A 52,995-nucleotide genomic window follows, 5' to 3' on the forward strand; every position below is an offset into this window, starting at 1 on the left:
AAATGAAAGGATGACTGGAAACACGCACAATAAAACCAAAGAGAAAATGATTAAATACGATTTTATTTAGAAGTGTAAAAATACCCCATTTGTTTAAAAACTGGCAGTTTAAAAATATATGTTGGTAACAGATATGTGGCTTATACCATTGAGTGAGTTATGCCTCCAAGCCAAAACAAGCAGAAAAAGTACTTGAGTCTGGGCTTGTGATTCCATTTGGTAGAGGTACAAATTCTGTCTGGAGGGAAGAGCTACAAACATTCACTTTTGTCTATGGCTTATTTCTGCCCAGAACAAAGCAGCTGAACGCTACTTGCCATTGGTTCTACATGAGTATCTTTGGCTTATAAGGAGCTGGAAATGAAACACGCTTTTCCAGCATATGCATGCATACACACACACACACAAACACAACATTGTGGTTTGTTCTGTTGTCATCACAATCATGACAATCAGCTTTAGCTTTCAAGAAGGCACTTGCCTTTACTGTCCGATATACATACTGGCATGCTAGTGAAACATACGAGACCGAGATTCTCAGAGCAATCTCTTCAACACCCCATTCTTCTATCCCGATATGCAGCACTATAGAGAAACTGGTATTAAAAGTAATAATTGAGTGAACAGCACCCTCACTTCACCAGCAAGCTCATCATCCAAGAGGAAGATGAAAGGTAGAAGTCTAGAAGGAGGAGGTATGAAAGAACCCAAAACAAAACACACGACAGGAAAGTCAAGAGATGGAGAGAGCTTTTAACAGGTCACTGGAGTGACAATTGGTAAGATAGTATCCCAGAATCCTTATTCTCCTGTACAGAAGTTCCATTAAGTATTTGCATGTTCTTGCTTGGCTATGAGTGAAAGACTCACAAGAGAGCATCAACAGTCTAGGAGGGAATCAGGGAGTAAGTGAAGACAGGCAGAAAACAGTTGCCTCTTATTGAAGATACATGGAGATAATAAGCTTCCCAGAACTTCATTCTTCATCCAGGTGCTTGGCAGAGCGCCTCTGCCTGCGCTGCAGCTCTGCCACTTGACACTTCAAGCTGCGCACTTCGGCTTCTAGTCGGGCCCCGGAGTGGTTTGACCCACTCAGCCAACCAAGCAGGACATACAGTGTAAGTAAACCTGACAGAAGCATAGTTTGCACAGAGCGATCAGGCACTGAGGTGACAATAAACATAAAGCAGGCCCCAAAGAGGACAAACTTGAGGCCCCACATGATGCGGCTCAAGATGGCGACCAACACACTCAACAGCAGCGACAACACCCAATAACCAAGCAGAGCAGCCAGGCCCCAGAGCAGCGCTGTCTGCACCTGTTCAGGGTTTAGCTTCAGGAACTGAGTTGCACGCTCCCCTGGAACACAAAAAAGAGAAAGGGAAAAGTTTTATAAAATCGTTCAACCCAGTGTGGCACTACACCATTTCATGACTATGGCACCACTACATTCCAGAAGGAAGCATCCCTCCCACAATGCATCAGTAAAGGCTCCACTACTAGTCCTAAGATGCTGCTGCTAATAGTAATAATAATAATAATAATAATAATAATAAGAAGAAGAAGAAGAAGAAGAAGAAGAAGAAGAAGAAGAAGAAGTCTGCATAATAAGTTTGATAATAAGTATCAGCAGCAAGAATACTACTGGCCCAAAAATGGAAGCAGGAAGAATTACCATCGATAGAAGAATGGAGAAAGAAATTAATGGACTACGCAGAATTAGATAAACTAACAGGAAGGATCTGAAACCGATGAGATCACAAGTTTACCAAGGACTGGAGCAAATTTATGGACTGACTATATGAAAAGCATTTGTGATACGCAAATAACGTTTGTGGGTTTACAGGAAGCTTTGTGAAGAAATAATATTAGAAACACTGTAAAAAAGGGAATAAGGGAATAGGTTTATTTAAAATAAAAGGCAATGTTAAATTTAGAATTGTGGATAGAAGATTAGAAAACGGAAGATTCACGGATGAGCTGAAGGAAGTCTATGTATTTGTGATAATATTGAAAATGTATGTTTAAATCTTGTATTGGAAACTGAATAAAAATAATTTAAAAGAAACTATTTACCTGAAATACGTTAAAATTAGATAATAAACGGCTTTTGAACAATATTTTCTGAACACTTTTTACAAAATCCATTTCACTTTTGGTGGTGTTGTCACCTTTGTCATTTTAAAAAGATCAGATTCAATTTGAAAGCTTTAACCCACTGACCCTGAAAATCAATTTTATACACACAGACGAAACACGGGGTTGGAATCTAATTAACCACTTCTGGATGCTTAAAGACTTGGATATGCCTAGAGGGATTTAAATCTGTACAACATTATCTGCCACAATCAAAAACACCATTTGGAAAGTCACATCCAGTTCACAAGCAGGAAGTGTATGTCTGAGAAATGCAAACACCTCTTGGGCAAACATGACTCATGCTGCATCTCTGAGCCAAAATAACAATAAGAACAATAATAAATTAGGAACCAGTATGGGTTCAATCGTATTCCTATATGCCAATCCCAACCCTGCTCCATCCCACCACCACCACTGACATAAGTTTAACATCACAAACCTATGCTTTATTTGCTTGGAAGACAGTCCTACTGAGTTGAGTAGGGCTGTAGCCTAGGTTGCTCATGCTTTAAAGACAAATAAGTAAGAAAGGGGGACTGAATATGCGACATCTTTTGGACTCCTGGGGTGGTATTCAGCTATGTTTGTCACAGAGTAAACCCACTGAAATGAACAAACATGGCTAAATTATGTTAATCAATTTCAATGGGTCTGCTCTAAGTAAAATTTAGTTGAACACCACTACCCTGTCTTTCCATCCAACCTATCTCCTGGTCACTTACCAGCTATTCCAAAGGAAGTAAGGAGCTGCCCTGTAATTTGAGCCACAACAAATAGTGCTGAAGAGATCCCAGAGGACACCATCCAGACCAGGGAAGAAATATTCTGCAAGAAGAGAAGATGCACACTTGAGTGTTTTCTATTCACTCCATTACCAGCTGTCAGAATTCAAAAGGGCTGTCCCTTTTGTCAGAACCCATCTGCTTGGGTAACGAAATGTAGCGATGGATAGCTCCCTCAGCTGATGAAATGAGTGGGAAAAGAGCAACAAGATGACATAAAACTGGTCAAAATCAGTTTTGTCATAGATTTAATTTAATCATCTAGAAAAAGCAGATGGTACAACTCTCCTTGGACTCATACCAACTCTGAACAAAGCTAAAGGAATGTATGCTGGAAATGTTCCCTCTTGTTTAAAATCCCAACACAAAGTAAACTAGCATGTCAAGGCAAAACTCTGACTGGTTTCCCCATCACCACCACATAGCAAAGTGTTCAATTATGTAATCCCCAACTGAATTCTAAAGTGGTTCAATCCAGAAAGACCTGTTCACTGTGCTTTCCCCCCTGAACATTTAGCTTATTTGTCCACCAGTTAGCGACTTGCCACAGATACATGAAAACCACTAAATATCATCATCATCATTTTACTGAATTTATATACCACCCTATACTCCCAGGTATAGGGGCAGTTCACATGAACTTCTTTCTTACCTCATTCAATATTCTAAAGTTCTCTCGTCCAATCAAATCCTCCATTGTCTCGCTCATGGCACGACTCACTTGGGACAGAAAGTCCGGTTCGGCATACTTTGCTCGCTTTGGCTCATTCCGGTACTGCTGGGCATCGGTTATTCCTATGTGAGTGAGCACAAGCAGTGCTACTACGGCCAAGATTGGTTTTGGCAGGGGCTGGAAGCAGCTCCGTAATGAGAGGCCCCATCGAGTCATGACTCCTGCTGTTGTCTTTGCAACCAACTTCTCTGCAAAATAGGAGAGATCCCTAAAGTCATGTTTATCTGGTACTGCAAGCAATCTAAGGAGTGACAAGGATGACATTTTAGCCATGCAAATATATGCCACCTCTTCTCACTACAACACCCACTACATAAAGTGAAATTAAGTAGGAAGGTGAGCAGAGCAGACTACTAAACTAGATGAAACCATTAGTTCCCATGCCAGAGTCAAATGCAAGCAAAATGGATTCTGCATACAGTACAAACAAAAAGTCGAACTTCATGCAAGAGGATGACCTGTACTAAGTACATTTTGCATGCAACAAGACAAACTGTGTTGAACAATAGATGTAACTGGATGAAGCACACACCCTCTGTACAAACACTAAGCCAGGGGTTGGGAACCTATGGCTCTCTAGATTAAGTTGAGCTCCAGCTCCCATTAGCCCCAGGCTAATAGGCAGATCAAGCAGCTCTCTAATGAACGCTGAAGACCATCGTACTCCTGTCTGCTCTGCAGTATTTTTCTGGCAACCTATACACAGAAGGACGCAGGGGGTCTACAAAGAGGAAGGCGAGACTCTCTCTTGCGGGTGCAGGACTGACTTGGTCTCAAGTCACTGGGTGAAAAGTCTAAATAAAGGGCCACGACCCCACATCCCCCTCCCGTTTCTCTTACTCCGCCTCCCACACACAATTCCCCCTCCCCTGTTTTTCTTCCCATTTTCTGAAGCCCCTCCTTAGCCTGACTTAGTCTCTCCCCCTGCACCTATTTACAGAAGCGCAGGGGATGGCCTGCTCCTGCCTTGAAGTCGTTAATGGCACGAGGGAGCTCCTTCTCCTGGCTGCTCCCGAGAGATTCGCGCTAAGATTCCCACCAGCAGCGCCGACCTGAGCAGGAGGGCGCACGCGCCGAACGGGGGCTGCTGATTGGCCGCCGCCGAGGAGAAAAAGCAGAGACGGGGCTGCTTACCTGGGTACTTGGCCTAGAGGGGAAGTCCGGAGCGAGCAGCTTTATCGCCCCCCCCACTGTCTTTCCATTCAGATATAGCTCCAATCCCCGTTGCACTCTGGGAAATGCAGTCCAAAAGGAACGAGCAAGGGGCGCCACGCTCTATCCAGGAGCATGCCGGGTATTGCAGTTCTTCTTTACAGCGACTTTCACACCAGTTAAAGCAACCACGCGCTTCCAATTATAGCGACAGATAGACTTTGCTGTCTGCTTCCCGCCGCAAATAGTGCGTCGGATCCAATCACAATTAGGCTCGAGGGTCGTTACTGGGATTTTACATTGTCATTCGGTGAGTGGTGCCGCCTTCAGGCTCCTAATTATGGAAGATATCTAGGTTCTTATCTCGATATGAAACTTCAAGGCTCCTTAAGGCATTTCTGCTGCCGCTTCTCTTCCCTGGGATAGAAGGGGAGATCTTTTTACGAAGTCAGGAGGGAACCTATATTGCAGCGCATGTAGCTTTAATTAACAAGAAGAAATAGCAAAGAGAGCGGCTCCCCTCTAACTTGGGGAGTTTATATCACGCGAAACCTATGATCTGACTTTTGAGCGTTTTCTGCACGCTTAAGAAAAGGATTTACGACGCTCCTGTGGTGTATTAACATCACAGGGCAGAGATGGAGTTGAGACTGGGCTGGATTTTCAGCAAAACATTCTCCTTACCAAACGCGTATCGGATAGCACTACAGTGGTACCTCAGGTTACATACGCTTCAGGTTACAGACTCCGCTAACCCAGAAATATTACCTCGGGTTAAGTACTTTGCTTCAGGATGAGAACAGAAATCGTGCTCCAGCGGCGCGGCAGCAGCAGGAGGCCCCATTAGCTAAAGTGGTGCTTCAGGTTAAGAACAGTTTCAGGTTCAGAACGGACCTCCGGAACGAATTAAGTACTTAACCTGAGGTACCACTGTAATAACCTCGTTAAACTGCAGAGGACAGGAAGAACCACTTCTGCTCTCCTGGACAGCGTTCAGGCAGGTGTCTTTGTGCCCCGCTGCCCTGGCGTGCGAACACCCTTGCACTTCCCAATGTACAGTACTTTAAAAACAAATACCTACGAAATAAGAGCTAGAAGGAGCAGCAGCAGCTGCTGCTCCATCTGCTACTGCAACCCGATGGATGCATTCCAATTCTTTAGCTCTCCATTGTTCTCTTGAATTTTGCCGCGAGAAAGAGGGGCGCGGAGCAAGAGCGGAAAGGCTTCCAAATACGGATTGGCACGCGCACAGCCGAACGCGGCTTCTCCTCGGTCCCAATGCATGCCGGGAGTTGTAGTTGTTGATCGGCACCGCTGGAGCCCTCCGGATCCGGAAGGTGGTTGCCTTTCCTGGTCCGTTTGGCCTCGCAGCGATTCCTTGGCTTTCCTTCCTTCCGGAAGTGCGGGGGCGGGAGGAAGAAGAAGAAGATTCCGCTTCCGGCCGGCTGCTGGAGTCTCCCGCGCGCTGGCGTCTGGCGCGCGGTACAGTTTAAAGAAGCTGGCCCCGGCCACCGGAAGTAGAATCCTCCTCCTCGATCTCGTGGCCCGGAAGTGGCCGTGAGGCAGAGACCGAAGAGGCGCTCGCCATGTCCCTCATATGCTCCAGTGAGTGACTCGCCTTCGCCTTTTCTCGTGCCCCTTTCGGCCTTCCGGCTCCTCACAGCATGAGGGGGCAGCGGGGAAGGGGAGGGAGCAGCCAGTGGTCTACAGTTGGTGGGGAAAGGGAAAGGGGGGGGGAATTTGAGGGTTCCAACCACAGTAATGCTGGTCATGAGGATGTGTATGATACATTGCTGTGGGCGGTTGCATGGCTCTCTCCTGTGTCCACAGAGCTCCCCATGCCCAATCTACTTGCCCCAGACCTTTAAAATAACCCAGTAGTACAATTCAGCAACAGTGCTTTTCTGGTCCCCGGTGGAGATGCTGAGGCTGAGAGTGTGTGGTTTCCCCAAGACTGCCTGACGAGTTTATAGAAGAGATGAGGTTCCAACAAGGGGGGGGGGGCTTCCTGCTTTGCAGTTCTGTCTCTTAGGGATGGTGTTTGTGACATTTTCCAGCTTGGTTTTATGCATGTTCATTCAGGAGTAAGTCTCAGCATACCTGAAGTAGCTAAATCTTTAGTAAGTATGTTTAGTTTTGCAGCCTCAACATTTGAGCCTCAATCTTGAAGCACAAAACTCTGGGTTGGATCTTTTAAGATTAATCTTAATTGTCTTTCTGAGGGTCCAAAGATGTTGGAATGGCAGGTACCGTATTTTTCGCTCTATAAGACGCACCAGACCACAAGACGCACCTAGTTTTTGGAGGAGGAAAACAAGAAAAAAAAATATTCTGAATCTCAGAAGCCAGAACAGCAAGAGGGATCGCTACGCAGTGAAAGCAGCAATCCCTCTTGCTGTTCTGGCTTCTGGGATAGCTGCACAGCCTGCATTCGCTCCATAAGACGCACACACATTTCCTCTTACTTTTTAGGAGGGAAAAAGTGAGTCTTATAGAGCAAAAAATAGGGTAAATAACATTCTTATGACCTTGCCTTTCATTTCTGGTAACAAAAACAATGGGTTACCCTGATCTGTCAGCTCAGAGATGAGAATGGACCCATTGGGTCATATAGACTGATCTCTGCCAGAAGACAAGATAGCATATGCTTTTATGCTGTATACTGCTTTGCAACATTTTATACGAAAATGCATTCTGTAATCTGTAAATAAATAAAAAGATAGCAAAATTTGGGCCACTGTTGTTATAATGGACAGGTACTTAAAAGATTCGCTTGGCAATGGGCACTGTTGTTGCACTGTATTTATTAGCCATTTAGTTTTCTTATATTTGTAATTCTTTGTAATTAATTAAAGTTATTAATTAATGTCATATTAAGGTGATGGAGTGCTTTACAGAATTTGATAATGATATCAGAGCAGCTCTGCAGCTGTTCCTATTTTTCAGATAAGCAACTGGGAATAAGTGGGGTGCCCAAAGCTGCTGAGTTATAATGTGAAACTTGGTTATTATACATTCAATAAGCAAAATAGTCTTTGATCGTATAGGCATTTCTTTGAACAGGCACCAGCCTCTGATTAACCTTCTTAATCAAACCAGAATGTAAATTTAGTTTACCATTACTTCATAGTCTGTAATGAGAGAACCTTATTTGAGTTATTTTTAGTGCAGGAAATACATTATTATAAAGAGGTGTTTGCACACTTCTGGTTAGCACTTTAAAAATACTCTTGGTGGTGTGCTATTTCCCCCTCCCTGGGTTATGCTATAGATGGAATATATCTTTAACAAACTTGTATAGTTCTGCAGAATTAGCAGGTACAACAGAGTAGCACAGACATCTTGTATATATGTAGATCACCTCCTGCTCAATGTATCTAGAAAACAGACTTGCCGAGTGAAGTGTATTTAAGATTTTGCTTTTAATTACTCTTTAGGCTGTTTTAATGCACCTGTAATTGTGCATTCAGATATGTGGGTGTACTTGGAATTCTGCATCTCGAGGCATTGAAAAAAATCTGTGGGTGTGATTTGAATGCATGACTTCTCTCTCTAGGACTTCAGACTTTCTCAGTCATATTCTATCAGATTCAGAATCTCTTACTAATTCTCTTTAGAGACTATGACAATCCTAATTGAATGTTAACTAATTTTAACTTTGTGCTTCACAGGTACCACATGCCAAATATTAAAGAGCATTGTTTTTATGATCGTTAAGATTATCAAATGGCCTCTACCCTCAGCTCTTTAGGTTTAGTTATTTCTATATATCTGGATTCTTTATACTTTAGGCCAAAATTATTTAGGCTTGACCTGGCTAAGATGGACAGGTTTTCTGACTGTCAATGGGAAAATCTAAATTATAACCTAAACAGTACTAGATAATAATAATAATAATAATAAATTTTATTTATATCCCGCCCTCCCCAGCCGAAGCCGGGCTCAGGGCGGCTAACAACAATAAAACAGTACAAAAGTACAACATAAACAACATTCTAAAATCATTCATTATAAAAATTAATTAATTCAAGCCACTAGCAACCATTGGGCCAGAGCTCTGCGAAGATTGCCGAGGGAGGGAGTCAGGCTGTGCCCTGGCCAAAGGCCTGGTGGAACAGCTCTGTCTTGCAGGCCCTGCGGAAGGATGTCAAGATGGGAAGCAGCAGACAGTAATTTTTTTGGCAAAGGAGTAATACTCTCTCAAAGTCTGCATTAATGGGTGGCACACACTTACGGTTCTTACACACTTGCAGTTTATTGCACATGTAGATGATTTCTGCCTTTTTCTTATTGATACAGCTATCACCTGCTGATTCCTTCCCCAGTCAGTAATCCAGTTTAGAATTTACACATTGCTCATCAGGGTGTGTGGGGAGGAGAGCCCCATTAGGCTAGTTCATTTGCTTCTGCTAGAACGCCAGTTAGCTGAATTCAGGCCATTAGCTTTTAATCTTTTATTTGTACGCCACTTTCCCAAAGTTAAAACCATGCTCAAGGCAGCTTACAACAACAAAAAACACATAACTAGAAACATAACAAAAGTAGTCATAAACACAGTGTTAAAAATTAAGATATATAAGGTAGGTGCCAAATAGCTCCTTAACCCAAGGTTGCAGTCGCCAAAATGAAATGTCTAGTTGCCATTTTTGGGCAAGACGGTTCTAAAGTCTTATTTTTCAAATGATGGACTGATTGATTCTCAGTTAAACATCTGTCATTGAGCTTGAGCTAGGTTAAGAGCTTTGAGAACTTAAAGAAGAAAAGTCACTTGATCCAGGGACAGCGTATATATATTGCCCTATTCCGACCTCTCTTTTTTTAATGATGTCTGCTCCTGCTCAGGCTGCACAGACAAAGCAATTTGGTTCCAGAAATTCATTGTGATTGTGCAGATAAAATATAACTGATAGAATTCTACAGGATGAGGTATTCGGGTGCGGAAACAGTCCAGATCCAGTGATCCCCAGATGATGGAGATGTCAGGCGCCATCCTAGCCCCCAAGCATCTTCACTTGGTCACAAGTGGTCGAAAGCCAACTGCAAGATGCGCCTGGCTAATTTCGAACACCACATAAACAATAAACACAACATACGACAAAATCGAACAATTTCTACATAAGATACAAAATAAAGGTACAAAAAATTAACAGCAACAACCCCCTCTAAACAATACTGCAGCCGAGGATTCTGTTCTGCAGCCTCAGCTTTTGTAACTGGAGTCATTCAGGGCCCCGCCCTCCCAGGTCAGGAAGAAAAATGCTTCCAAGGCAGGGAGCAGGTCTCTGAGGATGGGTTCACATTATGGTCAATTTATGAAAAACATTCCTATGTTGAGTTCTCACCGGTAATGTCCAGGAATTGCTATCCATGTTGTAACATTTTCCTGCTCCTGCTCCTGCTCCACATAATTGGCTGCTGCTTGTGGGGTGGGGAAATGGGCAGTGCAGTGATGTCATGAGGCAGGAACAAATAGATCTGTGACATCCAATGTAACCCTTCAGCATTAGGCTGCTAGTTGGCAGGATTTTCTAATATATGTGCTTCCATGACTGAAATTTAACAAGTGGAAGGGCTAAAATTCAGCTTTGACCATTGTGCATTGATGTCTAGCAATTGTGTGTTAGACATTGGGTTGGTTCCATACCAAGTTAGCTCAGCTTGGGTCTTGCTGAAATCAGTGGGACTTGGGTTCAGCTAACTTGATCCTGACGCAACCCATAGTATGTGACATACTGTGCATCTTTGGTTGGTAGGCTTTGTGAAGTCTTAGAATCATTTAATTGTAGAGTTGAAAAGGGACCCTGAGGTCTTTTGATTCTGTGGTTTTGCTTTTGGTGTCAATTTACAAATATGACATGAAGGAATACAAATATTAAAACAGTTGCATTTGATTTTTTTAAAAATCACTATTGGGACAGAAGAAGAATCAGAAGAAGAAACTTAAATGTCTTCCTTTTTAAACTTAAATAAGTAGTAGGAACACAATCTTCTTCAAAGCTTATACATGCTTCAATTTAAAGAGCACATGAATGTGTGTTTTTCTGTGGCAGGATTTGGGCACAGCCCAAATTGATTGAAAGATTGTGTAGTTTAGTGCATTGTGTTATGGCTCAGATCAGCTTAGGCAAGGAAGAATAAGTTGCACATGAGTACATACTGGAAGTTGTGCCTTTCAGGAGTTCAGTGGTGGCTGATGCCCATTGAGTTTGGTAGGGCAGAGCAAGAAGTCAGAGGCTAAGGGTAGGTGGAGCCAGAGGCAATGACTAGCAGACTCAAACAATTAGAGTTTTGTCCCCATTCTCCCTGCCGAGTTCTACAAAGGTAACACAGGAGTCTAAAGTGGAGGAGGCAACAAGGGCCACCTCCTTGGACCGGATGTAAGAAAGAAGGCATATCACCCTCTCACCCTCTCCCACCTGGTCACCCTCTCCCACCTTTGGAAGAACTGTACGGTTCCCGTTGCCTTAGGAAAGCAAACAACATCCTGCAGGATCCATCTCACCCGGGATACAGTCTGTTTGCACTACTGCCTTCTGGCAGGAGGTATAGAAACATCAAGTCTAGGACAAATAGACTGAAAAACAGTTTCTATCCAAGAGCTGTGGCCTTTTTGAATGCTGTAACTCGATAGTGAGACCTGGGAGTTTGATGGGTGTGGGTGTGGGTGTGGTTGGAAGGTGGTTTGTTTGGTTGTTGCTGTTGTTTTGCTTTTGTTGTTTTTAAGGGTTGGCATCCAATTTCGTTGCACTTGTGCAATGTTGCACTAGTGTAATGACAATAAAGAATCTATCTATCTATCTATAGTCGGTGGGGGAAGCACTGGCTGAGGGCTGAGGGCAAACATAGGCTGCCGGTGCAGTGCTCCATTCTCCCTGCAAACCAGCCTCCATTGTCAGGGCCAGTTCTTCACACAATGCCTAAACTAGTAATTCTGGAGCTTGATTAATTTTGTAGTTCATGCTCTTGTTATGCTCTTGTTTTACAAAAGTATAGATAATCAAAAAGAAACAGGATGTGCTACAACATTTTTACTGTAGATTCCATTGGGCTGGGATACTTCATTTCCACTATTAATTCTGTATCTCTACTTCGTAAAGTGCTGTGAAACATGGATGGTTGAATGACTTTTGCCAATTCTTTCTATTGTCCCTTTTCTTGCAGTTTCAAATGAGGTGCCTGAGCATCCCTGTGTGTCTCCTGTCTCAAACCATGTCTATGAGAGAAGGCTGATTGAAAAGTATATTGCAGAGAATGGGACTGATCCAGTGAACAACCAGCCACTGTCTGAAGAGCAACTCATAGATATAAAAGGTGAGGAAGGACAGAAGAGTCAGAGGCACTGGAGTCTCCCTTGTGTTTGATAAACAGTTGAGTGTGGAGTTGCCAATCTTAGTCTTCTCCTTTTAAGACCTTGGGTGGCAGGGAATTCTTGAAACCTGATTGCTGACTGATAAAGGGTGTTGTGCTTGAACAAATGGTCAGAGAGTATAGAGTCTGACAATACTTGAAGAGCACAACATTAGTTACCCTTGTTCCAGGGTATGCTGAAACCAGGATATTATGAGGTACTAGTCTAGCATATTGCACAACAGGAAAAGCTAAATCAAATATTGATAAGGATAATCTCTCTGCCTTGCTATTTTGTTGTCTAATATGACTGTTCCAAACGCATCAGGGCCCGGTGAGCTTATAAATGGGTCTAGATAAAGGAAGGGTTGCTAACAAAAGTATTTGGTGACCCTCCAAATGCTGTTGGACTACTTCTCTTACCATCACTGGCCATGCTGGTTGAGAAAGATGGAGTGTAGGACCATCTAGAGGGCCACAGCTTACCCACTTTTGCTTTTAACCCAAGAGCAGTCTGCATACTCCCCTCAGTAACATCAGCATCTATGTCCTCCCACTTGTCTTGCCGCTTCAGCAAAACTCCCTCTACCCCAGCTCTTCTCCTTAGCTTGCTTGTGGTTCCTTCCATCTGACCCACAATCCCTGTGGCCTTTTGCTCCCCCCCACAGTTCACATTTTTGACTTCTCAATGCATGGATGTCATAAGCAATGGATAAAGGCAAATAGGTGGTTGTTGAATTGCAGCAGTTAAAAAAGCTTGCAAAAGGCATGTGCCTTTTGAAACATTCTTCCAAGCAGCCTTGATTTTAAAGGCGTGTAAGGCAGGTTTGTAAGGATAATAATGGACGGCTCTTTCTAGAAGTAATTCTTTCTTGTTCCTTTGTAATCCCCAGTTGCCCACCCAATTCGGCCAAAGCCACCATCTGCTACTAGCATTCCAGCCATTCTAAAGGCACTTCAAGATGAATGGGTAAGTATCTTTAAAATATATATATTGGGGGGCTCCTCCTCTGCTTGCTGAGATGATGGAACTGGAAACCATAAACGCCTAAAAACTTTTACCGCTTAGCCCACAGGATAGCAGCTATTACTTTGTTTCAACCATAGACTTATTATACTTCTACGGACTTTCAAAGATTGACAGACCTGTGTTCATTTGTTTTCAAATGTATCAGAGAGTTTACAAGTATACACATTTTGTTTTTGTTGTACTAAATCATGTATATTATGCAATAAGAATTACAGTGCTATCTGGTATACTGGTCTTTGTGTTGTTTGTGTTGTTTGTTGTGTTAAGTTTGCAACACAGGGGTTTGTTGTTCTGTAAAGATCAGTTACTATGCTGATGTGCTTCCTTAGGATGCTGTCATGCTGCACAGTTTCACGCTACGCCAGCAGCTGCAAACTACACGTCAGGAATTGTCCCATGCACTATACCAGCATGATGCTGCCTGCCGTGTCATTGCCCGTCTCACCAAAGAGGTCACTGCTGCGAGAGAAGGTAAAGACTCAGAAGATGATATGTTCTTTGGGTGATGTCCAGGGAAGCAGTCCACAGTGCCAGCTTTAACCTGCCAAACCACCTTTTCTCTCTCTCTTCCCAGCTTTGGCAACTCTGAAACCCCAGGCTGGCCTCATCGTTCCCCAGGCTGTACCTTCTTCACAACCCAACGCTGTGGTAAGTCACACACATGCATCAGTCAATAATTCTCTTTGTGCTCTGTCTTTCTTCTCTGGGCTAATCATGCTCTTCATTGTCTTCCTGCAGGGTGCTGGTGAACCAATGGACTTAGGAGAGCTGGCTGGAATGACCCCAGAGATTATCCAGAAGGTAAGAAATATCCCTGGCTTGCTATTTGCCATCCAGATCATGCTATAGCTATACAGTTATGATCTTCCAATCTGAGCTCTATAGCTGGCTTTGTCTGTAGGAACATGCCACTTTCACACTGTTGTGCCTTCCCTTTCTACATTACGGCTGCAGTGTCTGACAGGTCAATCAGTTGCAGCTTCTTCCGCTCTCCTGCTTTTCAGGAATCACTGATAGCACCCTGGCTGGCAGAGCAAGCAGAAAAGGGTGGGCAGACAGATGCAATAGCCTCATCTCTGTCCTGGGGCCATTCCCCAGCAGCAACAGGCAAAAAGTAGAGTGGGTCAGCAGCATTGTCCCCTGCTTATTGATGTGCTAGCATACCATGCTTGAAGCTGGTTTCTCCTAATGCTGTTCTGTTTTGCAGCTTCAAGACAAAGCCACGGTGCTGACCACGGAGCGTAAAAAGGTGAGTGCCCCTATCTCAATGTTTGCTCTACAGGCGGGGAAGCACTGAGTTATCCAGGGGTGCTTGCAGTATGTTTGTTCTCATGATTGCTGCAAAGGTGCAACTCCCTGTGCTAGGATGCTCCTGTTACAAGGAGTTTAGTTCTATGTTGTCTTTTTGGCAGAGAGGGAAGACCGTGCCGGAGGAGCTGGTGAAGCCGGAAGAACTCAGCAGGTACCGGCAGGTGGCTTCACATGTGGTGAGTATGGTGATCATAATTTATTGGGAAGGCTACCATGAAGGAATCATCTCATTTAAGCCGAACACTTCCTAGGTTTTACCAAAAATACTGTTGAGCATCCTCTCTCCATCTGAACTACTCTGCACTAGCTATCCATTGATCTAAGCCAGGGGTAGAGAACCATGACAGGCTACTTTGACAGATGGGCAGGATTCCACTCACCTGTCAATCACCTGGTGTCAGGTGACAAGCAAGACTTGAAATCACCACTGACCGGTGCTGACTTGAAATCTGCTTTCTGTAGGGGTCACCCAATGCTGGAGGGCATGCTGTCACCACCTACCATCTGATACATGATGACAGCAACCCTTCTTTGCCAATGAACAATTAGGAGTACACTTTAAGGCTCTCTATTGTGAATTGGAAGCTGCATCTCTGCCTGCCTCACACCTGATCTCTTATATGCCAGGCTTGGACTGGAGGTTTTCCTTGTCCTCTGGAAGTTTAACCATACAGTGGTGCCCCGCAAGACGAATGCCTCGCAAGACAGAAAACCCGCTAGACAAAAGGATTTTCCGTTTTTGAGCTGCTTCGCAAGACGATTTTCCCTATGGGCTTGCTTTGCAAGACAAAAACGTCTTGCGAGTGTTCTGATTTTTTCCCGCTTTCCCCCCTCTTTTTCTAAGCCGCTAATAGCCTTTTAGCCGCTAATCCGCTAATCCTTTAATAGCCGCTAAGCCTTTAATAGCCGCTAATCCGCTAATAGGGTTGCTTCGCAAGACGAAAAAACCGCTAGACGAAGAGACTCGCGGAACGGATTAATTTCGTCTTGCGAGGCACCACTGTATTTTGCAACATGCTGGCCTGGAGTGTGAAGGCTCTGAGTTCTTGGACCTCTGTTGCCTCCTCCAGCCTTTCCAAATTAACAATACTTGCTGCTTTTGCGGCCGAGACCAAACTGGTGTTGCTCTTTGCTACCAGCTTCTCGCTTGATTCTGGAACAACTTCAAGCTCATTTACCATTTGATTGCACAAGGAAGTAATTATTAATACCAGGATCACCACCGTTCTTTCATTACTGTTGCTGTGGGCTTGGAGCCGAGTCTGCAGATTCCTGTCAAATCACGAGGAAAGACTGTTCTATCAGGGATACAAATTGGGAAAAGTTTGGGATCAAGCCAAGTGTTTGCAGACACTCCTCTTGTATAAGATGAGTCGTTTTGCTTGACTCTTGTTGAGATGAAGCAGTAGGCCCTCTCTCATCCTTTGCACTGAAACGTTAATGTCAACAATGTTGCTTTTGCACAGGGACTACACAGTGCCAGTATTCCTGGCATCCTTGCTCTCGACTTGTGTCCTTCTGACACCAACAAGATCCTCACAGGTATGTTAAGACTTCTGTTTCAGTTCCTTTCCTGAGTAAAGTGTTAGGACAGTTTGAGCCAATGGGGTCCTTTGCTCTCTTCAAAAGCCACTTCTTCTCCTTTGGTTTCATGCTTGGGTTTGCATGTAGGTATGGGCAGATCAACCTATTTTCATTCCGGGTTACTTTTGCTTGTGGTTGATCTTGGGTCTATCCTGTCTGGGGTTTTGTAGATTAAAATGAAACTACAAAAACATTTCAGATATTATATACATTTGTCCTGTAAAGTACTCATTTCTGTATGCTTTCCAATGCATTTCTCCCTAAAATACTCATTTTTCTATGAATTTTGTTTTTGCAATGCATGAGTCCCAATACAAGATGTGCTGAAGGAGTGTAGGGCGCTCTCCTTCACTGGGCCTTTGTGGTCTTTTTGTTTTCCAGGTGGAGCTGATAAGAATGTTGTTGTCTTTGACAAGACCTCAGAGCAGATCCTGGCGACACTGAAAGGTCACACCAAGAAGGTCACCAGTGTAGTCTTCCATCCTTCCCAGGTAAAGACTGTCTTTTGTTGCCTGCTCCATTCCCTCCACCCCATGCCCATTATTTATATTTATTAAAATATTTAATATAACTTTAGCGTGTTGTTGAATTTCCTCTGCAGTTGCCTGAAACAACTGTATGATCTCCCTTGAGGTCCCCTTATAGATAGAGAATGCACTCCATAGGTCGTCCCTTGAGCTGATGATTAAGGACACAACTGTTCTGAATTCAGTAAACAAAGCTCTTGTTTCAGCCTAACTCTTCGGGCTTTATTTGCTCTCCCCTGCAGGAACTGGTGTTCTCGGCTTCGCCAGATGCTACTATCCGGATCTGGTCAGTCCCCAGTGTTTCATGTGTGCAGGTTGTGCGTGCCCATGAGAGTGCCGTGACAGGGTTGAGTCTCCATGCCACAGGCGATTACCTACTGAGCTCCTCTGATGACCAGGTGAGATCGAAACCAGAGGTGGTCAGGCCCAGACTGTGTTAACTGTAAAGCTCTTCATGCTAAAATGACATCTGCAAAATGTGAAGCTGCACTTGCTTATTTGCTTATTAGCTTTATTTTAAACATTTCTATCTCATTTTTTAACATAACAATTCTTCCAAAGTGGTTCACACTTTAGAGATAACAATTAATAAAACAATCTAGTTCACAATGAAAAGGTACAAACATTGACATTTTTTTTAAAAATCCAAAACATAAAACAGTAAAGATTAGTCAAAGCAAGCTTTCCAGAAGAGACATTTTGCCATATACAAACCCTCCACCTTTCCTCTCTTTCAGTATTGGGCTTTCTCCGACATCCAGACCGGCCGTGTTCTCACCAAGGTCACAGATGAAACTTCTGGCTGTGGTAGGGGCTCTTCATTTGGTATTTTGGTGAAACTTGCTTGGGTGAGGGGAGAGTCTGCATGTTTAGTGTGGTTTTGTTTCGCCATAATGTTAAACCATAGTTCAAGCATAGCTTTCCTCCAGCCTTGTTCACTCCCCTTCCAGTACAGCCTCAAGGAGGAATCCAAAAACCGCTGCTTCTGGTTTTTGTGTAACCACAGCTTGCAGTGTTGGCTGAACCTGGACAAACCGAGTTGTCACGACTGTGGTTAATGGAAACAAGTTAATATCAAGTAATAGTTTATTTGCTTATTTCAACTGAGTTTATTTAAGGTTAATCACAGTTTAGCATGTTGCACAAACTCTAAACTGTGGTTAATCTAAACCAGAAGTGGCAGCTTCTAATCTACTTATGATTGCACTGGGGAAGAAGGGAGACTTTCGATGAGCCTTGTGCAGAGGGCTAGGCTCATTCTCATAAAGCTGAACTATAGATTAGCGTCATTCCCAAGCACAGCTCATGTTTTGATACATGGGTGGAAGAAGGCTGGGTAGGGACTTCATTTCCCTATAGGAATGGCTTACTCTCAGCTTTGTGATGATTCACTATCTCCTTTCTCTGCAGCGCTGACCTGTGCCCAGTTTCATCCTGATGGGCTTATTTTTGGGACAGGAACAATGGACTCTCAGATTAAGATCTGGGACTTGAAGGTGAGAAAAGGCTTGGAATATTGAGCTTCTTCATGATATCTACCTTAAGGATAGCTGATGATGTTATGTGACACATATAGAATATTCCAAAGTGCTTTATAAATGCTGACTCCTTGTCCATATTGTTGAATGAGAAATTGCATAAAAGCTAGGCTTGCACAGTCTTATGAGATCTCAAAAGCCTGCTCTGCAATAACTCAGAACAGGGCTTTTGACATGACTGTCCCAGTTCTGTGGAAGAGCAATCCTGTTGAGATATGACAGCCACACGCTATCTGCACTTTTTGGGGAAAATGGAAGACATTTGTGTTCCAACACGCTTTCCCAGGTGGATAAATGGGTATTTGCCAGGAATGTCTACTTGTTAGGGTTTTAGTCTTGTTTTAAATGTATATGTTGTTTTTGTTGTTTTAACTGCTTTTGATTATATTATGTATAAATTGCCTTGAGACAGTGGTTTAGAAAGTAATTGATAGACATTGATTATAATGGTACTAATATGAGCAAGGAATACTCAAGAGGTGCTACTACTGCCCATTCTAGAGCTGGAACTAGATTTAGAATAGCCAAAAATTCTACTACTATCTTCTAGATATCTCCTGTAGTTTTTGTTAAGTGAATGGTGCCACAGACCGCCTGAGTGGGTTATGCAAACCCTCTGGGGTCCACAGACCACCAGTTGAGAACCACTGAGTTAGAGACATCTCACATGGATGTCATGAGAAAGTGGTGCTTATTAACATGCTTAAATTTTCTATACAATTTCAGCAGGAGTCTTCTAGGGCCCCTACTGCAAGTTCTCCAACATCAAAAGATTCATTTGCCACTGAAAACTCTTTGGAAGCACTTCATCTTTTCTTTCAGTGACTCTTAACCTGTTTTGGGGCCCACGCTGTGGGTTAAACCACAGAGCCTAGGACTTGCTGATCAGAAGGTCGGCGGTTCGAATCCCCTTGACAGGCTGAGCGCCCTGCCAACCTAGCATTTCGAAAGCACATCAAAGTGCAAGTAGATAAATAGGTACCGCTCCGGCGAGGAGGTAAACGGCGTTTCCGTGCGCTGCTCTGGTTCGCCAGAAGCGGCTTAGTCATGCTGGCCACATGACCCAGAAGCTGTATGCCGGCTCCCTTGGCCAATAAAGCGAGATGAACACCACAACCCCAGAGTCGGTCATGACTGGACCTAATGGTCAGGGGTCCCTTTACCTTTACCGAAAGACCAGTTTTAATTACCTGTCTACCTGAAAGTTGCTATCACTTCCAAAGAGGAGCCAGACTCAAAATGCCATGCAGAAAGTATGTCAGAGGGAGGATAAACTCACTCTCTTATTCACTGTGCAGGCAGGGAAGGTGTAGAAGCTTTGCATCCTTTGGGAAGATAGGATCAGGCCTAACCTGTCTCTAACACATACGGACTTGTTTTTCTCAGGAACGGACCAACGTTGCAAACTTCCCAGGACACTCTGGCCCTATTACTAGCATTGCCTTCTCTGAGAATGGGTACTACCTGGCCACTGCTGCTGACGACTCCTCTGTCAAACTCTGGGATCTGCGCAAACTGAAGAACTTTAAGACCCTGCAACTGGACAACAACTTTGAGGTTTGTGTGACCCTCTCTTGCTCTAGTAGGCCTGTATTCCTTCCCTTTCTTTTCTTGACAGCACTTGGAATTTTCTCAGGTTCCTCCCCATCATTTTAAAGCCCAGTGCAACCATTTTCTCTACACTTTTGGCAGCTCTCTGAACCTTGCACAGCTGCTTCCTCTAGTTTGGCGCTCCTCCTTTAAATGGAAAGAGGTTGCTACTGTCCCAGCCTGAGAGGACTGGGCCCAGCTACTTCTGAAGTGGATGTGTTCATCTCAAATACAATTTTCCTCTTTAGGTGAAGTCCCTCATATTTGACCAGAGTGGCACCTATTTGGCCCTAGGAGGCACTGATGTCCAAGTCTACATTTGTAAGCAATGGACGGAGGTTCTCCACTTCACAGGTAAGGGAGGTTCTGGGTCTTTTGTGCCATTCTTGAGGGGCTTTATATTCAGACATTTGTACTATTGGCCGGTATCACTGTTTGTGGTGTGTGAGGTGACAAAACAATGAAATAATTTCTCACTCAACTGTCTTTGTTTCCTTTCCTACAGAGCATAGCGGCCTGACCACAGGAGTGGCCTTTGGGCATCATGCTAAGTTCCTTGCTTCGACAGGCATGGACAGAAGCCTGAAATTCTACAGTGTGTAGTTTCTCCTACCAGGATGTGATGAGAGCAGAGCCTATTCTTCACTGTAGTGTTGAGATAATCGGGGCAACCATGGGGCACATGGGTGGAGGGTGGGAGGGATATGGGGGGAAATAGGGTGCATCATAGCTTTTTATCTTGGTTCAGGCTACTTGTAGAATGGAAAGTTGAGCCCAGTACTAAATGGATTTGTTTTCCTCTGTTCCTTCAGCTTTGTCTGTGCTGTGATTGTAACAATATTGAGCCAAACCCATCCAGTGTTGACCATCAAATGAGGGTTGGTGGCAGGAATTAAGGCTGAGGAAAGGGATGGGGAGATGTTCAGGTTTTTTGTATGCAACTCTCTAGTTTCATTAAAAAAGAATATTAAACTATAACCATTTAAGTGTCTCAATAAGCAAATGCACGGGGAAGCTGTACCTCTCTCTCTCACACACTCAAGCATAAAAACATTTCAGCCTCACTAGGTACTTTCATATCACTAGAAACTTATGAGACACAGTGGAATGAAATATCAGGCTCTCACTTTCCCCTTTATGCACAAGAAATTAAACTTTAAAGGGATGAGAATATATACTGACAGACCAAAATCTGAAAGTGGGACAGACATTCCCCTTGCTATGCTAATGAGCTCCCAGTTTGGATGGGAACTTCTAGCTTGTTGTAGCGCCTGATGTTTAACTAACTGGAGGGTAATGGCAAGAATTGTAGGACACTGGAGGTTGGACCCGCTTTTATTGCAAGCAGTTCTGTGGACCAGTTATGTTATATCTTTGGTTGTCACCAATAAGCTTTTCTCTATGTAAGTAATCCACACAGTGGGGAATAATTTAGGGCTGCGCTGCAATACAATTCAACTTCTTGGGAGTAAGAAGAGAAGAAGAAGAAGAGTTTGGATTTGATATCCTGCCTTTCACTCCCCTTCAGGAGTCTCAAAGCGGCTAACATTCTCCTTTCCCTTCCTCCCCCACAACAAACACTCTGTGAGGTGAGTGGGGCTGAGAGACTTCACAGAAGTGTGACTGGCCCAAGGTCACCCAGCAGCTGCATGTGGAGGAGCGGAGACACGAACCCGGTTTCCCAGATTACGTGACTACCGCTTTAACCACTAAACCACACTGGCTCTTTGAAACAAGTGGGACTTCTATGTATCTTCAGTATACACTGATCAACATGCATGGAATGCACCATTACCCTCAATTGTTGATATTAGTCTGCATAAGAGGTGGCCTGCTAGATTAGACCAATGTCCCATCTAGTCCAGCATCCTGTTCTAAAAGTGGCCATCCAGGTACTTGCATGAAACCCTCAAGCAGGATCTGTGTGGAAATGGTTTTCTTATTTCATGTTCTGGATTTGTTCTAGATATTTACTCATGCTTTTATTCAAATCCATTCTGTGGAGAGGCATTTTTGTTTCCTCTTGCAGCAGAATGGAGGAACTGGGAATAACAGTTCTACAGATCCAAGTATCTACCATGATAGGCACCATAAGAACACAAAATATTGTATTTCCAGGCTTATAAGCACAAGAAGGGGTCACATGAAGCACTGTCACCAGGGATGGTTCCACTAAAATTATGTAGGTGATGGGGAGGAAAGTGGAGATGCCTTTAACTTGTCAGCAAAGAAACGGCATACCTGGTCATTGAAGCAACTGGTATGTCAGAAGAATTACTGGAAGCAATGAAAGTTTACAACTCTTTAATTCTATGCATTTTCCCATCAGTACTAGAGTTTTGTCACTCTGCTTCTCTTTTTCCAGAGTATGATCACAACAACAAACAAGATTACACCCACTAACGGCAGTGCCACCAAGCATATCAGGGCCAGATCTCCACTGGAGCTCATGTCTGTGGAAAAGAAAAGAGGCTTGCACTTATTTTGCAAGATTTATGTACAACTTAATTAAAAAAAGAAATCTTAAGTGGTTTCTATAAAGTGGTATAGATAATTTAGAAATAGCAATTAAAACTCTAAAAACAGTAAACATAATAAAACCAGTAGATTTTTAAAACGTACATGATAAAATTACAAGTTCTGAGTAGGCTTGCTCAAACAAAAACATTTTTAGCAGACATCATAAGCAGTACAGTGAAGGGTCTGCCCAATATCAATAGGCAATAAGTACTTGAGAACAGAACATAGGAAGCTGCCATACACAAAGACCAAGCATTGGTCTATCCAACTCCATATTGTCTACATTGGCTGCAGCTCTCCAGGGTTTCAGGCAGGGATGCTCTTCCAACCCTACCTGGAGATGCTAGGGTTTGAACCCAGAATCTTCTGCATGCAAACAAGCTCTGCTACTGAGCTAGGTCCTTCCCCAGCAAATACTGCTACATAATAAAATGTCATGCCAAGTGCAGAATGAACACTATGTGGCACTTGTAAGGGTGATAGTTACAGATCAAAGCTGGCACATTTGGGATATGGCAGTCCTTTGCACCTCCTGAAACACATTTGTGCCATCCATGACTTCCCTAGCCAAGGACCCATGCTATGTTCTATTGGGACAAAGCTAGTAGAGTGTACTCTGGATAAAGCCGCATTTGTGAGACATGGTTTATTATGTGCATGTTCAAGAACTGCAGTGGTCAGGGTAGGTGCTCACCTGAGCCCATGTTGCTGCAGCTTGTCAGCAGAAAGCAGCATGGTGACAGCAAATGGTGTGAGTGCACTTTGCTATTGCCCCATGCCCCACTGATAAGCCATGGTGCCACTAGCAATGGGAGGGCAGATAAATGCCACGTGCCCTGCCGAGTAGTACTCCTCATGAGCTAAAAAGTTGTGACATTGTTAGGAGGACATTGGTAGTCAAGTTTATAACTTGTGACCCCCCCCCCCCAAAGTTTTAGTTGGCTGCTTCAGGCATAAATCCATACAGAATTTGCATCTTACAAATGACTATATATAAGATGACTGAAATTTAGTGTTGATGGCGAAACTATGTTAATACCTGTTCAAAAATATACAGCATTTTCATCATTTCAACTCACTGGTCCCATGAATTATTGCAGTGCCAACCACCAATTACCTTTCTTCCATTTGACTTGTTTATCTTGAGTCTGGCTGCTTTCTTGAAAGATCACACCTCCATAAGTGCTTACTAGGTCCAAGGATTCTGTCCCATTGCCCATCTTCAGAAACCGACGACTTCCTAAAAAGGGAGTTGGAGAAGGAAAGGTATAAACTCTACTAGGCCACCTTGTGCCATATACAATTTTGAAGGTAAGAAGGAAAAGGAGCACCACATTGATCATATTGTTAGAGCTGGAAGCCTGCAGGAGGGCTATGCCCTAGAAACCCATTTATACACTCAATGACTAGAGACAGATACAACCCTTTACAAAAAAAAGTATTTGCATTCTGAATGCTTTACCCCAGTAAAGAACCATAGCCAGAGCCCTACACATCAGGACTGAAGCTTTATTGGGGGGGAGTGTTGCTGAGCCCCAGCATCACATCAGCAGGCCAGCACTGCTAAGTGGGAAGATTCTGCTGAGATGGATCTTCATTTGAGGTTAGGAGTCAGAGCACCTGGTTGTTGGAGTGTCCTTGTAGATGGGCTATTAGAATTGGTGGTATGTGCCAGCAGCCTATTTTCAAGGATTGTGAAGAGAGGCAATATGCTGTTAAAAATAGCACATAAGAGCCACTTGAACAGGGAGTGTGTTTATCAGGTACCTATTCATTCTTTGTCTCTAGTTGCAGCCCATCAGCTCTTAGTGCTCTGCATTTATGCCCTCAGTTCCAAGTTCAGTACCAAGATCTATTTTTGTTTACTAGTCATGGGCAGTAAGTGCCATTTGTGCATGCTGGAAATACTGGTGGCAACCTATCTGGATTCAAATAAGCCTTTTACGGTACGACAGCAAAGCCGTTTGGACTTACTTGCAGCCACTGGCATTTGACACGTGTTCCTGCAGGGCTGCAGGTGAGAGGGGTGGCAGACAGACACACTGCAGAAGAGGTACACCTAGGAAAGACATTGCATTAGATAAGCTTGCTAGCAGAGGAGTCAACCCAAGTCTTCCAAGATATTTTAATAAAATCCTCATGGTCATTGACATAAACATTTACAAAGTACATTATCTCCTTACAGTTAAGGCATAATTCTAAATGCGCATTAATGGGAGTGGGAGGGGAACCTCTGGCCCACAGACCTAATCTTTAAGCTTGCCAAGCCTCCTAGTTTTGCCCCACTGCCGCTCACCTGACAAGTGAGGGACATGTAAAACATGCTGCAAAGGAACATTAAGAGTGTTCTCCTGACGGTTCCTTTGCCAGCATGGCTTGCATTCAAGTAGAATTAAATTAAACACCATTTCAATTTGGCACCTAATGCAAGCTATGCTGCCTAGGGTCAAATCCACTCAGGGACTCTTGACTGCAGCTTACAGGGGGATCAGATATCTGCCCAGAGCAAGATAGCTTGCATTTTGAGATAAATTTAAATAGCTGAATTCAGCATTCATCCTACTTCTGCTCATGTGCCACAGAGCACCTGACTGAAGCTCATGGACCACTTAAGGTCTGCAGACCACAATTTCGGAGCCCTTACTCGAGCTCAGCTGCAGTAGGAATCCTGTCTCTTACCAATCCATCCAGCACCATATAATGGGCAGAATCCACAAATGTAAATGTAGCAATGGTGAAACGTTGGTAATGGTCTGGAAACTGCAGCTGAGACGTGGCAGGCCCCATAGGAACCATCTGGGTTCTGTAGTTATCGCCTTCAAATGGGCACCTAGGGAAGAGAGGCATTGCCATTTGAGCAGAGAACAGTAGGTGGCCATCCATAGAGAGAAACCAGCAGAATTCCTCCTTCCTACTTAACTCACCCATCTATCAGAATTGGCCACTGCAGCTTCTCAAGGGGGTTAGGGGTCGGAGTAGCCCAGCATTCATGCAGAACCAGAACCAAGGACGGGTCCATTCTCTGCAGGACGCGAACCTCCACATACACAGGGTCTCTCAGTATCTTCACCACAGGATAGTCTGCATCCGCGTAGTAGGAGCTGTAACTGTAGTCTGGGTGCAAGAGGCAAAGCGAAAGTTAGCACCTACATGGGACTTCAGAGGGAGCACTGTTGGAACCAGAAGCTTTGGAAGCACACCTACCTGTAGCAATACGCAGTTCAAACCGGAGAGGCCCCATCTCGATAACCGGAGCAGGTGTGGGAGGAAAGAAGACTTCAACCTGAACTGGCAAGAAGTCAGTGGCGTTGTAGATGCAGCGAGTATTGAGGCTGCATATGGAAGACAGGACAGTGGAATGATGCATAGTCTTGCCATATTCAGTAGCCTTGTCACATATCTGAAGTTCTCAAAAGATTCTTACGTTTTCCTGGCCACTTAGGCAGCACATCTTTTTTGATGTGTATATCCCTGTTAACACCTCTTTCAAACAATACTGGATGTGACTTAAATTACTGTCTTCCAAAAGCACTGTTGATTGAAACCACACTTTTAAAAAACCACACTTTTCCTCCACATGTCTGATTTTTGAAGCAAGATTCCTCACTTGAGCACCTGAATGATTGTGCTTATGCACCTGAAAAGTAGTTTGCAACCAACAGCTGTTACCCTACTGGAAAATCCAAATTACAGTTGTATCTTGGAACTCGAACGTCTGCTGCAGCTTCCGATTGGCTGCAGGAACTTCCTGCAGCCAATTGGAAGCCACACCTTGGTTTCTGAACATTTTGGAAGTCAAATGGACTTCAAGAACAGATTCCGTTCGACTTCAACAGATACCACTGTATAGAAGACTGCTATTCAAGCTTAGCGGTGATAGGAACAGTAGGCCTGCCCTGATTATGACCAGCATGACACCTCTTAGACATAGTATAGAGAGCAACCACCACCTCAGTAATGCGTGGGAGAGATCAACTTACATGAAGGTGCTGTCCCGGGTAATAAAACCATCTGGCCCCCTTAAGATTTCAACACCCGAAACCAACTGGTTTTCATATATCAGTCTGCCACCAGTCATCTAGGAAGGAACAGCAGCACATGTATAATTCTTTTTATCAAGCTTCAAGGTCCAGATGAAGGGACACTCGCCTAAGATGCGTCCTCACCTGAATCGTCGTACCACAGTGTGTGAGAGGGAAGTGGAAGACCAAGAAAGACTCCGTTTTCCTGACAGGGTCACATCCTCCTTGGGCATAGGACAGTTTGACACTGTCAAGGAAGATGGGGTAGTCCAACATATCCCTGGAGACAACCAGAATGAAGTGGCCATCTCGAAGGCATTGGACAGTGACTGCAAAGCACAAACACAACACAAGAGTCACAAGCTGGAATTTGCCATCTTTTGCAGAACCTGAAACTCTTAAGTTTCAAAAGAAATATGAGCTTTCTGTCTTCTCCTTGCACAAATCTGGGGCAGGCTCTATTCAGATTGAGGGGAGAACTTCATTTTTCAGCTGCCCTAAAATGTCAGGAGACAAGTTCTCTATTTGCTGCTAAGTCACACAATTCCTATTAGGAAATGCTCACAGGACTTGGCTTCTCCATATGAATCAATATACAATTGACACTGCCAGTAGAGGAAGAATTGGTTTCCCGGGACAGAGAGAGCCCTAACCGTGACAGCTCTAGATACATGAACCTGCAGCATGAGCCCAGGTTCACAGGTTGCACCATAGCCATATTAAGCTGTCCACTGAATTGCAACATCACATTTCTCCAGACGATGGACATGCAATGGTACACAATTTGTTTTCAGAATTTTATACCTTCAGACATCGCTTTGTACACCAGCTTGTTAAAGTTATACACACAGCAGTGTTACAATTGCACCATTGCCCACCGAAAAATAAAAATAAAATTGGTCCTTCAAGGAAAAACAAAACAAAACAGCAGATACAGGAGACAAGAAAGGGGAAAGAACAATAAAAAATATTCTTCAAATCCCTTCCCTCAGGATATGGTCTCCATATCCTGCCATGCCTATGTGGGGAAGATACTGTTTTATGTTTTTCTGAGATGGACCATGGGCTTTCTGTGTTTGGGAGGCAAGAGGAGGGGTAGAATCTGGAATTAGGAGGCAACTCTCCCCCTCTGTCTATCTGGCTGTTTTTGGCCCTGGTGAGATGCTCCTCAGAGGGTTGGTGGTTCTCTGGTGGGGTAACCACACACAATTATTGAAAATGTGGTTTTGGCAAAATGGGTAAAAAACCCCACATGCTGTTCAATTAATTAACACAACCCCACATATTTTGGCTACTGTGAAACATACTTAAATGTTTGTTTGGTAGAGGTCTGTTGTTGCACAATTTCACAGACAAAATATTTCTTTATAAAATATCTGCATGCATGCCCCAAATGACCTGAGATTTCTAGAGCTTCCAGAGAATGAATGAATCTTTATTTGCATCAGCCACCAGCCATAGCAATAAAACATACAATACGATATACAAAGGGAGCAGGAAGTAGAAACAGAGGGAACCCCATCCCACAGCACAAATGAATCCCTTCAAGCAGAGTTTAGAACCCTGAAGAGCCTGGAACGGGAAGGTAACTCAAAGTAACCCCAGCTAGCATGGTATAGAAGCTGTTTCTACCCCACTTAATAAGGACCAATTTAGATGTTCTTGTTGTGCAGTCATGATGATTTACACTCATGATGCTACTGGAGCAGTCACATGCAGCCCAGCTTTCATTACTATTTGTGCCAAACAAAAATGTTGGGGGGGGGGGAGAGAGTCATACTGCTTCATTTGCAATCATTGCATGTCCTATAAATTCCTGTTGAAATCCCGGGTCTCTCTTCATACCATAAATGTTATGAGTTTTGTTGCTGCTTTATAGGCCCCTCCAGACAGCAATAATGTGGTAGCATCAGGGAAGCACCACAAAGCAACATGAAACCATCACTAGTGCACTATTATTGTGTCAAGAACATGTTACAAAATACAACCGTAATAAAACACTAGCCTGGAGGAGCCTTTAAGCAGTACTATACAGTGGTACAGAAGCGAGCACAATCCGCGTCCGCAGGTGCACGGGTCGTAATTTGCCGCTTCCACGCATGTGTGATGTCATTTTGACCGCATGTGCAAGCGGCGAAACCCGGAAGTAACGCGCTCCATTACTTCCCCGAAAACACTTATCCCGAAGCTACTTCAACCCGAGGTATGACTGTATAGTATCCTGGTTCGTGATGCTTTGAACTGTGCTGGATACATATTCATCCTGCTAGCCTCTGGATTCTCAGCAGTAGCCAGCACAAGATAGAATCCCAGTGTGGCTTTTAGTGTCAGGTGTATTGAACTTAGCATGGCTGGGAGTTCACCTGTAGGAGTTTTTAAACCATGATACTGGGGGGGGGGAGTAGTTAGAGTGCTTTGCTCCTCCCCCCAGCCAACCTGCTGTGCTACCTGGAGCTACGCCATGATTTCGCTTAGCATGACATCTAAATGCAGGCTCATGGTTTCTATTGATCTAGAGAAGACACAAGCGGTAGCCAAGGCTTGTTCCTGGCTTGCTGCCTGTGGGTTGGGGCAAACCATGAGCTCTGGTTCAGATGCAATGCTAAGCCAAAAGCCATGATTCAGTAGCAGCAGAACAACTAGGGAAGGAGTGAATTGGCTGCATTTTTTTACTGTGAACAACCGCTTATACATCCATGCTTAGCCATTGTTTGGTTTAGCATTATATGCAAACCGGGCTATTATTTCCTTAGTACAAGCGATAAGTCCCCTTGGTAAATGAATCATTACCATGGTTGCCAGCCTAATTTACCACCAGCACGCCAGACAATTAGCAGGAAACTAAAAGAAACAAAGTATTTTGCCCTTTACCTGTGTTGCCATAGTAACATGGAGTAGTTTGGTCCCTCTCATCATAACAGCAACCAGTCTGGTAACATTCAGCTTGTCCTAGTGAACCTGCACAGGGAATCTTTCCAGATGAAACCTGGCACTGCTCCTGGGTTAGAGGAGAACCTGGGAGGGCAAGAAAAGAGCTACAGCGTTATCTGGAGCATGATAAAGTATGCCCTATTAGGACTGGCTAGCATGCCATGTTAAGCCAGATTTTGAAATAAGCAATAGCTTGATGTGAATGCGTAGTGGGTCAGTCCCCGCAATGAACAAGTGGGAAGGCAAGAACAAATATTTTTTTGTGTCCAATGAATCTTTAAAGAAAGTAGAATGCTCTTTTTAAAGGAACTAAAGGTCTCTCCTAGAAGCTTATCAGATATTCAGAGGCAGAAATAGATCACATTCTTCATATACTTGAATCCATGCTTCATCCTTGCCCATGTATAATACAGTTTCCCTGACACTCCATATGCGGAATTAGTATGCAATACTAAATCAAGAAAGTTGATGATCAATCAATAGTCTGAATTTTATGAAGAACAACTATTACACAATACCCATCAGTATTATTTACTTAGTTCAGAATGCTTCTGTTTTACTTAACAGCACAGATCACAGAGTTGTGCTTAATGATAACATAGCAAAATGATCACATACCTATGCTGTAGAAGCCAGAAGGGTGCATGAGGCCAGGATAGAGAGGAGGCACTGGTTGCACAAGGCCGGGCTGAGGCTGAGGCAGCGGGCGCACTTGGCCGGGCTGAGGCTGAGGCAGTGGGTGCACTTGGCCGGGCTGAGGCTGTGGGTGCAATTGGCCAGGCTGAGGCAGCGGGCGCACTTGGCCGGGCTGAGGCAGCGGGCGCACTTGGCCGGGCTGAGGCTGAGGCATTGGGCGCCCTTGGCCAGGCTGAGGTTGAGGCTGAGGCCGTGGGCGCACCAGGCCGGGCTGAGGTTGAGGCTGAGGCAGCGGGCGCACTAGGCCGGGCTGAGGTTGAGGCAGCGGGTGCACTTGGCCGGGCTGAGGTTGAGGCTGAGGCAGCGGGTGTACTTGGCCGGGCTGAGGTTGAGGCTGAGGCAGCGGGCGCACTAGGCCGGGCAGAGGTTGAGGCTGAGGCAGCGGGCGCACTAGGCCGGGCTGAGGTTGAGGCTGAGGCAGCGGGCGCACTAGGCCGGGCTGAGGTTGAGGCAGCGGGTGCACTTGGCCAGGCTGAGGTTGAGGTTGAGGCAGCGGGCGCACTAGGCCGGGCTGAGGTTGAGGCTGAGGCAGCGGGCGCACTAGGCCGGGCTGAGGTTGAGGCAGCGGGTGCACTTGGCCGGGCTGAGGTTGAGGTTGAGGCAGCGGGCGCACTAGGCCGGGCTGAGGTTGAGGCTGAGGCAGCGGGCGCACTAGGCCGGGCTGAGGTTGAGGCAGCGGGTGCACTTGGCCGGGCTGAGGTTGAGGCAGCGGGTGTACTTGGCCGGGCTGAGGTTGAGGCAGCGGGTGTACTTGGCCGGGCTGAGGTTGAGGCTGAGGCAGCGGGCGCACTAGGCCGGGCTGAGGTTGAGGCTGAGGCAGCGGGCGCACTAGGCCGGGCTGAGGTTGAGGCAGCGGGTGCACTTGGCCGGGCTGAGGTTGAGGTTGAGGCAGCGGGCGCACTAGGCCGGGCTGAGGTTGAGGCTGAGGCAGCGGGCGCACTAGGCCGGGCTGAGGTTGAGGCAGCGGGTGCACTTGGCCGGGCTGAGGTTGAGGCAGCGGGTGTACTTGGCCGGGCTGAGGTTGAGGCAGCGGGTGTACTTGGCCGGGCTGAGGTTGAGGCTGAGGCAGCGGGCGCACTAGGCCGGGCTGAGGTTGAGGCTGAGGCAGCGGGTGCACTTGGACGGGCTGAGGCAATGGGCGCACTTGGCCAGGCTGAGGCTGAGGCAGCGGGCGCACTTGGCCAGGCTGAGGCTGAGGCAGCGGGCGCACTTGGCCAGGCTGAGGCTGTGGCAGCGGGTGCACTTGGCCAGGCTGAGGCTGAGGCAGCGGGCGCACTTGGCCAGGCTGAGGCTGCACTTGACCAGGCTGAGGTTGAGGCCATGGGTGCGCTTGGCCAGGCTGCGGCTGAGGCCGTGGGCGCACCAGGCCGGGCTGCGGCTGCACTTCGCCTGGCTGAGGCCATGGGTGTCCTTGGCTGGGCAGCGGCTGTGGCTGAGGCAGTGGGTGCACCTGGCCGGGCTGAGGCTGAGGTTGAGGCAGTGGGCGCACTAGGCCGGGCTGAGGCTGAGGTTGAGGCAGTGGGCGCACTTGGCCGGGCTGAGGCAGAGGCAGCGGGCGCACTTGCCCGGGCTGAGGCTGAGGTTGAGGCAGTGGGCGCACTAGGCCGGGCTGAGGCTGAGGTTGAGGCAGTGGGTGCACTTGGCCGGGCTGAGGCTGAGGCAGCGGGCGCACTTGCCCGGGCTGAGGCTGAGGTTGAGGCAGCGGGTGCACTTGGCCGGGCTGAGGCTGAGGCAGCGGGCGCACTTGCCCGGGCTGAGGCTGAGGTTGAGGCAGCGGGTACACTAGGCCGGGCTGAGGCTGAGGCAGTGGGCGCCCTTGACCAGGCTGAGGCTGAGGCAGCGGGTGCACATGGCCGGGCTGAGGCAGCGGGTGCACTTGGCCGGGCTGAGGTTGAGGCAGTGGGCGCACTTGGCCAGGCTGAGGTTGAGGCAGCGGGTGCACTTGACCGGGCTGAGGCTGCGGCTGTACTTCACCGGGTTGAGGCTGAGGCTGAGGCAGTGGGTGTACTTGGCCAGGCTGAGGCAGCGGGCGCACTTGCCCAGGCTGAGGCTGAGGCAGCGGGCGCACTAGGCCGGGCTGAGGCAGTGGGTGCACATGGCCAGGCTGAGGCAGCGGGTGCACTTGACCGGGCTGAGGCTCCGGCTGTATTTCGCCGGGTTGAGGCTGAGGCTGAGGCTGTGGGTGCACTTGGCCAGCCTGAGGCAGTGGCCGCACTAGGCCGGGCTGAGGCTGAGGCAGCGGGTGCACATGGCCAGGCTGAGGCAGCGGGCGCACTTGGCCGGGCTGAGGCTGCGGCCATGGGTGCACTTGGCCAGGCTGTGGCTGAGGCAGTGGGCGCACTAGGCCGGGCTGAGGTTGAGGCAGTGGGCGCACTAGGCCGGGCTGAGGCTGAGGTTGAGGCAGCGGGCGCACTTGGCCGGGCTGAGGCTGAGGCAGTGGACGCACTAGGCCGGGCTGAGGCTGAGGTTGAGGCAGCGGGCGCACTTGGCCGGGCTGAAGCAGTGGGTGTACTTGGCCAGGCTGAGGCAGCGGGCGCACTTGGCCAGGCTGAGGCTGAGGCAGTGGGCGCACTAGGCCGGGCTGAGGCTGAGGCAGTGGGTGCACTTGGCCAGGCTGAGGCAGCGGGTGCACTTGGCCGGGCTGAGGTTGAGGCAGCGGGTGCACTTGGCCGGGCTGAGGCAGCGGGCGCACTTGGCCGGGCTGAGGCTGTGGGTGCACTTGGCCAGGCTGAGGCAGTGGGTGCACTTGGCCGGGCTGAGGCAGCGGGCGCACTTGGACGGGCTGAGGCTGAGGCAGTGGGTGCACTTGGCCAGGCTGAGGCAGTGGGCGCACTTGGCCAGGCTGAGGCTGAGGCAGCGGGTGCACTTGGCCGGGCTGAGGCAGCGGGCGCACTTGGCCGGGCTGAGGCTGAGGCAGCGGGTGCACTTGGCCGGACTGAGGCTGCGGCCATGGGCGCACTAGGCCAGGCTGAGGCTGTACTTTGCCAGGCTGAGGCTGAGGCAGTGGGCGCACTAGGCCGGGCTGAGGTTGAGGCAGTGGGCGCACTAGGCCGGGCTGAGGCTGAGGTTGAGGCAGCGGGCGCACTTGGCCGGGCTGAGGCTGAGGCAGTGGACGCACTAGGCCGGGCTGAGGCTGAGGTTGAGGCAGCGGGCGCACTTGGCCGGGCTGAGGCAGTGGGTGTACTTGGCCAGGCTGAGGCAGCGGGCGCACTTGGCCAGGCTGAGGCTGAGGCAGTGGGCGCACTAGGCCGGGCTGAGGCTGAGGCAGTGGGTGCACTTGGCCAGGCTGAGGCAGCGGGTGCACTTGGCCGGGCTGAGGTTGAGGCAGCGGGTGCACTTGGCCGGGCTGAGGCAGCGGGCGCACTTGGCCGGGCTGAGGCTGTGGGTGCACTTGGCCAGGCTGAGGCAGTGGGTGCACTTGGCCGGGCTGAGGCAGCGGGCGCACTTGGACGGGCTGAGGCTGAGGCAGTGGGTGCACTTGGCCAGGCTGAGGCAGTGGGCGCACTTGGCCGGGCTGAGGCTGAGGCAGCGGGTGCACTTGGCCGGGCTGAGGCAGCGGGCGCACTTGGCCGGGCTGAGGCAGCGGGTGCACTTGGCCGGACTGAGGCTGCGGCCATGGGCGCACTAGGCCAGGCTGAGGCTGTACTTTGCCAGGCTGAGGCTGAGGCAGTGGGCGCACTTGGCCTGGCTGAGGCCACGGGTGCACTATGCCAGGCTGGGGCTCTGGGTGTATTAGGCCAGGCACCGGACGCTCCAGGCCAGGCTGAGGCTGTGGCTGTGGGCGTACTATGCCAGGCTGGGGCTCTGGGCGTATCAGGCTAGGTACTGGATGCTCTAAGCCAGGCTGGGGCTTAGGCTGGGGCTGCGGGTGCAACTGGCCAGGCTGAGGTTGAGGCTGTGGGCGCACTATGCCAGGTTGGGTTTCTGGGCGTATTAGGCCAGGCTGTGGGCGCACTATGCCAGGTTGGGTTTCTGGGCGTATTAGGCCAGGCACTGGACGCTCTCGGTCAGGCTGGGGCTGAGGTTGTGGGCGCACCTGGCTGGGCCAAGGCTGAGGCAGTGGGAACTCTAGGCCAGGCTGGGAATGAGGCAGAGGGTGCGCCACACCAGGCTGGGGCTGAGGCACATGACGCATGTTGTCCTCTGGTGCTGGGACATATTCTTGTGGCTTGGGGCATATTATGTTGACATCATGGGAGACAACAACTCTTCTGTTGCTTGTTAGTTCCTCTATCCGGACTTTCAAGTTATTGCTGTTATCCTGCAAGATGCATTGAACCAGAATGTTATAGAGTAGTTGCAAGTTTCTGACACATTGATGAGTCAGGACGGATATAGAATACTGAGGTTTTAGAGTCAAATACCAATGTACCTGTTACAAGGCATTATCATAGTCTTGCTATGACATATGAATCTTGTTTTGATAATAAATTTAAATTTATTTGGCCGAATACCGACTAAGCTAGTGGACTGGATTGCTAGGTACCAGGTGAGAAGCATCCTCCTAAAACATCTAAAAGCTCATCTTAAATGTCTATACAACAGAGCTAATTTTCCTGACAGAGGATTTCTGATGCAGTAGTTGGCCAAGATGATGGGCAGGATACAACTAAGCGGTGTGCATGGCATGAGGTCCAATTACTCAACAGGACTTTGCCTGCGCTCCTTCCCCTCGTCGATCTTGTTCTCCTTGGGCTTCACTGAGTTCTACACCCTGGTTTTAGGCTGTTCAGTTCTCTACTGCACATGTTGCTATACTTTGGAAGACAATTTTACCCTTTCTTATACTTGGACTTTCTGCATAGCCAGCTATTTGCAAAATCACTAAAGCAAAAATCAGAAGTGACCAGGGAACCTGGTGAACCTGTGCCTCTCAAATGTTGCTAGGTTCCAGAGGTAGCTATAAATGTAAAAACTAAACACAGCCAGCATGTCTGATGGAAACTGGCAGTTGGGTAACAGGCTCCCTACCCCCATGTTAGGCCTATTACCTTCCTTTCAGCAAGGTTTCCTGAAATTATGTGCTTAGAAGAGTGGGCGACTCAAATCCTTGCACAGTCAAGAAGTTCATGGGCTGACCCGGGGCCAATCACCCCCTCTCAACCTCAAGTACCTTACAGGACTGTTGGAAGAACAGAAGGAGCTGGGAAGATCAGCAGCCCGTTTCACATGTGCATCACACGTGAAGGGGACTCATACAGAACAGGGCTACTTCTCTGCCTTTGGAGTCCATCTGCAAGCAAAAGCTTACATTGCTCTTTTCCCGAGTCCTAGAACCCTAAAGAACCTTTTAATGAGGGTGAAAGAGGAGAGCACAAAATATAGTCTGAAGCTCAACATCAAAAAAACGAAGATCATGGCCACTGGGCCCATCACCTCCTGGCGAACAGAAGGGGAAGAAATGGAGGCAGTGAGAGATTTTACTTTCTTGGGCTCCATGATCATGGCAGATGGTGACAGCAGTCACGAAATTAAAAGACGCCTGCTCCTTGGGAGAAAGGCGATGGCAAACCTAGACAGCATCTTAAAAAGCAGAGACATCACCTTGCCAACAAAGGTCCGTATAGTTAAAGCCATGGTTTTCCCAGTAGTGATGTATGGAAGTGAGAGCTGGACCATAAAGAAGGCTGATCGCCGAAGAATTGATGCTTTTGAACTAAGGTGCTGGAGGAGACTCTTGAGAGTCCCATGGACTGCAAGAAGATCAAACCTCTCCATTCTGAAGGAAATCAGCCCTGAGTGCTCACTGGAAGGACAGATCGTGAAGCTGAGACTCCAATACTTTGGCCACCTCATGAGAAGAGAAGACTCCCTGGAAAAGACCCTGATATTGGGAAAGATGGAGGGCACAAGGAGAAGGGGACGACACAGGATGAGATGGTTGGACAGTGTTCTCGAAGCTACAAACATGAGTTTGACCAAACTGCGGGAGGCAGTGGAAGACAGGAGTGCCTGGCGTGCTCTGGTCCATGGGGTCACGAAGAGTCGGACACGACTAAATGACTAAACAACAACAGAAGAGTGGGCGACTCAAATCCTTGCACAGTCAAGAAGTTCATGGGCTGACCCGGGGCCAATCACCCCCTCTCAACCTCAAGTACCTTACAGGACTGTTGGAAGAACAGAAGGAGCTGGGAAGATCAGCAGCCCGTTTCACATGTGCATCACACGTGAAGGGGACTCATACAGAACAGGGCTACTTCTCTGCCTTTGGAGTCCATCTGCAAGCAAAAGCTTACATTGCTCTTTTCCCGAGTCCTAGAACCCTAAAGAACCTTTTAATGAGGGTGAAAGAGGAGAGCACAAAATATAGTCTGAAGCTCAACATCAAAAAAACGAAGATCATGGCCACTGGGCCCATCACCTCCTGGCGAACAGAAGGGGAAGAAATGGAGGCAGTGAGAGATTTTACTTTCTTGGGCTCCATGATCACGGCAGATGGTGACAGCAGTCACGAAATTAAAAGACGCCTGCTCCTTGGGAGAAAGGCGATGGCAAACCTAGACAGCATCTTAAAAAGCAGAGACATCACCTTGCCAACAAAGGTCCATATAGTTAAAGCCATGGTTTTCCCAGTAGTGATGTATGGAAGTGAGAGCTGGACCATAAAGAAGGCTGATCGCCGAAGAATTGATGCTTTTGAACCAAGGTGCTGGAGGAGACTCTTGAGAGTCCCATGGACTGCAAGAAGATCAAACCTCTCCATTCTGAAGGAAATCAGCCCTGAGTGCTCACTGGAAGGACAGATCGTGAAGCTGAGACTCCAATACTTTGGCCACCTCATGAGAAGAGAAGACTCCCTGGAAAAGACCCTGATATTGGGAAAGATGGAGGGCACAAGGAGAAGGGGACGACACAGGATGAGATGGTTGGACAGTGTTCTCGAAGCTACAAACATGAGTTTGACCAAACTGCGGGAGGCAGTGGAAGACAGGAGTGCCTGGCGTGCTCTGGTCCATGGGGTCACGAGGAGTCGGACACGACTAAACGACTAAACAACAACAGAACCCTAAACATGCTCTCAGAAGGGCTGCTTATACAATTCCCCTGAGGTCTTAAGGGTACAATCCAAATGTCCATATAAAATTATATTGCGTTATTCAGAATGACAATGTTGGCCATGCAGTATAGGGTTTCCAGGGAAGCCTGCAACACAAAATCCAGAAGAGCCTCACCTTATTTAGTACGTGACAGCCACCGTAGCCAGCAGAGAAAGCAATAGCCCCATTAGATGTGATCCAGTGGCGGCAGATTGAGCAATTCGAAACTTCAAAGGCTATCCCAAACTCATCTGTTGATGAGAGGTTAATGCATTAGCCACCAAGAGATGCAACAGCTCAAGAAAACTTATTTGCATTGGTTAAGACTTCTAAAGTTCTTCAGATGTGTGTCCCTTATTATCAGTTAGTGCCTGAACCACACAGAAAGAGTGTGAACTTTTCACTTGCTTTGATATCCAATAATAAGGCCAATTTAAGAGCTATGCCTCCAACTACAGGTGCTAGACCAGGCACCCCCAAACTCAGCCCTCCAGATGTTTTGGGACTACAACTCCCACCATCCCTAGCTAACAGGACCAGTGGTCAGGGATGATGGGAATTGTAGTCCCAAAACATCTGGAGGGCAGGTTCTGGGTTGCCTGTGCTAGACCAACATGTTCATTACTGCTGCAATTATTTCAGTGAGTATTCCCCATAGGACCAAGGAAAAACCTTTTACAATAGTTAATATGCCTGTTAACTTGAGAGGGGACTCTGCTGGAATTCATATGTGCCAACAATTGCAGGCTTAATCAGATGCCAGACTAAGGCCACATTCACACCATACATTTAAAGCAGAATCATACTGCTTCCCATCCTCCAAAGAATACTAGGAACTGTAATTAAGCGTGCTGAGAGTTGCTTGAAGACCCTTCCAGAGCTACAGTTCACAGAGTAGTTGATCAATCCCTCTTCGCAGAGAACTCTGGAAATTTTAACTCTGATGGGACTAGGGGGTACCTTAACTCTACATGCCCTTAAACTACAGCTCCCAGGATTCTTTGGGGGAAGAAGGATTCTTTGTTTAAAGTGGCATACTGCTGCTTTAAATGGGAAGTGCAGATAGAGCCTAAATTATACTGTTAAGTCTCTTATTTTTTTTTTAACAAGTAGAACAATTGTCTTAAAACAAGCTTTTTAATAAAGCCTAGTTTGGGGAGAATGTTTGCCGTTCTTGGAGTTTCTATTCTCACCACCACGCCCTCCAAGCCTTAGCTCTAGCCACACGTACAGGAACTGCAACTCTCCCTGTGGTCTCTCCAGTTTCACAGCTCTGAGCATTTTCTTCAACTAAACTAAACCTTCTCATTCTAGATATGGATATCCAAAACCATGCAAGAGAAAAGCTGCCATTGCCACAAAGCTGTCGCAGCCTAACGCAAAGGAGGTGCCTGGCAAGGAGCATCACTCCCATTACAAGGAGTGTGGGGGATTCTGAAGTGCTCCACTGAAGCAACACAGCTTTAAATACAGCTGAGCAAGGCAGCTGCTGCAGCATTTTTTAAAAAATAGTACTGTGGGATTTAATGGGAGCTAAAAGCCTGCAGCTTCTATAGCTTGCCAGAAATCTTTTTCCTTGGTCATTTAGACGACCAGAATAAGAGGGCAACTACATACCTCTGCTTCCCTGTGACCTCTTCCTTTCAGAGGTTACTGAATCCCCTCTCCCTGGTCAGTACTAACAAAGAACATACAGAGACCTGCAGTTTGGCATCCACCTTCCAAAGAACCATTCTGCCATAGGTAAGCATAAAGCAGGGGTCGTACCACTCCAACCTTTTAAGACCCAGAGACACATTTGAGAAGCCAAGGGACTGTTGTGGGCACCACAAAAAAATGCCCATTTCACAGAGGAAAGACTGGCAACGCTGGGGAAACTCTCCCCAAAGTGGAAGACACCTACACACACCTCAAAACAAATCAAACAAAAATGCAGGCAGCCATTCCACCAAATAACCTTTCCAAACCCTCACAATGAAGACATAATAAAAATAAATTGAGAGCAGCGGGAGACTTGGCAGACACCAAGGGAGGCACAGTGGGACCCCACTGAGGAGCCCAGATAACGTTTGAAGGAGTTCCCCTATATTTCATGCCCCAACAAATGCACACACCTGACCCACCCCCCTTCTTTCTAACAGACCAGACTTATTATTTCTTCAAGAGGAAAGAGAGCCTTCCTTACCCACAACTTTAAAGCGGACATCTCGGCCTGGGCTAGGAAACACAAGCAGCTGCATGCTGTACTCCCCACAGTTGTAATGATATGGGGAGGGTAAGGAGCCCACCCTCCAAACGTCACCTTGCCCTTGGCACAGCCCCAGAATCAACAAGATTGCTAACCCCCCCAAATCTCTGAAGCCCCAGTCCATGGCTGCAGCAACCAAAGAAAAACAGAAGCAGAGCCTTGGCAGCCCCTCCCCATAGGAGGAAAGCTGGTGAGGACGCTGGCATTATATAGGGTCAGGCTGAAGCAAGAACTCATCAGGGAGCAGAGCCTGCACCTGGGGAGCCACCCGCGGGGAATTAATAGGGGACCGGGTCAAAAGTGCAAAACCCGGCCAAAAGAGAAGACGCCTCTGCTCTCCCAATAGTAATCTCTCTTCCACTTGCTCTGAATGGACACGAGGCAGCAGAAATCGAGAAAGATTTGTTCTTCCACTTTTTTGGGTCACATTTGTACCCCCCTCTTCATCCAAAAAAGCTCCCAGGCCAGCCTTCATACAGTCAAAACAAGACAGTCCCTATACACCAGCTTGCAAGCCCCACCCCCTCCAAAAAAACCTCCCCAAAAGAAAACACGACATGCAAAGAGAAGGAGAGAAGGATGGTTCAAGCCCTGTGAACACTTATGTACTTGGGACTCAATCGATCTCACTGAATTTAATGGGTCCTATATCAAGAGTTCCCAGGTGATAGCTGCCCTTTCCTAATTTTCCATCCACCTGATTGCCCTTCTGTTTTTATCTTTTGCCCCTTGTTCTTCCTTCACCTCTTTCCTTATGCTTCACTCTTCTTTTTGAGATTTCATCCTTGCCCTTCCTGGCAGGACTCTTGTGTCTTTAAGGGATGTGGGAATGGGGAAGCAGGAGCTTTACCTATACCCCTCCCCCCAACCCCCCCCACACACATTGGTTAAAGCTTCTTCTGTTGCACCCCTTACTGTTACACAGCAGATAAAGACAATGGAACCCTGATGGGAAAAGAGGTTTGCCAAACCAATTTTATTCTGAGATTCCCCACCATTTTACACTTTTCCACAGAATGTGGTTTATAATAGGTTTTCGAGTGAAGCTTGGTTCTTTCCCTTGAACACGCACTGCTTGAATCCAAAAGGAAGTACTGTCATCAAGCGTGCTGAGTCTGCTGTGTTTTCTGATTGTTTGGGATGTCCTCCTTTCATTCATTCCTGTTGTAGTGTGAGTTTCCATTAACTGATAGTCCTTGTTTTGCCTTTGGGGACATTCCTGGAGCCAGTGAAGTGGCAGGACAGAAGGAAGGGATGTTGTCTGGCCCTTAAAACACTTAGGGCAGAGTCTCACAACACAAATCTGAACAATATTTGCATATACTAATTTATATGTACAGAGGCAAATTTAGACTGGTTTTCAGAGCCTCTCTATAACCAACATAATTTTTTCAAGTTTTAATAAAAATGTGTGTGTTTGTGTGAGAAATGTGAAGCCCCCGGAACCGCTCCCTAACAATACCCTGGCATTAATTAAACTCTTTTAATTATTCACATTTTCATAGAATTGCAGAGTTGGAAGGGACCCTGAGGGTCATCTAGCCCAACCCCCTGCAGTGCAGGAATCTCGGCTAAAGCATCCATGACAGATGGCCTCCAACTTCTGCTTTAAAACCTCTCTACCAGTCTTGTCCTTTAAAGGCAATGCCAGTGCATACTGAGACAGAATACTGATCACCATTAAAATGTGTTTGTGTTTATCATCATCATCAATAAATAAAACATTGTGCTTGGAAAAAGGTTGCATATCTGCTTACAACACCAAGATCAAACATACTGGGGTCAGGCTGTGAGACTTTGAGGTGAGTAGTAACAGTTAGAAATTCATTTGGAAGAAGGTGCTGCAGAAATAAAATCCTTTCTAATATGTACCATCTTATTAGGAGCACATTTTCAGTTCATCTTTTTTCTCCCTTTTCATTTCAGTAACAAGAGTAGCAGCGGACTTTGTATGATGGCATGCAATCGCTCGTCACACAATTTCACATTAAAAAGAGCAACCTCTCCATATTTCTGCAAAGCTATCAAAGGATCTGGGTTGGAAATATACTGTTCTGGTCCTCCAGGGTTATGCTAGTTTTGCACAAAGACACTTCCCAAAGTCAATTAAAGGGTCAACACATGAAAGTGTGTGCTTAACAGGGAATTCAGGGCAGTTTGGTGGCACATTTATGGAAGCTTGCGTTGTCCAGAGTCAAGGGTACTTCCCAACTGTGGCTTTTAGGGCTCCCTCACCCATTATTACTCTTCCTCTGTAAGCGACATGAGAATATACAATTGACACTTTGTGGGGGAGATTATAGTGCTTTCTGTGTGCATGTACATCAGGCTGTGCTCTAGCTGTGATATAGGATGCAATCAGGGCTTTTTTTCAGCTGGAACTCACCAGAACTCAGTTCCAGCACCTCCCAGACATGCCCCATTGCCATTCTAAGAGAACAAGGGAGGTGTGCATGGTGAGTTCCAGCACCTCTTTTTCTAGAAAGATAGCACTGGATGCAATCATTATTTTAGTGATTATTTCTTTGATAAAGACCACAGTTCCACAAAACAAAACTGTCATAATGATTGTCTTTTATTTGAAAAACAAATTTGGAAGGGAGCAGGTGGCGCTGTACTCTAAACCACTGAGCCTCTTGGGTTCGCTGATCGGAAGGTTGGTGGTTCGAATTCCCGCAATGCGGTGCGCTCCTGTTGCTCTGCCCCAGCTCCTGCCAACCTAGCAGTTTGAAAGCACACCAGTGCAAGTAGATAAATAGATACCGCTGCAGCAGGAAGGTAAATGGTGTTTTTGTGCGCTCTGTTGCACCAGAAGTGGTTTAGTCATGCTGGCCACATGACCGGGCAGTAAATGCCAGCTCCCTCGGCCTGAAAGTGAGATGAGCACCACACCCCATAGTCACCTTTTAATGGACTTAACCATCCAGGGGTCCTTTACCTTTTAACCTTTTAGCTGAATGTTTCAAATACGTCAGCACCAAGTCCTTTTGATCACAAGAAAAGCTAGCAAACAGCATTGCTGCTGCAAAAACCAGCTCCCCGGGGGCATCTAGTGGACAAAAAAGGGAAATGCTAACCCTCAGTTAAATGCCTGATACTTCAGATATGACTGGGGATGAAAACTCTTTAAAGTACAAATTAAAGCAGTAGTTGCTAGGCAACAACTATTAATAGTACAATCCTATGGGTGTAAGTCCCACTAAATTCAATGGGACTGAGGTTCTGGTAAACAGGATTAGGACTGCCACCTGGGTGTCACAGAATCAAAGAACTGAAGATTTGGAAGGGACCCTGAGGGTCATCTAGTCCAACCCCCTGCAAGGCAGGAATCTCAGCTCTTAGCTTTATTTGAAACAATAAATGAAAACTGTATAAATGCAAACAGCATCCATATAATGGTACCAAAATGACAGCCCTGCTGCCCCATTTAATCTGCAGAAAAGATAAGGTGGAGGCTGGGGAGAAAACCTGTTGCCAATGACTTGCTTGCATTTTAAACAGAAGATGTCATCATTATGGGTGTTTTTAGTGTGGGACTTAATCTTGCACATTCTCACTCTTTGTTTTTTTTCCCTCTTTAATCCAGCATACAGTATCATCTTTCCTATATCCCATAATTCACTGACACTCTTCATCAGCACTGCTCTGCATTCCATCTTTACTTTTTCCAGTTGCTAATGCTTGCCTAAGATTCAAATCATCCCTGGGGGAAGCCATTTGTTTGTACGTCTTTGAAAAGACTGTGCAATCTCTGCAAACTGAATTAAATCTGAAAATAGTATGCCTTCAAAGAAGGAACCCTGCATCTTATTAAGACTGAAGCATAATTCATCACTGTTCCATCAGAATCAAATTCTCTTGCAAGCTTGTTCATCACTGGCATGCTAATCACCCACACTGGGAATATTTTGTAGCTGCACATGGCAAAATTGGCACATGTACAGTCAACACATTTGACTGTGCACACAAAATGTATACGCTTGTGACTTCAGACTTAGAGAGGCTGCATGTTGTTATGAATATGAATAAGATCACCAAAGGTGGCATGTTAAAAATGGGGTGTTGCTCTTTGCCACTCACTAGAGGAGGAGGGTTTTATGGGGTTTGTTTATCCTTGTTCTTCCTTTATCTACTATAATTCACCTTAAGGCTCCATGTAATTAACAGTCTAGTCTTGGTAGCCTGCAGCAGATATTTGCACATAGATAGCGGCAGTACATTGTACAGTGCCAACACATGCGGACAGTAGCTACTCTTTGCCAAGTCATTTTCGCTACTGCCTTGGCAGTTTGCCCCTCCTCCTTGCATGCAACAGGTAGCCACAGATTTGTTCTGGCTTCTGAAAATTATCAGGCTTTTCTGGTATTGCTAAGCTCCTAAAATGATCAGAAATGGTTCTACTGAGCAAGGCTGAGCTGGAAATTGTTTTTGGGTGGGCTGACTGAAACAAGTAGTGCTTAATTGGGAAGAGATTTTGCCAGAGCCTTGGTAGATACTTTTTTTATTATTCAGCAGAGGTGACCCGTCTTTCTGAACCAGTGTGCACAATTGGAATTTAGAGAACGTACTATGGGCACCAGTTACAAAATGCAAGCAAACCTCCACTTCCCATCAATGGTGAGGAGAGTGGAAAGGTACCTACTTCAGCCACTACCGTGCTTGCAGAGAGAGAGAGAGAGAGAGAAGCTCCTTGAACCTGACCTCTGTTCTGAACATTCTGGCATCCAATGAAATGTGCACATGTTTAAGGGTGTGTGTGTTTAAGGTAGGGGAAGATGAGTCAGTGCAAACAATCTCTTGCACCCTGTTGATTTTTGAGGGGATTACTGAGGCATTATGTAATTTTGATTTTTTTATTATTAAAGATTTTCTTGATTTACAAAAGTGTTTGCAATGTCTCTCTACCCCATGTAACATTTTTACAAATCATTTTCATTTGTTGAGACATTAGGAAGAAAAGGGGGAAAGAGGTGGAGGGGGGAGAGATGGGTGGGGTTGGGGTCAGGTGGTGATGTTTCTATTTTACCTACTATATGTAGGGTTTAGTGTCAGCGTTGCTTGTGCAGGTTCTTTGTTGTTTGCTTGTGTTCCTCTGGTGGTGAGAGAGGTTGGGGTTGGCCTAGGGTGTGGTTGTTCATTTGTGGTTGGCTGTGGTGGTTTTTGTTTTCATGTGTGGGTGGGTGTTTTGGATCAGGTTAGCCATATTGATTTGTATGCTGTTGGTGGATTTTTGTCGTTGTCTTGTTGGGCTGTTTATGTGATAAAGGGGAGCCATACCGGGGTGAAGGTGTCTTCTTCTATTTGTCCCGGTGTCAGTTTCAGTTTGTTGGTTAATTTTTCTAGTAGGGCTATTTCCTATACTATTTGGTACCATTGCTGAGGCATTATGTAATTGCAACTGGTGAGCACTAGTGAGCACGCTGGCACCTACAGGAGCCCGTGTGGCAACCTTATATCTCCTTCGGACACAGCCAAGTGAGAGCTGCTTTTCCATGGGGCCACCCCACATGGTAGAAGGGTGTACATACTTAAGATACCAATGACTTCCCCTCTTCTCTTTACATAGTTCATTTTACACATCTTATATCCCTGCATATTTTACAAAAACTACCAATCAGTTTTCCATTATTACATCCATCATAACTTATTTACACTGCTGACTTTACCTTAATGGTGCCAGCGTTTTCAGCCGTACACAATTATTTTCCACATATTCAATAAACATTTTCCAATCTCCTTTAAACATATGTTCTTCTTGTTCTCTTATTCTGTATGCAAAGTCTGCAAATTGTGCATATTCTGTTAACTTCAGTTGCCATTCTTCTTTGGTTGGGACCTCGCTTGTTTTCCATTTGGGGGCCAGCAAAACATGGACCACAGTTGTTGCACACATAAATAACCTTTTCCGACACCTGGGAATTTCAGTCTGAATTATCCCCAACAGAAAGGACTCTGGTTTTTTTGGGAAAACAATTTTAAACATTTCCCCCCCCCCCATTTCATTCTAAATGATTTCCCAATAACTGTACATAAATTATTATTTACATAATTTCAGCGGTTTAAGAAAAACACTGTAATTCTTTTAATTTTAAGAGGTGTCTTCAGGTGCTGTCATATAACTCAGTGCATAATCTGTGATCCAAATCCAGATGTTCACATTCTATAAAAATAGAAGTATGTATGCAAATATAGAGACACACTTTCTGATAGAAAGAGAAACCTCAGCTTTGCTGGTTTCTTTGTATACAGCACAATTTTAAGGAGGCTGCCACAATGGGAGCATGACAAATGGTTTTTCTGTCACTAACACCTTAGTTGTAGCTAAAGGAAGCTGTCAGTTATGCTAGTGTGCCCACATACAGGCCTAGGGACCAATCCAAACCCATGATCTACTTAGCTATCCAATTCAGCCAGCTTCTTATAGTTAGGATTGCTTTGCATGGCTCCATATATTCCCCATGGATCATCTTGGGTGTTACGAGCAGCAGAGGGGGCCCTTTTGGTCGTTTCACTGCCCTCAGAAGTTTGGGGAGTGGCAGCCCACTCTCGTGGGCTACTTGGACCGATTGCCCACCTGCCAATCACCTGACAAAACTTCAAACGAAATAGTCTGGAGTGCGCTCCCAGTTCTTCCTTCCTTCCTTTGCAGAGGTAGCTTAGTTTGAAACTACCAACAAGAAGAAAAATGATTCCCCCCCACCCTTTGCAGCCCAGCTTGAATACAAGACAGGGATGTGAAGGAAGATTTGGGAGCACACTGTTAAGTGCTGTGCCCATTGTTCCTTTGTAGTCAAAAGTGAGTGCTTTTTTGAATCTGGTGCCTTTTCCTGTCACCTTGATCTTGTCAATCACCTTTTGTGTTTTGTAGTTGCGGTTCATTTTATTTCTAATGTGCTAGCTTTGCAGAGCTTGAAATGTCCCTTTCACCCAAGTGCTTAAGATCAGACAGAACGGGGGGGGGGGATTATTGTCCCCATTTGACAGATGAGCAAGTGTAGCAAAGTGGCCCCAATCACCGCCCCCCCCCAAAGAAGCACGAGACAGGCAAAAGGACTGGATGCAATTCGCAGAGGCCTAACACTGTCACAGGCTTCTGGCCACGCAACTGTCTTTCTGTTGAGTGCTCTCGAAATACCATGTCACAGGGATATTCTCACTCTGACGGTCTTCCGTGTGTTGGCGGATTCATTGGATCAAGTCTGGAGAACTAGAATACGCCACCTGAGCTGGCTTTCCTTCCTTCCGCTATTAGAAATTGCTCTTTCCAACCGGGCCAAGATGAAGCTCGAGGAATTTCTGGATCTCCTTCCAAGAGTGCTCTTGGGCTTTGGCGTGCAGTTCCACTTCACCTCCCCATTGGTTAGGCAAGAGAGTACTCCGGAAAGCAGAGCAGTAGCAAAGCGGGGAACCGGGGGGTTCTAGGAGGTGCCCAGCCCCCGGATACGACAGCAAAGCACAGTTCCTTTTCCCATGCTGCTTTGCTCTGGCTATGGCCGCCTCAGCAAATAACTTGCTGTTTAGGCTTTGGTCGCTTTCTGACACCACAAAGAGCACGGGCCCTTGGGCCTTCTCTAGAGGGATGGCAGAGGAGTGATGTCTTTCATCCAAAGGATCTTCCATGACGTGGTAAGAGGACATTGTCCCCATTTCAGTGATGAGAACCTTCTCAACAGCATAAGGGATGGCAGGGATATAGATGTCACGAAAGCGAAGTGATGCGCCTCTCATACCTGTGGCACCATTGATGCACACAGCAGCCACAATCTGGTCTAAGAAGGTAATCATGGCCAGTGCGATTTCCGATCCTTTGGACAGCCCAACGACTCCAAGGCCCGGGCCTCTGACCTGGCGGGGGGAGGAGGGAGGGAACCACACATAGCTATTTCATCAACAGCATGAGAGGCAGATGCAAGTAGAGTTTTGCAAGAAGGAAGGCTATAAATGGGTTTGTTCAGAAGGAAGAGTGATTCTCCACATGGTGCAGGGTGAGTTAGTACAGTGTTTCCCAACCGGTGTTCCGCGGCACACTAGTGTGCCGTGAGACACTGGCTGGTGTGCCGTGGGAGGGAGGCGGGCGAGTCGGGCGGCGAGAGGCGGCGGCGGCGAGGATCCGTGTCGAGCCGGGGGCGGCTCCGCGGTGGTGGTGCCGAGCGGCGGGGCAGCGCGCGCAAAAGGGAGGAGCGCGAGACAGCGGAGGAGGAGGAGGCCAGCATGTCCGGGCAGGAGCAGCAACAGCAGCAGCAGCAACTCCCGGCGACGGCTCCTCCTCCGCCCGCTATCGCCGCCACCACCACAACAGCCGCCGCTGCCTCAGCTGCCGCCGTCCCTCAGTCCCTCGCTCTGCTGCCTCCTCCCACCCCGGCAAGGGGAAGGGAAAAAACGTTCACTTTTGTGCGTCCCTCCCGGCGTGACGCTGCGCGCTGACGTCACGGGGCGGGGCTTTAATGGTGGTGTGCCGCGAGATTTTTTTCCGGTAAACAGGTGTGCCGTTGCCCAAAAACGTTTGGGAAACACTGAGTTAGTAGACTGAGATGGCCGAATGCTGGATCGTACATCAGACTGCATGTAACCCTTTCTAACTGGCTCCTTCTGCACTAGGGCCCTTTCACACAGCATTGAATATAGTGGAATATTATCTAGTGGAATATAGTGGAATATTATCTAACGTTCCTCACTCCTGATCTATTTTAATCTCTGTTGTCCCACTACAGAATGCCCTTGTAATGAGATAGAAGAAAATATACCCTCTCAGACACACCTTGGGATGTTTTAAGAGTAGTGTGGATGCTTCCTCAAAATATTCCAGGTCCACTTCTTCCAGGGTCTGTGGGAGGTCATCATAGCCAAAGAAAGCCAGAGCTAGAACAGCAAAGCCTTTATTGGCCAGTAGGACGGCTCGAAACTCAATGAGACCTCCAGACCCACCAAATAGGTCAACCACCCCTGGAAACGGCCCAGGCCCTGCAGAGAGTCCAAGAAAAAGGGAGAGCAACTATGAGTGAAGGTATTTGTAATTGTCTGGAATAAGAACCTCCCTGCCTGCCTCCCTTTGGAGGTCTCTGAGACCATGCAGGGTGGGGTGGAGGAAGCGGGTGACCTTGGAGAGGACAATAAAAGCAACCTGGGCATGTGAGCAATGTGTGTCCCACAATGAGGGAAGAGAAGGACTGCACAATTGTAGAGAAGGTTCAGAAACAAATGGGAAAGTTGCATACAGATGTGTGGGAAGAAGGAAAATGAAGTGAAGAGGTAAAGGAGAGGGGGGACTTCTCTTTATTCTTATAACCCAGAATGTATAATAGGACTCTCTCACACAGGTACCGATGAAGCCCCAGCCCACATAGGTTCATCTATGAATTAAGTGCTCACAGACCATCTACTGAGCCCACTAGGCCACAGCAGGCCCACTGATAGGGCGGTGTGAAGCATCTGCCTCACCCTGCCTGCCCCACTGCTGGTGGAATGCCCCCCTGTTGCTAGTGAGAGAGAGGCATTATGGCATGTGGTGTTGCCGTTCATCTTCTCTGCCCCTGAGGCAGGAAAGACGAGGGGCAATGCCTTGAGGAATGTGCTGGCTCTCGCAGGGTTTGGCAGGTGGTGGTGGGGATGTTCTGACAACAGCGGAAGTGGGGTGGGCTACAGCAGCAAGGGTAGCCCATTCCCATTTCACCACAAGTTGTGAAACAGGGGTGGGCTGGCACTGCGCTAGGCCATTCCTCATTGTAGTGAATCACCCGGGAGGGGAGAGAAAGCACAAATCAGTTTCCTTACCTGGTGGCAAGAAAAGGGCGCCCCGAACTTTGCCTTCTTTGACCTGGACACGTTCCACTCCATGGGCTGCGTACCATCTCTCCACAGTGCAAGTGGCCAGTGGTACAGCGTTGGGTGAAGGAACTAATACCACAGAGCCAAAGAGGCTGACCTGGACGCGGAAAGGGCTGCCTGTCACGTTGCGTTTCATCAGCCTGCGGAACTTTTTCTCTGGCTTCAGGGAGGAGAAGAGGCCCATGGGCCAAACACCTACATAGTCCCCGCCTAGAGCAGCCGCCTGCTTCACGTCCACCTCCCCAGACAGATTTGCCCGGAAGTGGGCTCTGGATTGAAACTTCTCTCCTATGTCATCTGTAAGCAATGCATGCAGGGTTACCAGCTGGGAAGGGTCCAGGCCAGAGGCGCGAATCCACACGGGTGAGTCAGCTAGTGAGCTTTTGGGGGTGACAGTGAGGCAGGCCATGGCAGCAACCTGAGGAAAGTGAATCAGTGACATTTCCAGTAAGTTTGGGAACTGTAAGAACGTATGGAGGAGGTGCTCAGCTTCCCTACTTCCTCTAGGGCAATTCTTGCCCTTAACCTCTGATTGAAGCTCTCTCCTTTATATCCTGCCTTTCCTTTTTTACACACACACTTTTATCCTCTGAACTTTGTGAGGTAGGTTGGGCTGCGCTTAGCAACTGGATGAAAATAATTCAGTGAGCTTTATGGCTGAGGAGAAAATTAAGACTCCACTTTGTCCTAGTTCAAGTTTGGTAGTCGGCCAAGTTTTACACCAGAGCTTTCCAAACTGTGTGTTGCAACACATGAGTGTGTTGTTGGCTACAGTGTGCGGGTGTGTTGTTCAAATGCTCCCCACGCTCCTCCTGAGACTGGTAAAGGGTGCAGGCAGCCCAGTGGATTGCCAGTAAAACTGAATTACCGTGCTGCAAAACGATGCATGTCTAAAAAGTGTGTCGCCAACATGAAAAGTTTGGAAAGTTCTGTTTTACACAGAGCAGGCCCGCTGAAATTAATTGACGTGACTAAGTTAGCTTGATTAATTTCAGTGCATCTACTTTGAGTAAAACTCAGCTGACACAGGCTTTTAACCAAGTTCTTTTCTTCCTTGGAGCTGAAACTCCATGCACCGAACGGTTTGCTCACTTGCGCGCTGCAAGAAGCCCGCCTGCCTGCGCACGCTTGCAATCGAAGCTGCACTTGGAAGCGGGGCCTTCGCTTCTCGCTGCCGCTGTGGCCGTGCTGGCTGCGGCTGATGGGAGCTGCACAACAACCCCGGCTGGGAGGTCGTCGCTTCCCGCTCCGCCCGCCAAAGGTTTGGGGGAGCGCGGCGAGCGGATCTTCCTTCCCCTCCAGGCGTCTGCAAATCCTCCCCGCCTTTCCCCGCGCGCCCAGGCGACGGTGGGTTCTGCACTCACCGCGACTTGAATGGCTCAGGACCCGGAGGAGTTGCAGCCGCCAGCTCCTCTCTCTCGCTGCTCCGCAGGTGCCCAGTACCTTGTCGGATCCTCGCCAGGGTAGTGCCTCCCCGGGCAGGGCACGATCCTGTGGAAGGGCGCCAAGCGGGGAGTTGCTCTGTCCTGCGCCACGTGACTTGGCACGACTCCCTCTGGAGCAAAAGGAGGGCAGATAAGGCGAGGCAAGTCGGTGCGAGAAGTGAAACCTCTTCCCACACCCGCGCTGCTTAGTGTTACTCAAGGAGAGGATTCAGGGCATTGGGGGTGGGTGGCGAGGTAGCTGCCCCTCCTCACCGCCAGATGAGCTGTCCTCCCCACATTTCCAGCTTTCATGGCCTTTGGCTCAAAAATGTGTAAAGTTATTTCCTTTAGTTTTCCAGATTGCTGTTTCTGTCATGGTGTGCTTTAGATGACATCCCTGCATTGCAGGGGGTTGGACTAGATGACCCTGGAGGTCCCTTCCTACTCTGCAGTGATTCTGCATCTCATCCGATTGTTTCAGTCCTTCCCCTGGCCTTTGAGAGAACTCTAAACAAATGTACACATGTTCCAGGGGCCTCTTTTAAAAGATCCACCTTGTACATGCCAGTGATTCTGTCTGAACTGCCGGTGCTTTTTAAATGGGTAGCTTCACTTTGTCATGTTTGTTGTATTTATCAGTTAGCTAGATGGCATTTTAAAGTATTTCACCCCCATCCTTCCTTTATCGAGGGTGCAATGAGATTAAGGGCCACTATCTGAACTACCTTGGCCATTTGATTGCCCTTTTTAGCCATTGCTGTCTTTTTTATTTGTATATATTGCTTGTTTTATGTTGTTATGGCCGTTGGCTAATGCAAATAAAGTTTATCTATGTTTAAACCCCCATTCTATAAGCTGCCTTGAAAGGTCAACTAGCTCAGGGAGACAGCATAGAAATTGATTAAATAAATAAAATACAGCTAACATCAGGAGAGAGGTGGTATGTGATTGTTCTAAACATTATTGACCCTGATTTAGAAAGCTTACCTTGCTGGCTAAGAAATTGTGTATGCAGTTTAGATACAAACGTGCAATTTGACTTGCAACTCCCAGTGTCACATGTGGTAAACACACTCACCCAAGAAAGAAGAGGTGGAGGTCCAATTCTAGAAGCAAAACGTCTACTTTGTGCATCCCATTTGCTGTTAAAGTCAGACCTCTAATTTTGCAAATGATAGAGCTACAGGGGAGCTGAGGTAGGTAGCCAAGTTTGTTGAAGAGACCAGATTTTTCAGGGTGTATAAAACAAAAAGGAATTGCAAATGAGCTACAAAGGAATTTATCTAAACTGGGTGACTGAATCCCATTTGCCAGTTTGAACTTAGTTCAAAGTGGTCAGGGTCATTTTGGTGATCTATAAATGGCTTTTGATGAAATTGTTTTTCTGGAGCTTTTTAACAGGCTGTGTCAGAGAGTGAAGATGTTGTGTATTCTCTACCACAGAGCCTTCTCCCCCTTCTCCCCCTGTAACTGTAGATAACTCTTTGTGTGGAAAAATACATAGCTCACATGTAACATTAACTCTGCCCCTCTCCAATATTGTTCTTTGGTAAGATGGTTCATTCTGAACAGAAATAATATTTTAGCCAACTATAAGGTGTATTGGATGAGGAAATCATTCCCTCTAATAGCAAACCCTAGGAGGGATGTTTGACACTGTCTTTAACTGTTTTAAAGCATCAGACAAAGACTTTCTCTTTTCACGGGTTTTTGGACCTTAGTTTGAAGTGAGACATTGTGGCCTTTTTGAGTGGGGATGGGATCTGTAAATCCTCATTTTTATTTGTGTAGCTGTGTTTTTATATTTTTATCAGATGTTCTTAATTGGTTTTAATAATGTAAGTTGCTTTGGGTCGTCACTCTGTGAGAAAAGTGACATATTTTTTGTTACTATTATTCTCAGCAGAGGGCTTTATAGGGCTTCTGGGAAACAAAGAGAATCCCAAGGTTCACAGAAGTTAAACATTTTTTTCTTTGGGGGGGTTATCTATGGGGGGAGGAACACCCCTCCAAAAAATGAAAACCAGGGAGGGGGGAAGGGAATGAAGAATCTTGGGAAGGGGCATGGCTGGCTGGAGTCTTCAAACAAGAGCACTCCATGCTACGTTTAGGTGTGCTTATGTTGTGATATTTCACACTTGATGAAGATAAAGCTGTTTTCCCCTACAAAGGGCTGTAAATGATTTTTGCTCTAGTTTCTGCTCAGGAGCTGCTGCTTTGGACAACTCTGGGTCTGTTGCAAAAAGGTCCCTTCAGGAGGTAGGGGAAATTGGGCATTGTGGGACCTCTGCTGTTTGTCCCTCAGAACCCAATATTTTCAGTAGTGGAGGGGGCTGCCCATTTCCACCCTGCTCCACACGAATTCTCCTTGAGACCTAACTCATGTCGATATTCAAAGCCCCAGATCAGTAAAAAATGAGACTTTGCTCTCTGCAATTAATTTGCAACTTTTTATGTTGGGCAACCAAGTACAGGGTAATTATTGACAGAGACATTGGTCCAGGTGAATGAACCTTAGTTTTTCATCAGGCAAGATCAGGATCATGTTATACAGTG

At 46.7% G+C, this 52,995-nt stretch overlaps 4 protein-coding genes across 11 annotated transcripts; 1 reads left to right on the forward strand and 3 right to left on the reverse strand.

Moving 5' to 3' along the window:
* Nucleotides 1-733: 733 nt before the first annotated feature.
* On the reverse strand, nt 734-10,295 carry TMEM109 (transmembrane protein 109). 6 transcript variants are annotated; one of them, XM_082221714.1, is made up of 5 exons: nt 10,149-10,209; nt 4,789-5,223; nt 3,574-3,842; nt 2,862-2,964; nt 734-1,359 (listed from the first exon to the last, which is right to left on the reverse strand). In XM_082221714.1, exons 3-5 carry the CDS (start codon nt 3,808-3,810, stop codon nt 977-979), a joined length of 723 nt encoding a protein of 240 aa, XP_082077840.1. In that variant the 5' UTR covers nt 3,811-3,842; nt 4,789-5,223; nt 10,149-10,209; the 3' UTR covers nt 734-976. The 6 variants fall into 6 exon arrangements, with proteins under 6 accessions (XP_082077840.1, XP_082077842.1, XP_082077843.1 ...); XM_082221716.1 differs by having other exon boundaries at nt 4,789-5,266; nt 10,149-10,193; XM_082221717.1 differs by lacking the exon at nt 10,149-10,209 and adding an exon at nt 5,888-6,017.
* Nucleotides 6,244-20,700, forward strand: PRPF19 (pre-mRNA processing factor 19). Its single transcript, XM_082221083.1, has 16 exons — nt 6,244-6,411; nt 11,968-12,117; nt 13,047-13,123; nt 13,513-13,654; nt 13,758-13,831; nt 13,922-13,984; nt 14,391-14,432; nt 14,596-14,670; nt 15,961-16,036; nt 16,460-16,569; nt 16,848-17,003; nt 17,343-17,412; nt 18,016-18,101; nt 19,530-19,700; nt 19,982-20,087; nt 20,239-20,700. The coding sequence occupies exons 1-16, from the start codon at nt 6,393-6,395 to the stop codon at nt 20,334-20,336; spliced, it is 1,515 nt and encodes a 504-aa protein (XP_082077209.1). The 5' UTR covers nt 6,244-6,392; the 3' UTR covers nt 20,337-20,700.
* Nucleotides 20,701-22,020: 1,320 nt separating this feature from the next.
* On the reverse strand, nt 22,021-40,321 carry ZP1 (zona pellucida glycoprotein 1). Its single transcript, XM_082229568.1, has 12 exons — nt 39,128-40,321; nt 37,078-37,193; nt 29,825-34,163; nt 29,147-29,290; nt 26,420-26,604; nt 26,234-26,331; nt 25,458-25,585; nt 25,178-25,367; nt 24,933-25,083; nt 24,228-24,312; nt 23,371-23,493; nt 22,021-22,186 (listed from the first exon to the last, which is right to left on the reverse strand). The coding sequence occupies exons 1-12, from the start codon at nt 39,312-39,314 to the stop codon at nt 22,065-22,067; spliced, it is 5,868 nt and encodes a 1,955-aa protein (XP_082085694.1). The 5' UTR covers nt 39,315-40,321; the 3' UTR covers nt 22,021-22,064.
* A 4,867-nt stretch (nt 40,322-45,188) lies between these two features.
* Nucleotides 45,189-50,518, reverse strand: LOC309531659 (acyl-coenzyme A amino acid N-acyltransferase 1-like). 3 transcript variants are annotated; one of them, XM_082221279.1, is made up of 4 exons: nt 50,380-50,518; nt 48,962-49,433; nt 47,949-48,151; nt 45,189-47,035 (listed from the first exon to the last, which is right to left on the reverse strand). In XM_082221279.1, exons 2-4 carry the CDS (start codon nt 49,422-49,424, stop codon nt 46,439-46,441), a joined length of 1,263 nt encoding a protein of 420 aa, XP_082077405.1. In that variant the 5' UTR covers nt 49,425-49,433; nt 50,380-50,518; the 3' UTR covers nt 45,189-46,438. The 3 variants fall into 3 exon arrangements, with proteins under 3 accessions (XP_082077405.1, XP_082077406.1, XP_082077404.1); XM_082221280.1 differs by having other exon boundaries at nt 48,962-49,312; nt 50,380-50,501; XM_082221278.1 differs by lacking the exon at nt 50,380-50,518 and having other exon boundaries at nt 48,962-50,254.
* Nucleotides 50,519-52,995: the final 2,477 nt, after the last annotated feature.

This window comes from Podarcis vaucheri, assembly GCF_965113315.1.
Source record: "Podarcis vaucheri genome assembly, chromosome: 1".
NCBI lineage: Eukaryota > Metazoa > Chordata > Lepidosauria > Squamata > Lacertidae > Podarcis > Podarcis vaucheri.

Excerpts from the sequence above, each read along its gene's own strand:
- TMEM109 (XM_082221718.1), bottom strand. The coding sequence starts at position 3,810 with ATGACTCGATGGGGCCTCTCATTACGGAGCTGCTTCCAGCCCCTGCCA. Across the intron at positions 2,965-3,573 it reads ACTTTAGAATATTGAATGAG|AATATTTCTTCCCTGGTCTG; the intron begins GTAAGAAAGAAG and ends CTCTTCTTGCAG. Across the intron at positions 1,360-2,861 it reads TACTTCCTTTGGAATAGCTG|GGGAGCGTGCAACTCAGTTC; the intron begins GTAAGTGACCAG and ends TTTGTGTTCCAG.
- PRPF19 (XM_082221083.1), top strand. Across the intron at positions 13,655-13,757 it reads GGTCACTGCTGCGAGAGAAG|CTTTGGCAACTCTGAAACCC; the intron begins GTAAAGACTCAG and ends CTCTCTTCCCAG. Across the intron at positions 16,570-16,847 it reads TAGTCTTCCATCCTTCCCAG|GAACTGGTGTTCTCGGCTTC; the intron begins GTAAAGACTGTC and ends TCTCCCCTGCAG.
- ZP1 (XM_082229568.1), bottom strand. The coding sequence starts at position 39,314 with ATGGACTGGGGCTTCAGAGATTTGGGGGGGTTAGCAATCTTGTTGATT. Across the intron at positions 29,291-29,824 it reads TTCTGGCTTCTACAGCATAG|GTTCTCCTCTAACCCAGGAG; the intron begins GTATGTGATCAT and ends TTGCCCTCCCAG. Across the intron at positions 22,187-23,370 it reads ACAAGTCAAATGGAAGAAAG|ACATGAGCTCCAGTGGAGAT; the intron begins GTAATTGGTGGT and ends TCTTTTCCACAG.
- LOC309531659 (XM_082221278.1), bottom strand. The coding sequence starts at position 49,457 with ATGTCACTGATTCACTTTCCTCAGGTTGCTGCCATGGCCTGCCTCACT. Across the intron at positions 48,152-48,961 it reads CGCCCTTTTCTTGCCACCAG|GGCCTGGGCCGTTTCCAGGG; the intron begins GTAAGGAAACTG and ends GACTCTCTGCAG. Across the intron at positions 47,036-47,948 it reads TACTCTTAAAACATCCCAAG|GTCAGAGGCCCGGGCCTTGG; the intron begins GTGTGTCTGAGA and ends TCCCCCCGCCAG.